Here is a 72,089-nt window from a genome sequence, read left to right on the forward strand (position 1 = left end):
CTCACTGAGGAGAGGGCTGTTATCTGGGGAGCCGGCAGCCAACTACAGGCTGCAGACTTACACCGAGACACTGCAGTTGCGAGTGGTCACAGTCTATCAGTGCACTGCCGAGGAGTGTCTAGGTCCTGCTCTACTCACCTCTGGAGCGATGTCTGGACAGCCTGTAAATGAAAGTGCAGGAAGACCTCTGGTCGGCACAGCAACGCGGATCATATGAGCTATGCTGACCAGGTCTTGGACTTTGAATTAGAGAATGTCCAGACATCCCTCCAGAGGTGCGTATAGCAGGGAGTTTAACCCTTTCCAATCTACTGTCTGATGTTTAAAGACATTCTGATTGAAGGCTGTACAGCTCCGATGTCGGAAGACGTCCGGCAGGGTATTCTTACTGTAGATTACTGGCCACTCTGTTGTTGGGGGCCTCTCCAGCATGTCCCATACCGCAGTACTGGCTCTAGCCAGCAGATGGCGCCATTGTATAATGGCAGAAAGAGAAAGCCCCCTAGGAAACCCTGAATCCAAAATTGGATTGCAAAGGGTTAAGTATGTATAGCTGGTATAAGTTATATCAGCTGTACATATATAATTATATACAGTAGATCTCCAGGTTACACCAGCATGCTCCATATCACTATATACAGGGGGATGTACATCTACTGTATATAGTGATATGCAGCATGCTGGTATAAGCTGGAGATTTTCTGTATATAATTATATATGTATAACTTATACATCTCCCTGTATATAGTGATCTGGGCCATGCTGGTATAACCTGGCCTGGTTTATATCAGCATGGCTGATATCCCTATATGCAGGATGTTAAGCTTATATCAGCTGTATATACATAATATTATACAGAAAATACCCAGTTTTGAATAGTTTCACACCTGCACTGGGGGATTCCGCTTTCCTGTTCTGTTTGGGGAGCAAGAAAGGGGAATCCCGCGGCCGAACGGACCTGTCTCTGGACAAAACCGAACAGCACCGGACAGACTCCACTAACCATAATGGGGTCTGTCCGTTTTCCACCCAGCTTTTGGAAGGAACAAAAAGTGCTGCATGCAGTGCTTTTTTTCCAGGTAATTGGTGCCGGATCTGTGCCAGAATCTCCGGCCGAAGGTCCCAACGCAGATGTAAAACCAGCCTTACACCAGCATGGTCGACAGCACTGTATACAGGAGATGTATATACTTCTCCCTGTATATAGTGATATGGATAGAGCATGCTGGTGTAACCTGGAGATCTCCTGTGCATAATTCTATATGTACAGCTGGTATAACCTGGGTATATACTGTGTATGAGTATATATATACAGCTGGTATAACCTGGGTATATACTGTACATTTGAACACTACACACAACTGAAAAATGCATCAGAAACCTGCATGCAGTTTAAAAAAAGCAAAACACATGTATTGTTTGAATCCACGTGCAGTTTTTAATAGTACATGCAATTTTTTATGTGATTTTAATTGTAGTTCAAAAATGCAACAAAAAACATGAGCACAGCCTGAGGCGTCGGTCAGACAACCGTCTTTTGACGCAATTTGCGGATCGCATGACGGATGCGCATCCGCAAATCGCGTGACCGGGGCCGACGATTCGCCGAAAAATCTGCAGCTAGCAGCGTTTTCGGCTAAACGGGCCCGATCAAAGGAACGCTGTCCACCCATTGAAATTCAATGGAGCTGGCAATATAGCCGGCTCCATTGAAAGCAATGGGCTGCCGGCGAGCGCAGGATGAATTTTCGGGAAGGGCTTAAACATATTAAGCCCTTCCCTGAAAACCATCCAAAAATGTGTAAAAAAAAAAAAAATACACTCACCTTATCCCTGCAGCCGGAGTTCAGCCGCTGCCGGCCGTTCTCCTGAATTGCTCTGTGTAGTATTCAGCAGGCGGGGATTTAAAATCCCCGCCTGCTGAATGGGCTGCCTCTGATTGGTCACAGCCCTCACCAATCAGAGGCAGCTCTCACTCACCCATTCATGAATTCATGAATGGGTGAGTGAGTGCTGGCTCTGATTGGCTAAGTGCAGGGACCAATCAGGGGCAGCTCTCAGCTGTCATTCAATTGCTGAGAGCTGCCCCTGATTGGTCCTTGCACTGAGCCAATCAGAGGCAGCACTCATTCACCCATTCATGAATTCATGAATGGGTGAGTGAGAGCTGCCTCTGATTGGTGAGGGCTGTGACCAATCAGAGGCAGCCCATTCAGCAGGTGGGGATTTTAAATCCCCGCCTGCTGAATACTACACAGAGCAGTTCAGGAGAACTGCCGGCCGGCCGCGGCTGAACTCCGGTTGCAGGGACAAGGTAGGTATAATTTTTTTTTTTACACATTTTTGGATGGTTTTCAGGCAAGGGCTTATATTTTTAAGCCCTTCCCAAAAATTCATGCTGCGCTCGCCGGCAGCCCATTGCTTTCAATGGAGCCGGCTGTATTGCCAGCTCCATTGAATTCAATGGGCAAACATCGTTCTTCTCTGCCACAGCTGTGGCAGAGGAGAATGATCTTTATAGTATATGTTCTCAATGGGGTCGGCGCTGCTGCCGCCGGCCCCATTGAGCGCATATATAGAACACAAGGAATCGCAGAACGCAGATGGGCGCGATCTGCGATTCGTCGTGTCCTATAATTTATCGCATATCCGCATAAAAAGCGGACATGTGACTGATCCCATTGCGAAGCAATGGTTCTATATATGCGCAGATCGCATGCGCATCCGCAAATCGCGGCAAAAAACGGTCGTCTGACCGAGGCCTTAGGCCGGCTGCACACGACAGGGTTGGATTCTGCATGCCTGAGCCTGCAGTGAAATCCGCCCGTGCCTGGCTGGCAGCCGAGCGTACCTGTCTTTTCTGTACTGCGGACAGTCCGCACAGCAAGCCGTCGGACAGTTTTGTTTTCTTTTTAACCTCTGCTTTTCCCGCACTGTCGCTAGGCGAATGTCAGGCGAAGGGCCGCGGGTCAGACGGCTTCCATTGAGTTCAATGGAAGCCGTCTGTGTGGAACCTGCACTAAAATAGAGCATGCTGCGATTTTCCTCCACAAGCAGAAAATCGCAATTGATTTCCGCTCATGTGCAGGAAAAAACGCCTTTCCATAGCATGGTATGGGCGGTATTTGCTGTGCAAATACTCCGGATTCCGCAATGCAAATCCGGCCGTGTGCAGCCGGCCTTAGGCTAATTTCACATGGGTGAGTCTGATATCGGCCTGTGAAACTCAGCCTGATATCACACTCACCTGCATATGATGTCCTCACGGATCGGGGTGTTAACACCAGCTAGCATTACATCGGGGAAGTAGTTATACTTTTAGCCCCGGAGGAGGATCGTAGAGCGTTTCCTATTGTTTTCAATGTGTAAACCTTGCATCGCATCACTCTCGAGTGCAGCTCGTACGCCATGCGATGCTGTGCCAGCCCCCTCAAAAACAATGGGCGATGCGAGGCGTTCCAAGGGAACGCCCAAAGATAGGACATGCCACGATATTTTTGTGCGATGCGGAAAACAAAATCGCTCATGTGTATGATTCCATTCAAAAGAATGGGGTTTATATTCGTGCATCTTGCAGCGCACAAATCTTGCATGATTTTCATGGCCACGTGAAAGCGGCCTAAGTGGCTACAAGCAGATTTTCCACGTAGTCCAGGAAATGAGAGATGTTTAGAAAGCTTACGCCAAGGGGCTAGATCATTTATGTAAATTAGCACAGTTTAGGTATGGGTATGGGTACAGATGGAGGGGGGGCAGGGCCCGGCTGAACTTTTGCACCTGGGCCTCTGAGCCTTTAGTTATGCCCCTGGCATCCACCAGTCCCAACACCTCCTAATAGTCTGGCTAGAAAAGCCCAGGTCGTGAGCATTCCAATAATGCACCTCCTCTCAAACTCTTGTTAACTGAGCAAAGTGTCTTTGATTGTGTCGTAGAGGCATCTAGAGGTCAACAACCTCTACACAAGCCGAAAAAGAGAACACTACACTCAAGGAGCCTCTCAGAGTCTTTTTATAGGCCAGGGGGGGAACCACTTTCAAGACCTCAGGTGGCAAAATCATTCATCTAATCACTCCACAACTCTAACGTTTTTCGTATCTGTCTGAGATGTAACTGCATGCTGAGTTTTGCACCAAAACGAAAACTTCTTCTAGGTGTAGGATTTCTTTTTTACAGAGTGTATTAATCACTGTATCCGCATTTTACGATTTCAGCTAGATGTCTCTGTATTTGACCAAATTACCCTTTTTCCATTCTTGCTTTTGTTGAAATCTTAACAGAAAACTGAGATTAGGTACTGACACTTTTCTGGGGTGTCTCCTGGCTGCTAGTGTCTAATAGCTCCCCTCTTTGGAATCAGCCAAGAAGACGTACAAATCTGCAAGGACCCATGTGGTCTGATGGTGGACAAGCTGTGCCCATAAACATGACCTCCCTGATGGTGGACAAGATGTGCCCATAGACATGACGTCCCTGATGGTGGACAAGGTGTGCCCACAGACATGACCTCCCTGATGGTGGACAAGCTGTGCCCACAGACATGACCTCCCTGATGGTGGACAAGCTGTGCCCACAGACATGACCTCCCTGATGGTGGACAAGCTGTGCCCACAGACATGACCTCTGTGATAGTGGACAGGGTGTGCCTATAGACATGACCTCCCTGAGGGTGGTCAAGGTGTGCCCATAGACATGACCTCCCTGAGGGTGGTCAAGGTGTGCCCATAGACATGACTTCCCTGATGGGGACAAGGTATGCCCACAGACATGACCTCCCTGATGGTGGACAAGGTATGCCCACAGACATGACCTCCCTGATGGTGGACAAGGTATGCCCACAGACATGACCTCCCTGATGGTGAACAGGGAGGTCATGTCTATGGGCACACCCTGTCCACCATCAGAGAGGTCATGTCTGTGGGCATACCTTGTCCACCATCAGGGAGGTCATGTCTGTGGGCATACCTTGTCCCCATCAGGGAAGTCATGTCTATGGGCACACCTTGACCACAGAAAATTGTCAGTGGACAAGCTGTGCCCATAGACATGACCTTACTGATGGTGGACAAGGTGTGCCCATAGACATGACCTCCCTGATGGTGGACAGATGGTGCCCATAGACATGACTTCCCTGATGGTGGACAAGCTGTGCCCACAGACAAGACCTCCCTGGTGGTGGACAAGGTGTGCCCACAGACATGACCTTCCTGATAGTGGACAAGGTGTGCCCATAGACATGACCTCCCTGATAGTGGACAAGGTGTGCCCACATACATGACCTCCCTGATGGTGGACAGATGGTGCCCATAGACATGACTTCCCTGATGGTGAACAGGCTGTGCCCATAGACATGACTTCCCTGATGGTGGACAGGCTGTGCCCACATACATGACCTCTCTGATGGTGGTCAAAGTGTGCCCATAAACATGACTTCCCTGATGGTGGACAGGCTGTGGCCATAGACATGATTTCCCTGATGGTGGTCAAGATGTGCCCATAGACATGACCCTCCTGATGGTGATCAAGGTGTGCCCATAAACATGACTTCCCTGATGGTGGTCAAGGTGTGCCCATAAACATGACTTCCCTGATGGTGGACAGGGTGTGCCCATATACATGATTTTCCTGATGGTGGTCAAGATGTGCCCAAAGACATGACCTTCCTGATGGTGGTCAAGGTGTGCCCAAAGACATGACTACCCTGATGGTGGACAGACTGTGGCCATAGACATGACCTCTCTGATGCTGGTCAAGATGTGCCCAGGAGACATGACCTCCCTGATGGTGGAAAGGCTGTGGCCATAGACATGACTTCCCTGATGGTGGGCAATTGATGCCCACATACGTGACCTCCCTGATGGTGGGCAGATGGTGCCCACAGACATGAGCTCCCTGATGGTGGGCAATTGATGCCCACATAAGTGACCTACCTGATGGTGGACAGATGGTGCCCACAGACATGAGCTCCCTGGTGGGCATGTGGTGTATACAGACGGGTCTAGTGACTCTGTCAGCAGTTTTCGCTGACAGTATTGTGCAGTTCCAGGAATCTGTGCCCATATTATGTGATATGCTCACGCTGGGTCCCGGCTCCGACTGCAGGACAGCATCTCCGTCCAGAGGCAGGTCACGTGACTAGAACCGCACGCAGCTACAACATATGCAGGCAGCAGGCTCACCAGGACGCTCCCGCCCTCGGGTACCCTCCACCGACAAACAGATCGCTGCCCTGTACAGCACAAGCTGTCCCTCTCTGCCCCGCGCCGGGTATGACGAGCTGAAGCTCCGGCTGCACTTTGTGATCCACATCAGAGCGCCGCGGCCGCTTCTGCACTGGAGCAAAGGAATCCAGAAGCTTCTGACGTGTGTGTCCTATAATGACCGCTAGGTGGCGGCCGCCGATGGGAAGAGACTTCCGCAGCGGAATAAAGCCACTTCAAAACCCGCGCCAAATTTGAAGCAGCATTTCCGCTGCGGGAGTCTCGCGGAATTTCGGTGCGATCTCGCTGCGGACATTTTGCGAGAGTTCCGTCCCGTGACCCGAGCCGCTGGTAAGGAGCCGTAGGCCGTGCTCGGGAATAGATTGAGCGCGCCTTGCTGGCGACCGCACGTATGTATGAGCGGGGCGGCGTGCGGAGGGGGCGGCTGTGCTGCGGCGTGGAGCTGTAGATTATAGTGTCCCCGGGGCATGCATGTGAGTGGGGGAATGTGATCCCGCGTGCACCGCCACATGTACGAGCTGTGCACTGTGTATACACTGCCGCTCCAAAACTTTACAGCCCCTCGGTTCTTCCAGGTTTTATGGTTATTTCCACAGTTTAAAGGGACCTGCAGGCTGTGAGTGAGGCCGGCTGTACATGACCGGGTTGGAATAGTGGAATCTGCGATTGTCTCCCGTTCGTCCGATCTGCGGCATTCCGCACCAGTTCCAGCCTGTGCAGCATCTGCATGTCCGCTCGCACACAGCGCGCTCCATGTTTGTGCGGATTCCACGCGGACGGCTTCAAATGCAATCAATGCAAGCGTCCGACCCGCGGCCCGCCATAGTGACAAGTAGGAATTAGAAAGGAATCTGTACTTCGCATATCCGACGGCGAGCCGAGCGGACTGTCCGCAGCACGGAGAAAGAAGAGAACAGGTCCGCGGCCGCTGCCAGGGTCGGATACCGCTGCGGCTCCTGAATGCGCCTGTGGTGTTCTCTCTCTGTAACACGCTTGGATCCGCCAGACGTGCGGACAGATGTTTTTTAATCAAATCTTTATTTTTGCTGCACCGTTGCTAGGCGATGATGCAGAATCCGTGACCCATCCGCAGGGTTAATTGCAGACTGGCTGCTGGTCGGACGGCTTCCCTTGACTTCAGGGGAAGACGTCCGCGTGCAATCCGCACAAAAATGGAGCGTGCTGTGATATATATATATATTTTTTTTCCATTGTGGAGATCGCAGTTGGTTTGCTATGAGCGGTGTTTATTGTGGATCTGCAGTGTGGACTCTGCAGCAGAAATCCATTCGCATGCAGGCGGCTGGAGGGTCCTACCCAGGGCACGTGACGGGGATTGGTGATGTGTGCGTAAGGTCTCATGCCCATGGCCGGGTCGGAATCCAACTGTGAAATCGCATAGCGAAACCAGACCCGGCGCCCCCCAAGAGACCCCATACTCACCTGTCTGGATTTGCAGTGGGTGTCTCGCCCCCAGCACGAAGTTGCCGTCTGGCTGCGAATTCCACAGTTGTAATCCGTCCATGGGCGTTTGGGCCTTACACCCCCCGAGATCCAGTGCTGTCGGCCTCCGCAGATAGTGCAGCGCTGGAACATCCGGACTCCTCACCATGTCACGCACTCGCTGCGCCCGTAGGTTGGTGTAGGAGCGCGTGCGTACGGGGCTCTGAATAGAGGCAGACTTTTCATTGACGAACAATCTGCGGAAGGCGGAAGCACTGGATCTCGGAGGAGTATGAAACCCACATAACCGGCTCCCGGTCCCCAACAGCACCATAACTTTTACAATGCTGTAGGGAAGTGACCAGTTCTTTTTAACCCCTTAATGACGCGGCCCTTTTTTCTTTTTTTTTTTCCTCGCCCCCTTTAAAAAATCGTAGCTCCTTTATTTATTCATCGACATTGCTGTATGAGGGCTTGTGTTTTACAGGATGAGTTGTAATTTTCATTGGTACTTTTTTATGTACCATATAATGTACTGAAAAACTTTTTAAAAATCCTCAGTGGAGTAAAATTAAAGAAAAAAACACATTGCGTTATCTTTCTGTGCATCTTGCTTCTATGGCGCTCAAACTGCATCAAAACCGCCATGATAACTTTATTCTATGGGTCAGTACGATTACCACGGTGCCAAACTTATAGCTTTTTTTTTTTTTTTCCATACATTTCATTTTTTGAAATTTTCTGCCGCCATCTTCTGCGCGCAATAACTTTTTAAATTTTGCCATCGACATAGTTGTGCGAGGGCTCGTATTTTTTGCGGGATGTCCTGTAGTTTGTGTTGGTACCATTTTGGAATACATACGACTTTTTGATCTCTTTATTGCATTTTTTTTCTTGAAGACGGGGTAACCAAAAAAGTTTTTGGTGTTCATTTTTTTTTTTTCTTCAAACGACGTTCATTGTGTGTGGTAAATAATGCGTTACTTTAATAGATCAGACTTTTACGGACGCGGCGATACTAAATATGTATTTTTATTTTATTTAGATTCTTTTATTGTAAATATGGCAAAAGGGAGTTTTTGAATTCTTATAACTTTTTTTTTTTTTTTTCAACAATTATTAAAATGTTGTTATTTTTCCTTTATTTTCTTTATGTCCCCACAGGGGACCACAACTAGCGATGCTTTGATCGCTCCTGCAATATGATGTAATGCCATGGCATTGCATCTTACTGCGATCGGGCAGGCAGTCTATCAAGCCGCCCCATGGGGATGGCTTGATAGGCATACTCCCAAGACAGCCCTGGGACTTTCAGAAGGCCCCCAGCTGCCATGACACCCACACGGCTCCCTGCGATCTCATCATGTGGGGGAGGGAGGGGGGGGAGGGCCGTATCGTTCGGCTCATTTAAAGGTTAACGGCCACGATTGGCTGATTGCAGCTGTTGCCGCTGACAGTTTCTTACCTCTCTGGCTCCAGCACGGGTCTCGTCTGAGTCGGCTGGATCTGCTGTTTTCGAGGCAGATGCGTCCCAGGGCACCGGACACATGCGCAGTGCTTTCTTTTTTGTTTTTGAATCTCATGCTTTCCTGCAGGTCCGCAGCACAGCCACAGTGTCAGCTGCGGGTGTGCCGCGCATCGGATGCTTTCCAGTGACTTCTGGAAGCCGTCCCTGTGGGATCCTCAGGAAAATTGAGCATGCTGTGATTTTCTCCTCGCGCATGCAATCCACACGCCCGGGGAAAAAAATCACATCTGCATGCTTTAAATTACCGTGCGGATGCTAATGCATCCCTATGGGCGACAAGAGCTGCAGACCTCCCGTGCAGGAGATATGCACAGATTTTATAATTAAAATCCGCCCGTGGACATTGGGCCTTAGTTTCACCAAATTAAATCTAGATTTTTGCCATTAAAGCAGCCCGACACCCTCTCCACTCGTATCAATTACAGGTCTGCCAATGTTTAGAGGAGCACAAGATGGGCAACTCGGTGGTTGTTCCTCCCCCAGTTCCCTGTGGGTCACGGGTGGGTCATCTAGCAGGAGTGCCATGCACATGACACGTTTACTACCGTTTTTTTCCAAAAATAAGCCCTAGCCTGTTTTGTTTTTTTGGGTGGGAGGGGCGGGGTATTTTTGGGGAGGTTTGAAGTATAAGCCCTGGTTACACTACATTAAAAAAAAAAAAAAAAGAATACATTACCTAGCAGGCTCAGTCTAGGTCTCTCCAGCTGCTCTCCATAGCTCCTTCAAGATTCCCACAGTCCTTGGACACTCATACAATATCACATCCTAGTTACGGGATTCATATATCACGCTTCCAGGAAGCAATGGCTTTGATTGGTTTGTCGACCGCTGCTCATCCAATCACTGCAGCTCTCGATGAACCAATTGTAGCCATTGCATTGTTTCATCAAGTGCTGCATTGATTGGCTGAGCAGCGGTTGAAAAACCAATCATAGACATCTGCTTCATGGAGGCGGGATTTGGGAATCCTGTAAGTAAAAAGTGATCCCGTGTGGATGGCCGAGGACTGCAGGAACAGCACCCGGACTCTGGAGAGCAGCGGGAAGGACCTGGACCGAGCCTCCTAGGTAAGTAAAATAAGAACCAGAGCTCTTTTGGGGCAAAAAATAATATGACAGGGTCTTATTTTTCGGGAAACACAGTAGATGATGAGAAATCCTCCTGCCATTATAGCCGTGTGAAGGGGGCACAGTCATAGATGGTGACCAGACTGGAAAGTCTTGTCACCTTTTGCAGAATTTGGGGTGTATTGGAGCTTTTTGTATTCCACTTTAATATAACAGTTACTATTGAAGCTTTGAGTAAAGAAGTCTGGGTTTTGCTCCAGACTTGGACATCCTGTGTTTTGGATTGATTGGCGCTCCGACAGATGGCAGAATGGTCCTATAATTTCCATGAGGACATGTATCACTGTGGAAGGATTCCCCCTCTAAAAACAAATGCTTTATTGGAAGATGCTTTAAAATTCTACCCAATATGACATACAGCAATAAATAGAAAATACATTGTGTTTATGCTCTTATAATACTCTATGCCGGGTAACAGGTAGGACAACAGTAAGTAATACAGTTAGGCCTCATTCACACGAATGTATGTGTAAAATGCTGCGGGAATCCCACAGCGGTTTACCGGTTTGTGTGAGCCGGCAGAGACCATGCATCTCACGCCCGTAGTCATGCGCAGTGTGTACCAAATTCATGGTCATGTGAGTGAGCCCTTGGAAGAATCATACCAATATTCATAAAATGTACGCATACAAAAGGCAGGTCAAACAATGGTCAAGTGATAGCCGATATCTCTACTATTACCCTGCCTGTCTGTGGTCGCCCACCACTTCACAGTGGCTAAATCCTATTGTCCACCTATTACACCCTAGAGCAGTGGTTGCAAACCTGTGGCATGCCTGCCAAAGGCGTCACGCAGAGCCCTGCCTGCTGGCATGCATCGGCGGCTGCTCACCACAGCAGTGAATACTGCTCGAGGGGCGGGCGCGGCTCCCCTGTCGGTATTCACTCAGTGGCACTGATCCCAGGCGCACACTGTGACATCAGTGTGCACCCGAAATCCTTCTTCCTTGACGTCTCCTCCTTGGTTCCGCTAGAGCAGAGGGGAGGAGGCGCCCGGACTTGCACACACTGATGTCAGTGTGCGCCTGGGATTAGCAGCAGAGCAGAGAAGCAATGGCGCTTCTACGAGGAGGAGGGTATAAATATATAGTTCTCAGGGCGAAGCTATTACTACTGGGGCTGATAAAGGGGATACTATTAGTAATAGTATCCCCTATATCGGTCCTAGTAATAATAGCATTACTTTGGGGCTACTGTGGGGAGGGGGTCACTATTACCGCTGGGGCTACTGTGGGGAGGAGGTCACTATTACCGCTGGGGCTACTGTGGGGAGGGGGTCACTATTACCGCTGGGGCTACTGTGGGGAGGGGGTCACTATTACCACTGGGGCTACTGTGGGGAGGGGGTCACTATTACCGCTGGGGCTACTGTGGGGAGGGGGTCACTATTACCGCTAGGGCTACCGTGGGGAGTGGGTCACTATTACCGCTGGGGCTACTGTGGGGAGGGGGTCACTATTACCGCTGGGGCTACCGTGGGGAGGGGGTCACTATCCCCGCTGGGGCTACCGTGGGGAGGGGGTCACTATCAATGCTGGGGCTACCGTGGGGAAGGGGTCACTATTACTGCTGGGGCTACCGTGGGGAGGGGGTCACTATTAATGCTGGGGCTACCGTGGGGAAGGGGTCACTATTAATGCTGGGGCTACCGTGGGGAAGGGGTCACTATTACTGCTGGGGCTACCGTGGGGAAGGGGTCACTATTACTGCTGGGGCTACGGTGGGGAAGGGGTCACTATTACTGCTGGGGCTACGGTGGGGAAGGGGTCACTATTACTGCTGGGGCTACGGTGGGGAGGGGGGGGTCACTATTACTGCTGGGGCTATGGTGGGGAGGGGGGGGTCACTATTACTGCTGGGGCTACGGTGGGGAGGGGGGGTCACTATTACTGCTGGGGCTACCGTGGGGAGGGGGGGTCACTATTACTGCTGGGGCTACCGTGGGGAGGGGTGTCACTATTACTGCTGGGGCTACCGTGGGGAGGGGTGTCACTATTACTGCTGGGGCTACCGTAGGGAGGGGGGGTCACTATTACTGCTGGGGCTACCGTGGGGAGGGGGGGTTACTATTACTGCTGGGGCTACCGTGGGGAGGGGGGGTCACTATTACTGCTGGGGCTACCGTGGGGAGGGGGGGTCACTATTACTGCTGGGGATACCGTGGGGAGGGGGGGTCACTATTACTGCTGGGGCTACCGTGGGGAGGGGGGGGTCACTATTACTGCTGGGGCTACCGTGGGGAGGGGGGGGTCACTATTACTGCTGGGGCTACCGTGGGGAGGGGGGGTCACTATTACTGCTGGGGCTACCGTGGGGAGGGGGGGGTCACTATTACTGCTGGGGCTACCGTGGGGAGGGGGGGGTCACTATTACTGCTGGGGCTACCGTGGGTAGGGGGGGGTCACTATTACTGCTGGGGCTACCGTGGGTAGGGGGGGTCACTATTACTGCTGGGGCTACCGTGGGTAGGGGGGGTCACTATTACTGCTGGGTCTACCGTGGGGAGGGGGGGTCACTATTACTGCTGGGGCTACCGTGGGGAGGGGGGGTCACTATTACTGCTGGGGCTACCGTGGGGAGGGGGGGGGTCACTATTACTGCTGAAGCTACTGTGGGGGGGGGGGGTCACTATTACTGCTGGGGCAGCTGGAAGTACTAAAGACCAGGAAAGGCCAATACTGCATCCAATTATCACATTACCTATATAGAAAACTCCAGCTGGGAGATAATCAGCCCTGCCGGTCCCTGTGCCCACGTATGTATAGATCATTAGGAACTCTTTTTACTAGTACATGTGAACAGACGAGTAGCTGGTGAGATTTGACTGCTGTAGATGTATAAACGTCTTATTAATTTCAGGAAATCTACTAAACTCTATTGTAGAGTACTTACAAAACCCTCCTAATGACTCACTCTATAGGGATGAAAGATTGAGTTCGGCAAAAGCCACATTGTCTGGAGTTGTACAATGGTCTTCTGTTGCATTGCATGCCAGATGTAGGTGTCTGGGCTGGACCTTTAAGGGGATTTCAACTCTTATGTGCATAGAGCTTAGTTATGTTCCTTTATACTTTTATGTTGTGGGGCATTTTCGCCATTCTCTGCTTGCTGTCAGTGCGCTCATACAGTCTCATTTATATTCAGATGTTGCACACTTGTTCTGATCTGGTGATTCAGTAGGGCAGGAGAGAAGTTTGTGCTGCTGTATTTCGCTTTTTCACGTTGCTCAGACTGCTCCCGATGGCGCTCTTCGGATAGCTGAATACTGCCCCCCCCGAAAATAAGCCCTAGCCTGATTTTTCAGGATTTTTGGGGAGGCTTGAAATATAAGCCCTACCCCAAAAATATGTCTTAGTTACATTACATTTAAATTAAGGGAATACATTACCTAGCAGGCTCGGTCCAGGTCCCTCCCGCTGTTCTCCAGAGCTCCAGTGTGGTTCTCGCATTCCTCGGCCGCTCACATAAGATCACTTCCTGGTTACGGGATTAATAAATCCCGCCTCCACGAAGCGATGGCTGTGATTGATTTTTTTTAAGCGCTGCATTGATTGACTGGGCCATGGTGCTCGAAGAACCAATCATAGCCATCACGTTGTGGAGGCGGGATTTATGAATTGGCTGAGCTGTGGCCAGCCAATTCATAAGTCCCGCCTCCATGACGCGATGGCTGTGACTGGTTCTTCAAGTGCTGCTTAGCCAATCACAACCATTACACTGGTTCATCGACCGCTGCTCAGTCAATCACAGACATCGCTTTGTGAATGCTGGATTTATGAATCCTGTAAACAGGAAGTGATCTTCTGTGGGTGATTGAGAACTGCAAGAGCCACGGCGGAGCAGCGTGAAGGACCAGGACCGAGCCTGCTAGGTAAGTAAAATAAGACCTAGTGCTTCTTTTGGGGAAAAAAATAATATAAGACAGAGTCTTGTTTTCAGGGAATCATGGTATGGGCCGTATACTAGAGATGAGCGAGCAGGCTCGTTTAAGGCTGATGCTCGAGCGAGCATAGGTCTTTTCGAGTAACTGATTACTCGTCTGAGCACCATGTGGAGGGGAGAGAGATCTCTCTCACTCTCCTTGCCGCCCCCCCACATGGTGCTCGGACGAGTAATCAGTTACTCGAAAAGACCGATGCTCGCTCGAGCATCAGCCTTAAACGAGCGTGCTCGCTCACCTGTACCGGATACCCTTAATTAAATGAAAATATGCACATATCTTATCCACTCGGGATGTAGCTCCCAATTCAATCTTGTGTAACTTCTTCACCTTTTGTAGTTCTGCTTAAACAGCCATAAATACAAGGTTTCTTATTATTTCTCTCTTTTTTCCCAGACATGAATCACACACGTTTTCTGACAGCTGTGAGTGCGGCCAGGCAACCCTCGCCTATCAGAGCAATGAGTAAGTAGAAAAATCTAAAGCCTTATGCTTAATTCATTCATCATTTAGTTAATTCTGTAAGTGCAAGCTAGTTCAACATCTAAAATGCACATAATGGGAGCCGATACTTATGTCTCACATTTAGCTGTCGAAGCAATCCTCCTTCTGTTTCCGTTTATCTGAATAAATATTACGAAGATAAACATTTATTTAGTCTGAAAATGTATCGGCTTCTTGGAAAGAAGAACTCTGATCCCGTCATCTACAGCCGCATTATACATGTATAGTCCATGGAGATAGGCAGCACTACAGAACTGGAAACTGGGGGTCAAAACCTACTTGCCTCTAGCAGAGTTTTCTCAATTGTGAATGAATCTTTGGAGGGGTGCCAGTGCTTTTCTGAGCTCCCTGGGTCCGTTTCATTGAGGTGGCCTTAATTGGCAGATGGCTAATAGTCATGTCCTGCTTAACCGGGTGCAACCAAATTTCACTGATATAATAACGCAAAAAAATCTGTGCCACCTTTATTACACCAACAACATATTAAAGCGACATTCCCGTCCTGGACAAAGATGGCCGCTCCGCTTCTCTGACTGTCTCATACACTCTCTATATTGGTATTCATTAGTAGTCTAAGACACAACACACTGCTTTGATTGGCCAGTGCTCTCCCATGTGAGCAGCACTGACCTGTCAGAGCAGCATGTGTGTCTTAGACTACTAATGCACAAAAAAACTTTGGGGGAGGCTAGTCTACAGACTGCCCAGAATAATTAAACCTTTCAAGCTCTCACTTTCACCCAACTGGTTCCTGAGGTAGTTGCTGTCAGAGCATTGTCCAACCAATATTATTCCACCATGATATGCACTTGTGTAGTGAAAAACCAAAAATATGTATACTTGTTAACTAAGCACTTTTTTTAAGGGGGTGGGGCTCAAGTGCTAAGTTCAGTCTACTGGCCTTGTCTACCTCTCCCACCTAACACCTTTTCCATTGTCCCCTAAGCGAAGCCTCATCTATACTTACATGCTCTTAAGGATGTTTTAGACAGCCCAAATCTCAGGCATGAAGGCTCTTCTAAACCAGTGTTTCCCAACTCCAGTCACAGAGACAGATAGGTTCTCACTAGGGATGAGCGAGTATACTCGCTAAGGCACTACTCGCTCGAGTAATGTGCTTTAGCCGAGTATCTCCCTACTCGTCCCTGAAGATTCGGGGTCCGGCGGGGAGCTGGGAGGAACGGAGATCTCTCTCCCGCCCGCTCTCCCCTGCTCCCCGCCGTGACTCACCTGTAAGCTGCGGCGGCTCCTGAATCTTCAGGGAGATACTCGTCTAAAGCACATTACTCGAGCGAGCAGTGCTTTAGCGAGTATACTCGCTCATCCCTAGTTCTCGCACTTCTAAACATAAATCACTGTAGAGAACCTTTTACACGTGCTATATAGATCAATCTAAAATATAACTTATAATATTTATCTAAAATAAATGAAGGACCACAATACAAATAAACTATACAGACACATTAAACGTAGCATGCATGGGTTAGGGATATCTAGTATGTGACTATACCCTTCAAGTGTGTTATTGTACTTTCCTCAGGGTGTACACGTTAGATTCTGTGTTGGGTCTCAATCACTTTGTGCCCCCGAACCTAACTCGTGTCTTTTCGTATAGACGGTCGCGTATTAACGCCCCAGGCATCTGGTGGGCAAACTGTCCCCAAGTGCCAAGGAGGGTTTGTCAAAGTACGCTTTATGATCTACTTAGTCAAAATAGACAAGTTCTCCAAGGTCATTTTTCTTTGGGGTCTATAGGACACTAGGATATTTGGACAGAAAATTTCGTCATGTCCTATCAAAGCAGATTTGAAACAACCTGAGGTTTTGATCTTGATAAGATTGAGTCGCATTACATTTAACGACCGGACCACTTGGCATTCTATTGACAAGATATATGTCCTAATGCCGTTCTTGTACTTTAGAATGAGAGTGTGTTGTATAGACTTCTAAAGGACTTTGAATGCTTTGTCCTTTACCAAGTAATATATATTATGCAGACTCATTCGGGGATCTTGATATCTAGATCTCAGATTTCTCTCAAATTTCTCAACGCAATTCCTCAGCAACCCGCACTCGGGTGCTGATTCATCAGGAGTTTGATTGTTCCAGATGATATTAATGCTGTCCTGATTTTCTATATAGCACCTCTAATACAAGTTTAGAGATAGCTCTTACTCTCAGAGGCAGCATGGACCTAAACTGATTTGTTTCCCCTTTTTTGCTAGCTAAACAGCTCTGATACTGGCTGACATAGCTTTTTTTATTACTAAAAGTGCACTTATGGTGCTCACACTCCTGGCTCCAAGAGCCTACTGACAGTCCTTCAGTCCTCAGGGACCCCCAGCAGGTCATGTTTCCAGGATTTCCTCAGTGTTGCACAGGTAATGTAATTATTGTTGGTGCCTCAGACATTGCCACAGGTGTTCTTACTATAGGAGATCCTGAACACATGACCTGTTGGTGGTCCCTGACGACTGAATCTGGGTAACACTGATATAAATGTTTATTTGCCCAACCATCGGGCAATGTAAATGTGCCAATGAAGAGCTGACAAACGAGCTCCTTGTAAACAGGAAGATAGTGATAACTATATAGGAACGAATGATCATATTAACGATTCTTAGTGCAGCCAATCATCTGCCAATGTACACAAAAGGTACATGTGCTGACAAACATGCTCATTGTTGGTCAGAGCTCGTTGGCACAGGCAGATGTGCCCACGTAAATGCACCATCCCAGTACCATCTTTAGGCCGGTGCACATCAATGGATTTGAATTACAGAATCCACGGACGATACGCAGTAATATTCACCAATGGGAAGCCATGAACTTCGATCGGACGTGCGGATTTGAATTGCGATATCCACGAGCGGAGTAAAAATCGCAGCATGCTCTGTTTTAGCACAGATCTGCTTCATTGATCTCTATGGTAGCGTTCTAATCACAGTGCATCCGCAGTTGCATTGCAGATGGCTGCGGATTGGTAGGCGGACAGTTCCAGGTTGCTAGGAGACCAGATAACAAAATGAATCAAAGGAAGCAGGAAAGGGAGGGAGGGGGGGCGATGGGGTGAAGACAGTTCAGGACGGAGTTTTTTAGCTCTACCACACAATTGTATATTGCAGTAGTCACAGGATTCGATATGGGCAGGCTCATTGCTCTTATGCAGGACTTTCCAGCAATCTGGGACACCAATCGGAGTGACTACCAGGACAAACTGCTGAAGGACAAGGCCTGGGAAGATCTGTCAACCCAGATCTATGGAGAACAGTGGACCACTGCCTCCACGGAGAATAAAAAGAACCTCTGTAAGTATTGTCTGCCATTATTTTTTGCAAATGCTTTGTATGTGATTGGTGTGTAGCAAATTTAATGCCAGGCGTGTTTGCGGAACCGTTAGGCAGGGTTCACACAAGGCGGAATTTCCATGTGGACTTTGCGCAAGTAAATTCCGCATGCATTTTTAAAGCTATGACTTGGCTGTGGATTTTGCAAAAATCTCATTTGCACAGTGCAAACAGGCCACGCGGAAACTGACATGCGGCTCAGAATTCAAATCCGTAACATATCAATTTTGGCGCAGTTTCCGCTGCGGACTCTCTTCTCTCTAAAGGGAGAGACTTCCACAGCAGAATACAGGCTGCAAAGCCACTTCAAAACCAGCGGGTTTTGAAGCAACTGATTGCTGTGGAAATCTCGCTTAATTTCTGTGCAGTCCCGCTGTTGACATTCCACGAGATTTCTGCCTCATGTGAACTCAGACTTAATGTGTTGTGTGGTTTTTTTGATCATTGAAATAATTATATATTAATTTTTTTTTGCTCACTCACTTTGTTGCAGTGGATGAAATCAAGCGGAAGTGGCGAAGTGCCCGGGACCAATTCCGCAAGGAATATACAGCTACAACGAAAAGTCGAGCTGCAGTTAAACGGAAGAGGCCGTACGTTTACCTCCAGCAGTTGATGTACCTGGCACCAACCATGGAACAGCGTCCGTAAGTACAATGTAACTACGAATAGTGCTGCCCTGTAGATGTCCAAAGCTTGCACTACGACCCGCCTGCTAGGTTAAGGAAATATGTGGTCAGTGTAAGTTTGAATTTATTTGCTTTGCCATCTTTTGATTTGTAATTGTAAGGACATTTGCGTATATATCGTGTTCCACGAAAGTTATATGTGCATCGCACTGCCTTCCCCAACACTGTTCCGCCATAAGTAGTATTTGTTTTACGTTGCAGAATTGCTGTTGAGTTCTTTGAGACGCATTGAAGGACCCCACATATGATATGATTGCATGCCGGAGTCTATAGCTACACTACTTTGTAGATCCCCAGTACGGTTAAATTAGTAGCTCCGGATGGCAATGTTAGTGCTACACTGCAAAACGTCATACTGTAGTCTTGCTGCTTTTTCTTATGACGTCATGCGTGTAGTGTAAAAAGCATTCTGATTACCAAAATGTCATATTTTGCACAGTAGTGGAACAGTTCCTATTGTCAGCGGTAAGGGGCCCACATGTCCTAGGTCTCTCCTTGTGTCTCATCTCCACCCCACATAGCTTTTGTCTAGTATGTGTGTCCTGTCTCTGTGCTGATAGTGATAAGTGTTCTCTACTGATATTACTGAAAAGTGAGCTAAACTAATCAAGGTTTTATCTCTTTGTCCACAGCTCATCTGATAATTTGGAGACTGTCTGTGATGAAGAGGTGGAGGAGGGAGAACAGTCTGTAGTGGCCACTTTACCTAGAGAAGATGTGAATGCAGGGAGAGATTGCAAAATTAGCAGCCAGGTGCCTGCTTTGCAGACGGCCTCAACATCTCCGGCAGTTCCTCGACCCCGTAAACTGGGCAGGCCAACAGCTGCATCTTCCCAGTCAACAGCGTTGGCCTCCCAGCAAACAGATATGCAGCAGCAGGTACTTGCCCTTCTACAGCAGCAGACCTCGCCGCGAAACTCAGCTGAAAGCTTTGGACAGCATGTAGTGATGCTGCTACGTAGTGTGCCAGAGAACCTGCAACTTGCAACGCAGAACTACATGCTGTATCTGCTAGAAATGTCATCACCACCAAACTCCCCCTACGAACTGCACTACACAATAGACCAGTACAGATGCCGACAGTCCCAGCGGCAATGTGCCACTGAACCGCCAGCCCAAACCCCACCCCCACAACCAACCCCACCACGGTAGTTTGCCTTTTGGCCATGGCTACCTGGAAAATCCAACTGCTGGGTATGCTTCTCTAACAGCCCAGCAGTTCCCCTGACCCGTTGCTCCGATACCAGGCCTTATGGAGCGGAGCACTGACATGCCAGCGAGTGCGCAAGAACACACTGGCATGCCTTTTGCCTCACCAAGCTATGATCCTGGGCCCCAGTATAGGGATTTGTAGTTGGTTGGTATGTTTTGTAAAAGTTTTATTTTTATACATTTGTTGTGGCTAATAAATAATTTTTTATGTTCACGAACTGTGTGTTTGGTGTATTTTTATGGTTTTATCTCAACACTTCCCGTATGTAAACCGTTGTGCTCAGATAAGGTATTGCGTGCCAAACAGAACAGCTACATTAGCATTCTGGTGCACTTTATACTAATAACCCAGTTTGTATCCACCACCACTATAAAGAATGAGTTAATGCATATAGTGTTTTTTCATAACACATTTAATATATTTAAATTTTTACAGTAACCAAGCAAAGGGTAACATGAGGTATAAGTTTATAGTATGGCTAAATTATGCCAATACACAACTATACTTGAGCAAATTGGGCCATATTGTATAAGCTCGCAATAAGTGTCAAGGTTCCTCTTTGTCTTGTGAGTCCCAAACTAAAAAAAAAAATGAAAAACCACTACCCCAAAAAAATAATTTGGAAGCCAGTAAAAATAAACAATAACATGGCTTAAAGAGTTCTGATCCTCAGGCTTCGTTGATAGAGGCCAGCTGCCACAAAACGTCTCCCTGAGAAGTCAGAAAGTAGTCCGTGAACAGGTCTCTAACATGAAGTCCAGAAGATGCAGGCTTATGCGATTTGGTTCGATTCCATGCCTTTAATTGTTGCGGTTGTTGAAAGTGGATCATCCATAACCGTCCAACCCACATCATTAGATCCAGCAAAAATGATGCAGAACCATGGCGGCTTTAATTACCGAGCACACGTTTTGGGGTTCTATCTGAATGGTGTCCAGGAAAGCTCACCACTTACTGGTAAACATTCCAAAGGCACATTCCACAAAACGTCTAGCCCGCGTGAGACAGTAGTTAAAGACTCGTCTTCTGGTGTCCAGCCCTCTGCCCAGAAATGACTGCAGAACATTGGTTGACAGGCCAAAGCCCTGCTCTGCAACAATTACGAATGGGGCAGTTGGATCTGAAGAACCAGGAAGCAGTTGTGGCTCTGGCAGGGCCAGCTGGTTGGCAAGAAGCCGCTGCCTCATTGTGGAAGTCTTGAAAATGCGCACATCTGCAGTGCTTCCATAGGCCCCGATATCCACGAGTACAAACTAGTAGTTGCTGTCGGCTACCACCAATAGAACTATAGAACAGTACTGCTTATAATTAAAATATCTAGACCCTGAATGCGGCAGCTTCTTCACATGGATGTGCTCACCATCCAGGGCACCGATGCAGTTCAGAAACTGAGCTTTAAATTCCTCTGCGATGTTCGCCAGTCTTATGTAGAGGGCGGTGACATCATCGATGGCTTCCGCTGCTCCGAAATGACATTGCAGGTCTTCCTGACAATCACACTGATGGTAGAGTGCCCCAACAGAAACTCAAAATGCTGTTATGCAAATGAGTTCCCGGTGGCGAGGAATCTGTAACGACAAGACATTACAAAGGAAAAAAGGGAAACGTATTCTTGGGCAAAAGGATCTCTAAACCACATGGTAACCGGCTTGCTCTTACCTCAGGGTGACCAGCAGACGCTCCTCAGAGGAGATACACCGGTGCATGTTTGTTTCGGTATAGCTCAATCTGGAATGCACCTTCAGCAGCTTGTCAAATGATGACACGGACATGCGGCAGAAGGCTGTGAACTTTTCCGGATGAGTGCGAAAGTCGCAGTAAAGGCTGTTGAAGCTGCCCTTACTGGGTCGCTGCGACACCAGAGGGTGAACCTAGAACTTCTTTCTTCTGGATTCTTCCTCCAGCATTGGACACTACTCTTCAAAAAAAAAGTAGTATCCGCAAGCCAAGTCAAGAGAGCAGTAGCCTGTTCTGAAAGTACGGCTCTCAGAGCAAATTTAACATTCCTCATCATCAATAAAGCACAAGACAATGCCATCTGGGCATTCACCTTTTCATAAAAGGGTTTTTTCCAGGGCATTGGGCAACTTATCTAATATAATTCCCTGCTTACAATCTCTTTTCTGTGCGGATGATACACTGTGCATCCCAGTATAACCATGCAGAAAAACACTCGCATCCACAATCATTCACAATTCATTTCCGCAATGAATCACGTCTTCCACGGCGGAAATCCGTTTGCAGAATTTGACCCGTTCATGTGCAGCCGACCTTACTCTTATCCCCATGTCCACTAGTAAAGCCATAATGTGGTCACAGTGATCTCGACTGAGAATGTGCTATGCGGGGGAATGCAAAAAGCCTAGACTTAATATAACTTCACGAATTGTTGCCATTAAAAAGGGATCTTAACAGATATCCATATTAGCAGCTGCAGTAAAGCCATGATCACTGACCTCCAGTACGGAGAACACATGCCATAAAAGCTGACAATTTAATTTATAAAACCGATATCAATTCTCCACACTTGTCACATAAGACCGCAGCGTAAGAATGAATGCCGATTGATCTGCTCCGAAGAAATGCATTGTGCTCCACCGGCTGATTTACACATAGGCACGTATTAACCCAGTGTCACAGCATTTAATGGCTCCCGCAATATGTTACACTTTTATGGGCTGCTGTAACTTTTACTGTATGGGTATAAATATTATTTGTGACTGAGATTATACACTTTTGCTCTGAGAAACGACCCTCGGTTATTTAATGGCAGAATTAATTTTAAGCACTCGGCTCATTTTAGAGGGGAATTAGGTTCTGGAGAATTAGCATTTCCCTTTTATCTTTTATGAATATAAAAAATCTTTAAGTTGCAAGAAACATTGTTGTGAGTGTTTTATTTTGTACATTTTTATGAAATCATTTTTCTTCTGGGAAAAAAGTGCTGAAATGAAATGTTCTCCCCATCCTTTTATTAGTCATTTAGCATGTTTCAATTCATTTATTGTTAGATCATAAAATAAATAGTGCCTTATTGGATCAAAATGTTTTCTTTCCCATTCATTAGCATTTTTGTTGTTCATTACATGGATGATAGCGCCAGGTGTTTTGTCTGTTAGACTAGATCAGGTTAGATTGTAATGTCTATGGTGGCTGTCCAGTGTCCTGTTGGGGGGTAGAGAGGGTTGACAGGTAGAGATGAGCGAGCATGCTCGTTTAGGACAATTACTCAATCGAGCATCGCTTTTTTTCGAGTAACTGCCTACTCGGGCGAAAACATTCGTGGGGGGGGGGACAGGGGGGAGCTCTCTCTCTCTCCCCCCACCCCCCACTCCCCTCCGCAACCCCCGGCGCCCCCAAGAGTTTTTCGCCCGATTAAGCAGTTACTCGAAAAAAGCGATGCTCGATCGAGTAATTGCTCTAAACTAGCACGTTCGCTCATCTCTATTGACAGGTTCTCCATGCTTGATTCCCCCACTTATCTCCCTACCATTACTGAAAAAGTACAGTATAGCTGTTGGATAAACAACCATTTGTCTGTTGGTGATCCTACAGATATAGCAGAGTTTATCTTGACTGTAATAACTGTCACACAACTTATTTTTAAGCCATTAAAAAGCTATTGCTATCTTAACAAAACTCTTAAAGCAATTGTAAGAGGAATTTCTAGGTGGGCAGTTTTTAATTCGTGTGAAGAAAAAGCCATGGTCTACTGCAGCCTTATGTGGATGGCTTTTGTTTAGCTCAGTCACCCCTCCCCTCCAGTTGTTTGAACGACTGCTGTTTAAATCTAACGACAAGCGAACAAACTGGTGACTATTTTTATGCAGGCTGGAACTCGCCGACCAATGACGAGCGAATAGTGCACGATGCCTTTGTGTTTACATATAACAATTACGTTCGTTTGAATGAATTTTGAGCAACAATTGTTGCGTGTAAATGGGCTATTACTCTTTCAATACAATACGGCCAGGAATATTGGATTGCATCAGTAACTTCCGGAACTACAAGTGAAGATTCAAAATAAAAATCTTTTCTATTAGTATATACAGTCATAAGAACACCCTATTTAAATTCTATGGTTTTATGTATTAGGAGATAATATGAAAACATCTGTTCCTTAGAACATCTTACAATTAGGTAAATACAACCTCAGATGACAACTGCACCCAGTCATTACTTATTTATTTTAACAAAAATTAGGCCAAAGTACAAAAGCAGTATATGAAATATTAAGTACAGCCCATGAATCAATAACTTGTAAAAAGCGGGTGGCTAGATGGCCTCACATTTGACTCTAGAATACTTGCCTGGTTATTGTAGCATTGCAAATCCTGAATTAGAAGACATTGCACTTTTGATGTAATTTTTCCTTTTTTTTTCTTTAGCAGCAGTAATTTAAAGGAGTCAATGACTTTATCAGTCTCTCACATGGTTCTGGAAGAATTTTCGCCCACTCTTCACACCGTTGCTTCAGGCTTGTGGACATATACATTTATGCACAGCTCTCTTAAGGCCCATTTAGACACAACGATTATCGCTCAAAAGATGTCTTTTGAGTGATAATCGTTGTGTCATTTACAGCACAAGATAATCGCTCAAACATTGAGCGATCACCTAGCGCTCCGAGCAGAGGATGCAGAAGACAAGCAGGTCCACTTGTCTTCTGCATCCAGCCATTCACCACTCGGAGCGCCCAGCTGTTGTTCAGCCGAGCGCTGCGAGTGGAGGATGCAGAAGACAAGCGGGGTGTCCCCGCTTGTCTTCTGCATCCAGCTTTTCCCTGCTCCGAGCTCCTGGCTGTTATACAGCCGAGCACTCCGATCGGAGGATGCAAAAGACAAGCGGGTGGCCACGCTTGTCTTCTGCATCCAGCTGTTCTCTGCTCGGAGCACCCAGCTGTTTTGCAGCCGAGCGCTCCGAGTGGGGTATGGAGAACAGAGCTGGACCGCTCTGTTCTTCATACCCCGCCTGTCATCAAGGAGTGGGATACAGCTGAAACAATAGTATCAGCTGTATGCAGCTGTGAGTCCCTGATAAGACTCATCGCTCTCTTTCAGCATGCTGAAAGATCAGCAATGGCTTAACGAAAACCGCACAATGTCAGTGTAGTTAGACACAATGATTATCACTCAAATGACGGCTTTTGAGCGATAATCGTTGTGTCTAAATGGGCCTTTAAGGTCCTGCCACAGCGTTTCAATTAGGTTGACTGAACCATTGCGACTCCTTGATTCTTTTCTTTTTCAGCTGTAGGGATGTAGATTTGCTGATAGTCATTGTCCTCTTGCATGACCCAGTTTCGGACAAGCTTTAACTTTTGGCTAGATGGCCTCACATTTGACTCTAGAATACTTGCCTGGTTATTGTAGCATTGCAAATCCTGAATTAGAAGACATTGCACTTTTGATGTAATTTTTCCTTTTTTTTTCTTCTAATCTCTTTGCAGCTGATTTATTGATGAGGTCCCCGCCATCAGTCATATCACTCGCAGGGGGAGCTCCAAATCCGGATACATTCCCTTTTAAATCAGCCAGCATTACTTTGAACAATGGGACAGCCATTGAAATTGGGGAGACTTTAATGAAGAAAGCATTACAGTATTCAGCAACACCTGGGTAAGTTCATTAGCTCATCATTGCATTGAGATAACATATATATGCTGAGATATTTATTTGCAAACATCCAAAGGAGACATCTGTTATAAAGGCTATAATGCCATGGGCTTCCTTGTTACATTTCACCTTCAGAGACCGGTATCATCTAACCTAGCATATCTGCCCATATGGTGCCAGTTCCAAGATATGAGCCATATGGGACCATATATGTAATTAGGACGCATTACATAGTTGCTAAATACTGAACCCCTTTAATATGGAGCTAGTCTCTCAGGCATTATCCCCTGTGCTGGTCCTCTCCACTCCATTGGGAAGGCTGTACACTAGGTTTTGGATCCATTCATATTCCAAAATGTCAGCGACATCTTATTCTGTCATTGGGTAGTAAGGCCTGGTAGTTGCAATTTGTAGTGTTAATGAAGCCAACAGAGATCATTAGTGTTAAGGTCCCTGCTATAAGTAGGTCTGTTATATACCCTCAGGGCATTGTCATGGTGAAGCACACAGTTCTTCTTTTAATGCCCTTGTAAAAAGTGGAAAGACATTTTGGCATTGTTACTGCCACCCTTTAAAAATATTAAACATTGTTCTCAGTCCTTGTTGGAGATCAAATTCTTTGACACGTCTGTAAAAAAAAAATACTTGTAGCAATATGACATTCTATTGCCAGAACCTGACAAGTAATATGTTATATAGTAACATAGTATATAAAGCCCCATTTACACGCAACGATTATCGCTCAAAATTCATCCAAACGACGGCTCTTGAACGATAGCTGTTGCATGGAAATACGCACCTATCGTGCATTTTTCGACCACTGTTCGTTCATCGCTGACTTTAAGTCAGCATAGAATCCATCATCACCGGTAGCAGGGACCGTACGCTGAGTTTTCAGCAGGCAGTGCTGATAACATTGAATTCAGTGTGCAGCCCGCAGCAGAACAAAGGAGATGTATTTAGAGAACAGACCACCTACTGTTCTCTAAATGCACATGAAACTAGCTGCTAATGGCAATATGCAAAATGATTGCTCAAAACTGTCACTCAAACTATCTTTTGAATGAATTTTGAGTGATCAAAAGGATCATTAGGTTGAAAGAAGACAATGTCCATCCAGTTCAGCCTGTTTCCACCCCCTTTGTTGATCCAGAGGAAGGGAAAAAAAACAATGAGACAGAAGCCAATTTAGCCCATTTGGGAGGAAAAAATTAATTCCCGACTCCATAATGACAGTCAGAATAATCCCGTCCTGCAGGGATGATCTGTCAAAGGTTGCTTTTGTTCATCACCAGTGTGTTATATAAAGTTCTGCTTCACAGCTGCTGCAGAACACCATAATACACAACTCAGATTCTGCAGAACTTTATGATAAGTATGAGTGTATTTCATCTAAATCAGTAGAGGACAATGTAAATGCAGATTTTAATGCAGTATTGCTTGTAAAACTAAGGCATATTTATTCCACATCAAAATCTGCACGGAGGCATGCGGATATTGGTGAAGAATTCTTTGTATGTTGCAGCCAAATTCCACCCATCTTGCACTTCAATAAAAGTTCTGCAGCACAGTAGGAACAACATGGCATTGTTCAATTCCGTCCAGAGACGGAGCTGTTTAGCCGTAGGAGCAGGGAAATGAAACCCTGAGGCCTCACGTCCACGGGGAAATTCGGGCCCACATGGATTCTCCATGCAGAATCCCGCCGTGGGTCCCTCTTTTCCCACAGACATGAGGCCAATAAATTTGATTATACTTACCTCTACGTACGCTGCGAGTCTCCCGTCTGTCGCGGGAAGATCTTTCTTCGGCCCGGCAGATGCGCCGTGCACATTTATTTTTTTTTTACTGCTGCTTTCCCGCGGTCACGTGGCACAGCAGAAATACAGCTGCGGGTGTGCCGTGGGACTTAACGGCTTCCATAGACTTCAATGGAAGCCGCGGGAGCCGTCTGTACGGGAGACCCACACAAAATGGAGCTTGCTGCGGGTGGTTTCCTGCGTGTGCGATCCTCGCGCCATGGAAAAATGACATCTGCAAGTATTTAACTACCTGCAGGTGTCCAATGATTCCCTATGGGCACAGATCACACGTGCGGGACATCCGCGTGGATTTCTAAATTCTATTTTGCCCGTGGACATTGGGTCTAAGGGCAGATGTGAAACCACCCTAAAATGTTATTGTTTGGTTTTGCATACAGCTTTTTATAAAGTCAAAACCCTCCTCAGTGACATCTAATACTGTCACAATTTACAGTTGGGTACATACTCTCATATATCATATTGTCTTATTTAGTTGCTATGTCACACTTGTTACTTCCCTAGGTCCTTTAGAGCAAGGGTCCCCAACCACCGGGGCTGGGCCGTTGGATGTTTAGCGCCGGTCCGCGGCACCGCCGGGAAATTTTGCTCCAAATACAAGGCCCGCGGGTCGAATCCGGCCCGCTGCCTTGTGTTTTGTGGCCTGCAGCGTGCGGACGCCGCTCACCACTGAGGCGATTACCAGCGGGGGCGCCGCAGTTCCCTGCTGGTAATTGTGCTGATCCCGGCGCACACTGACGTCTGTGCAGCCAGGATTCTCCTCCCCGAGTCCCCTGCTCATTAGTTCCGCAGGAGAGGACTCGGGGAGGAAGCGTTCCGGGCTGACGTCAGGGCAAGCAGATAGAGAGCGACAGCAGGAAGGAGTTAAGTATATGGGTTGGGGGGGCCGCTTACTACTAGGGGGGGCTGCCTATTACTGAGGGGGGGCCTATTACGGGGTGGTGGGTGCTGCATATTATGGGGGGCTGCCTATTACTGGGGGGGGCTACCTATTACAGGGGAAGCGGCTGCCTATTACTGCGGGGGCTAGTCATTACTGGGGGGGGGCTACTTATTACTGGGGGAGGACCTGATTACTGGGGGGCTGCTTTATTACTGGGGGAGGACCTGATTATTACTGGGAGGGACCTGATTATTACTGGGGGGACCTGCTTATTACTGGTGGGGACCTGCTTATTACTAGGGGGGACCTGCTTATTACTGGGGGGGGCTACTTATTACAGGGTAAGGGGCTGCTTATTACTGGGGGGGCTGCCTATTACAGGGGGGGAGGGGGCTGCCTATTACTAGGGGGGGGGCTGCCTATTACTGGGGTGGGGGCTGCCTATTACTGGGGGGGGGGCTGCTTATTACAGGGAAAGGGGCTGCCTATTACTTGGGGGGGCTGCCTATTACGGGGGGGAGCTGCCTATTACGGGGGAGGCTGCCTATTACGGGGGAGGCTGCCTATTACGGGGGGGGCTGCCTATTACGGGGGGGTGGGCTACTTATTACAGGGAAAGGGGCTGCCTATTACTGGGGGGGTTGCCTATTACGCGGGGCTGCCTATTACTGGGGGGGGGGCTGCCTATTACTGGGGGGGAACTTCTTATTACTGGGAGGGACCTGCTTATTGCTGGGGGGGGTTGCTTACTGTGGGGGCTCGGGGTGGGGGCTACTTATTACAGGAGAAGGGGCTGCTTATTAATGGGTGGGTGGCTATTACTGGGGGTGGGGCGCTGCCTATTACTGGGGGGGACCTGCCTATTACTGGGGGTGGACCTGCTTATTACGGGGGGGGGACCTGCTTATTACGGGGGGGGACCTGCTTATTACTGGGGGGGATGGTTATTACTGGGGGGGCCTACTTATTACTGGGGGGGAGCTACTTATTACAGGGGGAGGAGCTGCTAATTACTGAGAGGTGGGGGCTGTCTATTACTGAGGGGTGGGGGCTGTGTATTACTGGGGAAGGGGGGGGGAGATAAATTATATGCTGCCCTATGTGTGTGCTGGGGGGGGGGATAGACTATATACTGCCCTATGTGTGTACTGCCAGGGCATTCTAAATGTCATAATTAAATAATGGACTAAACTCCAACCCTCTTCATAACCCCGCCCTATATAACCAAAGCCCCGCCCATGACCCGCCCAACCCTGCTGGGCCTTGTAAAAATGGTCTTGCTGGAAGCCGGTCCCTGGTGCCAAAAAGGTTGGGGACCACTGCTTTAGAGGGTTTGCTGTCACTGATGTATAGCTTATTGTAGTCAGTGGACAGGTACAAACATCTCAGTAGAATCACATAACTATTGACAGCTATTATAGGAGAAAATCACTTCTATTTTGGTGTGATATATTGAGTCTCTCTGTTAGGTTTTGTATTATCTGAGATCCCAGAATTGTATCACACTATTGTTTTATGTAATTCATTAATATTTATATTTAGAGTTCCAGAATTGGTGTCCTGGTTGAAAGAATTGCAGAAGAAGCTGCACAATCCACCAACTCTTACATACAGCCCTGACAAAGGACAGATGGCTATGTGCGTCACAACTGGCAGCCAGGAAGGATTATCTAAGGCAAGATGGTGCATCATCTGTTTTGGGAGATTCTAGGGCTTTTTTGTCTTTTTCCTATGTGGCCAGCTTGACTCTACATGCACAGACATTTACATGCCTGAGAATTCATGTTTTAATTAAGTGGTCACCATCTAATATTGCAATATGCAAATGACACTTATCAAGATCTGACGGTTGGCAAGAGGAGGGTTCATGTGACAGTAGATTACTGGGATCCCCCAAGAATAGCATAATATGGCTGCTATACGGCAAAAAGAGCACCACACCTGTCCCCAAGTTGTGTTTGGTATTGCAGCCTTTCACTTAAATAAAACCAGCTACAATACCAGACACAAGCTATGGCCAGGGGTAGCGCTGTTTTTGGAAGAAGCAGCCATGTTTTTCTAACTCTCGGCACCCCCTCAGTCTCTCTAGACAGGCGCGGGCTACTATCATGTGAGCCTTGCTACACCTCAGTAACTGACTTAGATTGGTAAGAATTAATACAGTACTATGTTACATATTTCTTTGGCTAATTCTTCTAGGTGTTTGATATGCTTGTAAGTCCTGGAGATAACGTTTTGATAGATGCACCAACCTATTCTGGAACTCTGGCAGCTGTAAGTTACTTTTTTGTGTACTCTCTTTATCCTCAAATCCCCAATGTTAAAAGTCAGTGTCCGTAATGATTATATAATCCCATCACCAATGGAATCTGCCACTAGTCATCTGACTTGTTGCATGTTTGACTGCATAGACATAACATCACAAGGACAGTGCTTTCCACAGCAATGACCGCTTGCAGACATTTCTATACCTTGCAGATACTTCCGCACCCTCACCTGCAATTTGTGCAAATCCTCCCTGATCCTTTCTTGGTTTCCATAGTCAGTGCACATCTATTGGCCTTAAAAGAATTAAACCCTTGTGGCTACCATAGAAAACTATAAACGTTTCACATCTGTATTACCAGTAGTCCACTATTTCATTGGTTAGTCCTGTATCCCACTGCTGGTACACTTGTATTAGTACGCCGGAGTGATGGGATGTCTGTGTTAACATTACAGCCTGGTGTACAAAGTGGGTTATTGGAAAGCCACAACTGGGTCTGGATCTAAAGAATATAAAAGGACTTTTAATCTATTTTATGCTTTATATAAAACATTAAAGGCGTTTTGCAGGCAATTTTTATCGATGACCTATCCCGAGGATAGGTTATCAATAGAGATGAGTGAGCATACTCGCTAAGGGCAATTGCTCGAGCGAGCATTGCCCTTAGCGAGTACCTGCCCGCTCGGAAGAAAAGGTTCGGGTGCCGGCGGGGGGGAACGGTCAGTTGCGGCAGTCAGCAGGGGGGAGCGGGGGGGAGAGAGGGAGAGAGAGAGATCTCCCCTCCGTTCCTCCCCGCTCTCCCCCGCAGCTCCCTGCCCGCCGCCGGCAGCCGAACCTTTTCTCTCGAGCGGGCAGGTACTCGCTAAGGGCAATGCTCGCTCGAGCAATTGCCCTTAGCGAGTATGCTCGCTCATCACTAGTCACCAAACGTTGATTGACTAGTGACTACTGCTCAGGACCCTGACTGACCACTTGTTCTGGTGCCCACTGTCACCAGCGGGAGCAGGTCACTCTGTACCCAGAGCCAGCGTTGGCAATTGCAGGCACAGCTCTTATTGATTTTAATGGCAGCTGCGCCTGAAATTACTAGTGCTAGCCACTACACAAGAGTTAGGCCTTAGTCAGACGGGCGTTTTTTCGCGCGATTTGCGGATCGCATGACGGATGCGCATCTGCAAATCGCGTGACCGGTGCGCGCAAGTCGCCCGCAAATCGCCCGAAAATCTGCTCCTAGCCGCGTTTCATTAGAAACGGGCCGGAGCTGTCCAGCGCATTGCATTCAATGAGGGCGAGCCCGGGATGAATTGTCGGCAAGGGCTTAAATATATAAGCCCTTCCCTGCAATTCATCCTAAAATGTGTAAAAATAAAAAATATATGTATACTCACCTCCCGGCAGCCGGAGCTCCGCGCGGCCGTCCTGCAGTGGGTGTGAAGGGGGTGTGAGTCAGACCTGCCCCCTGATTGGCTCAGCGCTGAGCCAATCAGAGGCATGTCTCACTCACACCCATTCATGAATTCATGAATGGATGTGAGTCAGACCTGCCCCTGATTGGCTCAGCGCTGAGAGGCAGCAGTCACTCACCCATTCATGAATTCATGAATGGGTGTGTGAGTGAAACCGGCCTCTGATTGGTCAGGGCTGTGACCAATCAGAGGCAGATCATTCAGCAGGTGGGGATTTTAAAGCCCCGCCGGCTAAATAGTGCCGAGAAGCAGTTCAGGAGAACTGACAGCGGCCGCGGCTGGACTCCGGCTGCAGCGGAAAGGTGAGTATACAATTTTTTTTTATTTTAACACATTTTAGGATGAATTGCAGGGAAGGGCTTATATATTTAAGCCCTTCCCGACAATTAACCCCGCGCACGCCGGCAGCCCATTGCTTTCAATGGAGCGGCTGTATTGCCGGCTCCATTGAATTTAATGGGCAAACATCGTTCTTCTCTGTCACAGCTGTTACAGCTGTGGCAGAGAAGAATGATTTGTCTTCTATATGTTCTCAATGGGGTCGGCGCTGCTGCCGCCGGCCCCATTGAGCGCATATAGAGAAGAGAACAGGAATCGCAGATCGCAGATAGGTGCGATCTGTGATTTTTTGTTCTAAAATTTATCGGACGAGCGCATAAAAAGCGCTCATGTGTCCGATACCATTGCAAAGCAATGGTTTTATAAAATCGCCGGACGCATGCGCATGCGCAAATCGTGGCTAAAAACGCCCGTCTGACTAAGGCCTTAGAGTGATTTGCTTCTGCTCTGTACTCTGTGTGCTTTGCCGGTGACAGTAGGCACCAGAATAGCTGATTGGTCGGAGTACCAAGCAGCAGACCCCAGTTGATCAGCTTTTGATTACTTATCCTGAGCATAGGTCATCAATAAAAAGTGCCTGGAAAACCCCCTGTACAGTATTTTGTAATGCCATATCATTTTAAATAGTGCTGTTTGGGTTTGGACATAAGAAAAATGAGTGTATAATACTAGATCGCTGTTCACCTGATTTGATTTGCAGGTAAAACCGCTTGGATGCAATCTCATTGGTGTTCCCACCGATCAACATGGCATTATTCCTCAGGCTCTTAAAGAGATTCTCTCTAGATGGAGACCAGAGGATGTAGCCCTCCCTGAAAAGAAAGCCCCTAAAATTCTTTACACTATTCCTAATGGGGGCAATCCCACAGGAGCCTCTCTGACCACGGAACGCAAGACCGAAATCTACAAGGTATAAAGCAATGAGAGTCTAGTGATCTACTTACTGTCATGATATAGAGCCACCACTTACGCTAGTAGCATTACAATGAGGTTTTTAGTATATGACTGTGCAGGAACATTCTGTGTCTACACGAGAAAAATATATTTTTGATAAATGAAGAAACCTCCTTATGGGTCACATTAGTCATATTTCTCTTCTGGCTCAATAGATTGCACAAGAATATGATTTCATTATTGTGGAGGATGATCCTTATTACTTTCTCCAGTTCAGTAAGGTGAGCTCTTGTCATTTCTAGACATCATGTCTCTTAAGTCGGACAAAAAAGTTTAATTTCATTATCTTTTATATGTTCAAAGCTTTATATAATGTTAGAAAACTATGAAACCATGAAGGATATGAAGTACACAGATATGCTGATTTAGCAATTTGGAACCGTTTCAGAAGCATTGTAAATTTTTTTGCTTTTTTCCCCCTCATCGCTTTCCCTAGCCCTGGGCACCATCATTTCTGTCAATGGACATTGATGGTAGAGTTATCAGAGCTGACTCCATGTCGAAGATTCTTTCTTCAGGGTAAGATCATTATCCCTAAGTTTTCATTAAAGATGATGTTTTCAGTAATTAGTAACTTCTTTGGTTTGCAACACTGAAGTTATATTACCAAAAAGAGAAAAATGTAATCTTACTGGTTTTTTCTCCTCATTTGCCAGACTGAGGATTGGCTATTTAACTGGCCCTAAACCGCTGATAGACAGAGTAGTACTGCACATGCAGGCGTCAACATTACATACCAGCGCCTTCACTCAGGTAACTGTATGGAATTATCTGCTGGCAGCTTCTCTCATTTCTCCCATACTGCCACCCATGCTTACTCTAAAGGGTATGTGTGCCTTTTCACCAATTATATATTTTTTTATTCCAATGCATCTACAATAAAATTACCAAGATAATTATTGTAACATTGCTAATATTTTTGATCAAAAATATCCTGCATTTAAGTGTATACAGCTCTTAAAGGGGTTGTCCCGCGACAGCAAGTGGGGTTAAGCACTTCCGTATGGCCATATTAATGCACTTTGTAATATACATTGTGCATTAAATATGAGCCATACAGAAGTTATTCAATTACTTACCTCCGTTCTCGCGCTGTCTCTGTGTCCCCGTCGCCATGGTGCCGACTAATTTCTGCCACAGCATGCCATTTTAGCCACGCTTGCGCAGTCTTCTCTCTTCCCTCTGTGTACGAGCTTCTCCAGCGTGCCCGCGCGATACAGCTCGTCTGCGCATGTGCAGACAAGCTATCACTGTACGGGAGCGCGCAGGGGCGGCTATTCAGCTCCCGGCGTCCCTTTAAACAGGGGTGATTCACCCCGAATCAGCAACAGCCAGCCGGGACCATCCAGGAGCAGCTAGCCGGGACAACCGACCAGCAGCCAGCCGGGACGATCAGCAGCCAGCCGGGACGATCAGCAGCCGGGAGCCACTCGGGATCAGCAGCCGCCAGCCGGGACGAACGCAATACAGCCGCCTGGGTAAGTGAGTTGTCTGTGGGTGCTGTGGGTGCTGTGGGCGCTGTGGGCGCTGTGGGGGGGGAGGTGTCTGCGGTGCTGTGGGCGCTGGGGGGGGGGGGGGTGAGGTGTCTGCCGTGCTGTGGGCGCTGGTGGGGGGGGTGGGGGGGGGTGAGGTGTCTGCAGTCCCGTGGGTGCTGTGGGGGTGAGGTGTCTGCGGTGCTGTGGGCGCTGGGGGGGTGAGGTGTCTGCGGTGCTGTGGGCGCTGGGGGGGTGAGGTGTCTGCGGTGCAGAGGAAAGGTGTACTTACCGGAGCTTCTGTGTAGTCAAGAGATGGGAGAAACAGCTGTTTGCTGTTTTCTCCGGTAGACTGCACCTCCCGCTGTGACGCTTTCTGCCGACCAGCCAATCAGGCGGCTGTATCGGCGTTCCATTCATTTACAAGAACACGCCTCCACCGATGACGTCAGTCACCTGCTCACGTGACCGGCGTCTCGGGAGCGCGCATGAGGCATCCAGGAAGAGCGAGCGGTTCACCGTGGAACGCACTCAGGGACTCAGCAGGCGCCATCTTAGAGGGAGAAGTTTTAAAAGTCATTTTTTCTGCGAAAGTGTAAGTACAATGCGGTTTATAACCGCTCACAAGGGCTGCTTAATGACGGGGGGTGACAGGGGGAATGGGCTAATATGAAATTTTGCGTTTCTGCCTCGGGACAACCCCTTTAAGCCAACCTAGTTGCGTCAGATGTTTGCTGTAGTGCAACAACTTAAGCCTTTAGATGCCACTGTTTCATTTCTACAGTAAGCACAACAGCAGGGCTATCCGGCACACATTTTACAGACCTACTAGCTGTATTTGATGGTCATATTAATTGTGCAGTCATTGGGACATCTCGACAATGTGGATTACTATTCTTTTCTAGATAATGATACTCCAGCTGCTGCAGCAATGGGGTGTAGAAGGCTTTCTGAAGCATGTTGACAGGTATGGCATGTGGGTTACTTCATTTGTTGTGTAAAAGCATTATGAACTGATCCAAGTGGAAATGTTTTTAGGCATCCAGCCTTTTTGTCTCAAGGTTTTGACTGAATCTCAGAAAACGGTATGTAGACAAAACCCAAATGGAACCTTTAAAGTAGTTGACCATGTGATTTGGTCCTCCCATGATAATGGAAATTATTGTGGACATATTCAGAGACCAAAGTTTTTCAACTTTGGTCTCCTTTTGACTAAATTAAAGTCAGTTGTTCCTTCTTGGGATTTTGTGTCAATTTCATTTTAAAAGATTCAGACAGAACCCCAAAAAGGAAAGGCAGGAGGTAGCAAAAAACACTAAAGCTAGCCTCCCATATTGTTATGCAGTGACTGTGCTTTAGGCAGGTAGCAGTGAGATTATTGGATATATTTTATACATAATGAAAGGTAAAGTGACAGCTTCATCTTATGAATATACACTTTGGTCTAGAAGTATTTGGACAGGTGACACAATGTCCCTAATTTAACCTTTTATACACCAGCACAGTGGATTTAAAGGGGTTGTCCCGCGATAGCAAGTGGGGTTATACACTTCTGTATGGCCATATTAATGCACTTTGTAATATACATCGTGCATTAAATATGAGCCATACAGAAGTTATATACTCACCTTCCCTGCGCTGGCGTCCCCGTCTCCATGGCTCCGTCTAATTTCAGCGTCTAATCTCCCGATTAGACGCGCTTGCGCAGAAGGGTCTTCTGGCTTCTGTTCGGTCCGGCACCAGCTGCGTTCTGGCTCCGCCCCTTCTACGCGTCATCGCGTAGCTCCACCCCCATCACGTGTGCCGATTCCAGCCTCCCTTCATGTCACATCTCTCCCCCATTCCATGCTGCTTGTCTCTCTCCCTCTGTACATGCCCCTCTCCCCCTCTACATGCCACTTCTCGCTCTCCATACCACTTCTCTCTAACCTCCCTCACCATGCCGCTTCTCTCTCCCCTCCCCTAGGAGATCCCCCTGTAGCTCCACCCCCCTCTCTCCTCGCTGTGGGGAATTCCTTATACAGCCTTGTTTACTTCTGGTTGTGCTCCCTCCTGTAACTTAGACAGGGGGGGGTGTAGCTGTGTCTGTGCGTCTGTCGCTTCTTTCATAGCAGTACTTATACCAGCAGGGACATTCATGGTCTCGCGACAGTGAGGGAGAGAGACATGAGAGTGAGACCATGAATGTCGCTTAGCAATGCTTGAATCTGCATAATGGCGCTACTGACTGAAGCACTGCTATCCTTAACATGGGGAACTTTGACAGGGCCCGATGGGTCACTGAATGTACCCTCTTTAAATTTTGCAATTTCATTGCGGTGGTGGGAATCCAACAAATGGAATGACACCTAAATTGTCCACCTAAGGTGAGGCAAAGTGGTCAAAGAGTGGTGCAGGAAAAAGCCTGTAGGCTTATTCATATTAGATAAGGCGGGATGAACTATTGCTTTATGTTTGCAATTTGCCCATGAGAGGTTTGAGTACAACTTGCATCGGACACCACACAGACATCTATCTGATATATGGACGGCCCACATATTGATGTGCATTTGCATGTCCTAATTCTCATCCGTGATTTAGAGAAGGTTAGGACATGTGATGAGTAGTATGCATAGCCCAATAGGCTATAATGGGTGCACATGGACCTACATACACTCGTGTCCACCATCAGGGCTATGGGCACTTTCTTATTTTTGAAGGGCATATTCTTTACAACTGTTGCTAGAACCGAATTTAGGGCTTGTTAGGAAAATGAGGAATATATGCACGAGATAGCAGTTGAGGAAGGTTTCATATTATCACCTTCTCCTACTATAGTTTACTATCTAAGTGAATCAAATGTGGACACGAATTCTGATCCCCCTCAATTGATTATCGTGCCTTGTACTCCTATCTGCTAGACCGCAGGAGTAAGAATTAGTTTTGCTAATGATAAGAGCTTACATTATATTACTAATGCCCTCTCTACGAAGAAATCTATGTATCTTCGTGTGCCTATCAGCACACCCTTTTTGAGGTACAGTTCAGTGTTGATCACACTGGCTGACATAGTATGCATAAGCCTCTTTTATCTTGGGCAGCATACTGTGTCCTAGATATTCTATAGACACTAACTTCCTGATGATCCGTGGGATCCACGGGGAAACGCGTCGAAGTCCCAAGTCTCATAAAGTAAAACATGCATATGTCTACAGTGACTCCATCATCTATATGATTAATGGGGTCCTGTTTATTTCTAAATCACAACATAGCACTATGCATTAATGATCTTACGATTGGTATGATCATCCTAAATTGGCTATTCTGAAACTTGATATAATTAGTAATAGGCAACTGACATATTATCTAGCCTATTGCATCAGGATATATTTCGGATTGAGTATCCAAGTGGTACATCAATAGATCACTGCAAGATCCAATTAAATATTTAACTAGGACAAATTTAAATATTGACCTTATCAGAATATGAGATCAAGGTCGTTCTGACACGCCCTGTATTTGATGCAGTAAGAGGAGTAGCTATCTAGAGCATCTTATACTCAGTATTATACTGAAGATAGTACCTCAACAGCCTATTGAAGGATACTTAGGTCCGGTTGGCAATTCCTATATTAATAATTGTAGTTGCCAACCAAATTCAGTGTGCTACCCATTTGTTTGTTTTGTGTACTTCTGTGTTAGGTGTGCCCCATACTGGTATATGTTTTTAAAGGAAAATCAATAAATATTATTTTTAATGTTGTCTAAACTGTGAAGTACATACACTTGTGTGGCCTAAGGAATATTCTTAATACTTGGAACACATGGACATCACCAAAAGCAGAGTTTCCTCCCTTGAGATGCTTTTCCACTACTGCAGCTGCCTTCAGTTGCTGCTTCTTTGTGGGCTTTTCTGCCTTCAATTTTGTCTTGAGGAAGTGAAAAAGATCAATTGGGTTAAGGTCAGATGACTGACTCTGCCCTAAGAAGCTCTCAGGTTACTTTTGTCCTATGCTTTGTGTCATTATCCATCTATACTATGAAGCACTGTCCTATCATTTTTGCAGCGCTTAACTGAATTTGAGCAGCAAGTAAAGGTGTATACACTTCGAAATGCATGCTGCGACAACTGTCCAGTCACATCATCCATAAGCACAATACCCCAATTGCATTGGCATCATATGTGCCCATGTCATGACTCTGCTACCAGCATTTGTGACAGTAAATAAGGAAAATGGAACAATACCTCTGCAGCATCATCCATTGAATGGCAGCATTCCTGCAAATCAGTGTCCGACTCTTTATACAGGTCTTAACAATGACTGGGAATTGAAAACCAAGCCAGAATCCATACACAGACAGTTGTTTGGGGGTGTTTGCCCCTCATCAGTGCACCGTAGGATTCTGGCTTGGCTAGTGAGTGGCCTATGGCATGAGTCAGGAGAAGTATTGTCTCTTCTTGAGGAGAGCACCTAGAAGGTGAGTGAGGAGACTTATAAGGCCATGCATGCTTCTCTGGGTAATATGCAAATAAGGAAGATGGAATAATACCTCTGCAGCACCACCTATTCTTGCAAATTAATGTCCGACTTTTTATACGGGTCTTAACAAAGATTGGGAATTGAAAACCAAAATGGAAACCATACACAGACAGCTTTTTTTTGGGTGTTTGCCCCTCATCAGTGTGCAGTAGGATTCTGGCTTGGCTAGTGAGAGCCCTATGACGTCAGTCAGGAGGGGTATTGTCTCTCCTTGAGGAGAGCAGCTGGAAGGTGAGTAAGGACACTTATAAGGCCATGCATGCTCCTCTGGGTAATATGCAAATCAGGAAGATGGAACAATACCTCTGTAATTCCCAATCTTTGTTAAGACCTGTATAAAGAGTCGAACATTGATTTGCAGGAATGCTGCCATCCAATAGGTGGCGCTGCAGAGGTATTGTTCAATCTTCTTTTTTTTTTTGCATATTACCCAGAGGAGCATGCATGGCCTTATAAGTCACCTCAATCAACTTGCAGGTGCTCTCCTCAAGGAGAGACAATACTCCTCCTGACAGATGATGTGCTATGCTTTAAATCATGATCCCTTCCTTTCTTCATACTGTTCTTCTCCCATCATTCTTGTACAAGTTAATCTTGGTTTCATCCGTCCAAAGAATTTTATCTGGGAGGCTTTTTTAGATGTCAGATAAGAAAACAGTTCTGTTCTTGAGTGCATCTTGTGATAAACCCAACGTTCATGAAGGTGACTCTTGATTGTAGACTTTGACAATGATTTGCCTATTTCCTTGGTAGTGTTCACCACCGGATAGGACTTGCAGATTCCGCAAGCATTTTATCTGTGGTAATACGCAGATCAATCAAATGCATTGCATTACGCAGTTCCACTCACATTAGCAGGTCAAACTTGCATAATCCACTCAAGGAAATAGAACACTGCAGGTTCTATCTTACCCCGGAATCCGTGTGGGTTATTGTTATACCCACATATTTATTTGTGAAGGTGTCTCTAGTAGGTTCTATCAGTCTATAAAACTGCTTATCAGTCAATTATCCGGCTATTTATAAACCTGTGAAAATGTAGGGACTATGTAAAAAGTGGTCAATGCAAATATCTTATGTTTAACCCATTGAATTAAAGCTGAAAGTCTACACTTCAATCACACAATCACGGTTTTGTTTCATATCCATTGTGGTAGTGAACAGAGGCTAGATTAAGAAAATTGTGTCTGTCCAAATACTTCTGGACCCAACTCTATAAATACAATTAAAATAACTTTTTCTTGCCTTTTTGTGGCTTGCAGTGTCATACAGTTCTACAGGACACAGAGGGATGCCATGATTGCATCTGCAGATAAGTGGCTAACAGGTGGGTAAATAGGGCAAAAAAGTATGTGCTGAAGAGCCAATTTTCCTAGACTACAAAATGGTCTAGTGTGAAATGTCATCGTGTAATATTAAAAGGTCATGAAGAATGGCAGGGTGTAAGATAGTTGATGTTTTTTCTCTGTATTGCTTCAGTTTTAGTATAGATGATGATTTTTACCTGACTGCTTCAGGGTAACCTATTGTCCTCGCCATGTTAATAAATCAGACACTCACTGCATTGTCCTTTATGTACATTGTCAAAACATCAAGTGGGCATCACTAATAGAAAACTCCAACTTTAAGGTAATTTTCTCGGACTAAAGGCCCATTTAGACACAACGATTTTTGCTCAAACTTCGCTTAAAGTCATCTTTTGAGGGATAACCGTTGCGTCTAAATGTACAGACATTGTGCAGTTTTTGTGCACGATTCATTCCTCGCTCAATACTAGTTTGCTAGAATTGAGCGATTAACTCTTATCAGTGGTGCAGGCTGTTATCGCAGTCGGCAGCGCTGATAAGATTCTTTCAGTTCTGGCAGTTCATAGTGGGACGCGAGCTGTAAGCGTGGAGAACAATGCAGCTGCTTGCTAATGCAAAACAGCTGTATTGTTCGCTGAGCAATAGCGGCGGTGTCCCGCTCTGCCTGCATAGCTCTTTAGTAGCTAATTAGCTGCTGTAGACTATGCAAAGATGATCGCTCAAAACTGTCATTAAACTGTCGTTTAAGTGATTCTTGAGCGATCATCTTTCTGTGTAAATGGGGTCTAAGTCATCAATCTGGTGGCGGTCTTCCATCTTGGAATCTCATCAGTTTTCACAATTTAATGTTAGAATTTAACATTTCACAACACAAAAGCAGAGAGGGAAGCGGAGAGGGAAGTGCTCTGATTTAGTAAATGTTACAGCACTGTATTTGGTTTCGAGCTTTCCTCCTGGAGGTTTCCCTACCTTTAGGGTGTGTTCACATGTAGCTGACTTGCTGCAGATTTTGGTGCAGATATTGATGTAGATTTCACCCTTTCAATTGAATTAAAATTAAAGGGGTGAAATATGCACCAAAATTTGCAACACAATCCATGGGAAATCAGCTACATGTGAGCAGACAAGTTTAAGTTGATTTCTGTATACTTTTCTGAGACCCTCCAATAATATAGGATACCTCACAATCCAGTACAGTGCTTGTTGGGTACCCTTGATGCCAGATGAAAAAAAATTGTGTACTTGATCTCATTTTAACCCCTACTTTCAGAGTTTAGTCATCTGTTCTAACTTTAAGGCCTCATGTTCACTTGCACGTACAGATTCCACTGCTGAATCCCGCAGCGGTATCCGTGCGTTCCCGCGGACATGGAGGGGAAAAGACCGTTTCTTACCTCTTCCAATCCCACGCAGGTCTCCTCTGAGCTGGACGTTTTTTTTTTCTTCAGCACGGCGGATGCGTCCGGGGGCGCCGGCAGACATGCCCGGCGCATGTGCAGTGCTTCCTTTTTTGATTTTCAGTCTCCTGCTTTCCCGCAGATCCGCGGTATGTCCACAGTAACAGCTGTGGCTGTGCCGCTCATTGGACAGCTCCCAATTAATTCAATGGAAGCCGTCCCTGCGGGATCCACGGGAAAATGAAGCATGCTGTGATTTTTTTCCCGCACGTGCGATCTGCACGCCAGGAAAAAAATCACATCCGCATGCTTTAAATTGCCGTGCAGATGTTAATGCATCCCTATGGGCGGCAAGAGGTGCAGATCTGACATGCAGGAGACACGCGCAGATTTTATAATTAAAATCTGCCCGTGAACGTTGGGCCTTAGGCAGTTTATCATAGTTTTATAAATATACGTATTTTTGATGAATAAATGGTACTTGTATTGTGAACTAAGGCTCTGTTCAAATCTCAGTCTGCTTTTTCCATCTAGGGGTTCAGTCATAATTGCCATGAAACAATAGTTCAGCATGCTGCGCCGTTTTTTTCAGTAAAATGTCAACCTGGGTGGAACCCCTTATAGTGAACGGGTGCTGTCAGGCGACACCGATTTTCGTCATTTTGACATATCCAGCAGGTTGTTTTATTTTTGTTCTTCTGTTTCTTAATGGGACAGATAAAAGAAAATTGGTATCGTGTTAGCCAGTAAAGGAAAATGTGATTGTTCCCAGCAAGAGAAGCCAAGTAATCTTGTAGATATGATACCTTTTAATGGCTAACAAACATACATGATGTAATAATAGCGAGCTTCCGAACCAACGCAGGGTTCTTCTTCAGGCTTAATCAGAAGAACCATGAGTAGGTTTGAAAGCTGGCTATAACATAATTGTCTTAAAGCCTGATGAAGGGTCGATAAGAACCCGAAAGCTCGCTATAACATCATGTATGTTTGTTAGCCATTAAAAGGTATCATATCTACAAGATTACTTGGTTTCTCTTGCTGAGAACAATCACGTAATGGGACAGAAAAATGGAAATCTGAACAATTCTAAAAATGCATCTGGTATTATGTGTTACAAAGTTTTCTTTCTTTCATTTAATTGGAAGGTTTGGCTGAGTGGCACAGTCCTACAGCGGGCATGTTCCTGTGGATGAAAATCCATGGAGTGCCTGATACACATCAATTGATCATGTTGAAAGCAATAAGCAAAGAGGTAAAGAATCCGTGTTTGAAGATGTTTTACAGCTAGTAGCAATGTGCTGTCTTTGATGCTTACCTTGATCACAAAAAGAAGATACAAGAGTTGAGAGTTGTTTTATCTGTTGAGCCAAAGGGTATTTTGTAGTACATAAATATCTCAGGGATTCTCAATGTGGAGCCGCTGCTTATTTACTTACATTTTGTCAATGTGGACTAGATGTAATATTGTACATTATTAAAGAGTCACTCTGGTGATTAATTAATTCATTATGTAGCTAGGCCTAAGTACTGTATATATAAGTGAGTGATGAGAACTCGTAGAATTACCTTGGTTAGTTATTCCTTTCCATCTGAAACTCCTGGAGACCTTCTCCTCAGATGGTCAAGTGATCATAATTCTGACCAACTTAGATCTTCTTGGCTTTATGTGTTTATGTCATAGCATCACACAGACTAAGAAACTGATTAGAAACTGCCTAGAGGGGGACGCAGGCACTCCTATCACAGCTACTGAAGAGAATGATGATCGCACAGCTCCTGTCACACAGTTATAATAGAGGAGATGACAGCTCATCCTCCTGACTGTATACTTACGGCCTGTAGCTTATTTAGGTAAATATAAAATACAGAAGGTAATGTTAGTGTTACAGAGATGGTACAAGCTGTAGCTGATCATGTACTGCTGTGCTGATGCATCATGGGATTAATTTGAAAGCGAAAGCAACATCAAGATAGTGCCTGATAAGTATTGGGTAGGAAGCTACAGTATATGGATGTTGCTGCAATATGCAGAGAAGACCTCCAAAGTGTGACAGTCAGTTGAGGGGAGCAGGAATTGAAAAATGTGTTTTCGCTGGAGTGGCTCTTTAAGAACTAATGAGCTGACTGAGATAATGGTTTATAGATAGAGGGAAAAGGATAAGTTTGAAGATGGAATCTTAAAGTTATGTTATAGTAGTAATAATATATATATATGTTCCTTACATCAGCCTAGGCAAACACGTGCGTGTGTGTGTATGTATATATATATATATATCTACCTTCATAGGAAATAGCTAGCAGCTAATTAGTTAACGTGCTCAATATTATACCCTGGTATGTGCAAGCAGCATGTTGTACTACACTCCTACGCATGGTTCCCAGCACTGTCTCCAGATGTGTTTCTCACAAGAAGGACCTGGGATTCTCACTCTCGGGGGGGGGGGGGGGGGGTAACTTCTTCTTCTCTCCTCTTGCATTCCTATGGTTCAGGCAGGGATATCAATAAAGTCTATGCTACTTGAGTTTTAGGAATTACGTGTTTGGTAGCAGCCTATAACTTGGGGTGTTAAGATATGTTAATCATAAAGTCTTTACACACTAAGCCAATCATGAGTTGTTATGATGTTGGGGGCATACACGTCTATTGATACGTCATGTCCAACTATATCTGTACCATTATGATGTGAATAAACTAGACGTGTACTAGAGAATGACCAACATGGAGTCAGACACAGATACAATTGCATGCATGGTACTTCTCATTATCACCAATTTGGAGCAGACAGTGAAGTACATGGAATATGATATTTATTCTCATAACAGTTACATAGTTGATAAGGCTGAAAAAAGTCACAGATCTATCATGTTTAACCTATACTACTACTGTGTTAATCAGAAGAAGGCTAAGAAAGTAATGCATGGATGTCAATTCCCCTTCTCCAGAATTCTAGTACCCATAACTTATGATAGTGTTTCCTTAAAGAAAGGCATATCGGCCCCTCTTGTATTTGTACAATGAATGAACAATGCCAACATGGCAGCAGAGAGTTCGTAGTCTCACTGCTTTTACAGTAATGAAATCCTCCCCATGATGATGATAAACTTCTTTCCTTTAGATGTACAGGATGCCCCCTTGTTGTGGTTAGATGGAGGTGTAAAAAGATCATCAGACAGATCTCTGTACCACCGATACAAATATATTTGTACATTGTAATTAGATTGCCCTGAGCAGTCTTTGTTCCAACTGAATAACGCTGAATTTGATAACCTGTCTTTGTACTCCAATCCACTCATTCCCTTAATGACCTTGGGATCTCTCTTCTGTACCTGTTGTACTTCATATATGTTCCTATACACAGGTGCCCAGACTTATACATAATAGTCCATGTGTGATCTGCCTAGTCATTTGTATAAACTATGTTCTTATGAACATTTATGCCTCTTTTGATGCATCCTATTATTTTGCAGCAGTTGAACTAAAACCCACATATCAGGAGCGGTGACCGGTCCTCTTTATGTAATAAAATCTGCTACTAGGAGAAGCTTACTGCAATCAGATACATACAGCTTCTCTTTAAAGCAGATCTGTCATCATACCATGCTCTCCTGTTCAAAGACAGGCTAGCATAGAGGCAGTTCTTCTCTTCCATTAGGCCAACGCATTGATTGATCAGTTCCACTTAGTGCCATCATACATAGAGTGTTTTAATTAGATGCCCCAATATCTGGTAATTATCACAAGTAACATTACAAGGAATATTGATTATTATTTATTTTTAAAGTGCCATACACATAAAGAATAGGGGGTTTAAACTACATTGCACTACATCTGAACTGCAAACACTGCAACATATATTACCACATTGCATATATAAAACAGGAACGGTAAACATCCACCAAATGACTAACAAATTGAGGGCAAAAGGACCCCTTACAGTGTACAAAAGAGGTAGAAAGAGAGAGTAGATGAGAGGAAGGCTGCCTGTGCACGGCCGAGGTGGAATATCGCTAGCGATATTCCGCCGCAGGGGGCAGAACTGACAGGTCTCCATGGTGAGCCTATCTTATAGATAGTCTCACCGCGGAAAATCGCAGCATGCCAGGATTTGAATCCCGCGAGCAGAGAATCGCTATGATTCTCCGCTCATTGACGTCAAGCTGCGCTTTCCATAGTTAGCCTATGGAAAGCGTTCACTGTGTTACCCGTGGCCGGTTTATCTCCGCGGGTAACTCAGTGACAACTCGCCAAAGGACAAGCAGCCTAAAAGGTGTTCATATTATGGTATATGCCATATTAGGGCAGCAGGGTTACTTTAGGTTGTAGGCTTGTCCGAAGAGGAAGTTTTTTGGGTCCCTTTTGAAGATTTCCCATGTGGAGAGTGTGATTTGTTGAGGTAGTAAGTTCAAAAGCTTAGGTGACGCATGGGAGAAATCCTGGAGACAATTATGTGAGGAGTACACTAAGGGGGAATAGAAGAGGAGTTATTGCGAGGACCAGAGGTTACGAGTTGGAGGTAGTGGGAGATTAGGTCAGCGATATATGGAGGTGGCATGTTGTGCATGGCTTTGTGTGTCACTAATAATAATTTGAATTAGATTCTTTGGGTAATATGCAGCCAGTGAAGGTATTGGCAGAGGGTAGGGTAGAGGTGAATAAGCTGGACAGCAGTTGAAGGGTGCGAAGGCATTTGAAGGGAGGCTACAGAAGAGGATGTTGCAGTAGTCTAGATGGGAGATGATGACAGCATGCACTCGAGTTTTTGTCGACTCAAGCACCTAGAAGGAGCTGTCGGCATTGAATGAAACTTTCTCTGTGTGATTGTAATGTTGATATAATTAAGTGATTACAATATCAGATCAAAAGGATAAGTCATTGCGGAAAACTGAACACTTGAAGGGGAAGCTCTAGAACCCTGTTGTACTGCCTCCAGCTTGCATACAAGCATGGAGGCATACAGGTTCCATTTGGTATCCTGCAACATACTGGTTTGCATTTGCTGTAACTGATCCTCTACATCGTGCAAACTCATAGGCTGTCGAAGTTAGTGTTTCAGATGGTCCTGTACATGTTCTATTGGCAATACATCTGGCAGGCCACAGAAGTGTAGCAATGTTGTGGAGATGTTCCTATGACACCCTTGTGTGTGCGGCTGGGCATTATCCAACTGAAAAATGCCTTATGGTAGCCCTGCCCTGTGGCTGCAGGATGTCCTGAACATACTGCTGAGCTGTCATTGTCCCTTGTACCACTAGTAGGGGTGACCGACTGTAGTATGTGATGGCCTCAGACCATCACACCAGCAGTGGGGGCAGTGTGCTGTTGCACAGCAAAGACAGGATTGATGTGCTCACCCCTAGGTCTCCAGAAACAAACACGGCCATCATCAGTGCCCAAACTAAACCTGGACTTCATAGCAGTTCAATTTCATCATTCATCACATCACTGCAAACAGAGATGACGGTGGGTATCAAAGCCTGTACACACGTAATTGGCACCCTAGGACCAAATGTCTTTCAGCCAAGCACCTGGAAATGATTCAGACAGACACAGGGAACTGTAATGATGGTTCCACTTGTCTCGGGATCGTGAACAATGAAACAGTTGAAGCTGCTTGTGCTTTTGAACGATCAGACTATCCTCTCTGCTGGTGGTCTGTTGAGGGTGTCCCGAGCCCGGTCGTCTTGTGTGTTTGCCCTCACACATCTACTGGTCCCAACACCTCCCAACAGTCTGGTCAGAACGCCCAAGGTGACGGGCATTTTGTCAATACAGCCATCTAGCTTCTTGCATTGCAATAATGCGCCCCTCTTAAACTCTGTTAACTGGGCAAAATCTCTTTGATTGCGTCGTAGTGGCATGCTGACTAGTCGACAAGATCTACACAAGCGGAAAATTAGGTCCACTGCACACAAGTAGTCTCTTAGAGCCTTTTTATAGGCCAAGGGTTGAACCACTTTTAGGTCCTCAAGTGACAAGACCATCCATCTAATCACACCACAACTCTCATCATTTACATATCTGCCTGAGATGTAACTGCATGCCGGGTTTTGCATCAAAACAACAACTGCTTCTAGGTGCTTGGATTTTTTGACAGTGTATGGCCTAATGTCTCAACAGTCTATAATGAAGGAAATGTCATATTTTGTCTAATATTGCTCACAGCATGAAATGATGTAATAGAGTGTAATCCATGACCAGCAAAATACAAAAATGTGGTGCAACACTTATATATAGCTTTTGATGTCTGTGTGTTTGTAGGTTCTCCTAGTTCCTGGGTCAGCATTTAATATTGACAGCTCAGAGCCGAGTTCTTATGTGAGAGCCTCCTTCTCCCTCTCTACTCCAGAGCAGATAGACCAGGTAAGTACATATAGTAGTGTTATATATGTTGGCATGTAGGTAAAGCTCATTTGTCCAAATTAAGGAACACTAATGCAATGCCTTGTGCAGGGCCTGACAAATGGATTCTCTTTTTAATGTTCTTTGAATCCCTGTCTTATATAGCACCCTGTAAAATAGTATAAAACAGTGTGTATCTTTTGCCCGGAGTATTTTAATATTTTGTTCTTTATGCAATATAGAAAATGCCACATAGTAGTAATGGTTCTCTGTAGTCAGCTGCTGAGTGAAGGTTGTGTTCTGAATACCTTTTTATATAGGCCAGTGACCATGAACGAACATTTGCAATAATGATTGTTCACCCAATCATTCCCCTATGTATAGGCCAGTGATCAACTGGCAAACAAGAAAACGTTCATTTATTGGGTGATTGGATCATTTTGTATTACTGAAAAATCAACTTTGCTGGCAGCACATCTCCCCATTAAACATGGGATGTGCTGCCGACAGCGCTGCAAGTGTATGGGGGTCGGATGACTGTATTAACAATGGAAAGAATGATTGTTCTTTCCCCATTTAGATGGGATTGGCCTCTGTAAAGGCCATTAAAGGGATTATACTTAATTTATCAGGTTATTCCCTATCCACATGATAAGGGATAATTTGCTGATTGGCAGGGGTTTCACCGCTGAGGTCTCAGTGGTGGCCTCAATCTCCCTCAATCATCATCGTAATCTGGCTGAGCATGCGTGGCTGCTGCTCCATTTGTTACAGTGGGGCTGACAGAAATACCCTAGTGCTTGCCACTTGGCTATCTGCGCAGTCACATTGAAAGTGAAGGGTGTAGCAGCACACTTGTGCAACCAGCACTCTATCCAGCCTATTTACTGCAGAGGTGTATTAAGCCTGCAATGAGGAGGACCGGGGACACGGCATCCCTGTTCCCTGGATCAATAAGGGTCTCAACGGTGAGACCCCAGCCGATCAGCAAGTAATTCTCTATCCTGTGAGTAGGATAACTTTTGTTCCTGGTATAACCCCTCTAAACAAATACCAACCTTATTGATCGGTCTCGCTATCTATATATATATATAAAGGTGAAAGCCCTCACTCACTGACTGACTGACTCACCACTAATTCTCTAACTTCCCGATGTCATACAAACATGAAATTTGGCAGGAGAATTCTTTATGTCTAAAATAGGAAAACTAAAGGTCACAACTTGATTATTCAATGCTTAGTGCAAAAGTATTAGCACCCCTATGTAATGTAACTTCCCAGTGTCGTACAAACATGAAATTTGGCACCAGCATTCTTTAGGTCCTAAATAGGAAAAGTAAAGGGGTCACAACTTGATTATTCAATGCTAAGTGCAACAGTACTGGCACCCCTATGTAATGTAACTTCCCGGTGTCGTACAAACATGAAATTTGGCAGGAGCGTTCTTTCTGTCCTAAATAGGAAAAGTAAATGGGTCACAACTAGAGATGAGCGAGCGTACTCGGAAAAGCACTACTCGCTCGAGTAATTTGCTTTATCCGAGTATCGCTGTGCTCGTCCCTGAATATTCGGGTGCCGCTGCGGCTGACAGGTGAGTCGCAGCGGGGAGCAGGGGAGAGCGGGCGGGAGAGAGGGAGAGAAAGATCTTACCTCCGTTCCTCCCCGCTCTCCCCTGCAGCTCCCCGCTCCGTGCCGGCACCCGAATCTTCAGGGACGAGCACAGCGATACTTGGATAAAGCAAATTACTCGAGCGAGTAGTGCTTTTCCGAGTACGCTCGCTCATCTCTAGTCACAACTCAAAAATTCAATGATAAGTGCAAAAGTATTGGCACCCCTCTGTAATGTACCAAATCTAATTCTCTAACTTCCCGATGTCATACAAACATGAAATTTGGGATGATCATTCTTTAGGTTCTACATAGGAAAAATAAAGGGGTCACAACTTGATTATTCAATGCTAAGTGCAAAAGTAAGTGCACCCCTATGTAATGTAACTTCTCGGTGTCGTACAAGCGTGAAATTTGGTGTGAGCATTCTTTAGGAGGGGTGACACATTTTGCAGAGGAAAATCCGTACATGCAAAATGAGGAGAATCTAACGCTCCTCTATGTGTATACATATTTTATTCCTCGGTTACTCTAAAGTAACCTTGACTTCATAAACTTTCTGTCCAAACAACACATAAACAACTGTATCAAACTAACTCAGGCGAGGCCGGGTATATCAGCTAGTCTGACATATATATTAAGCTGTGAAATACCACTCTAACAAACAACGCACTCGAAAACATTATTCACCAGGAAATCTATAGGACCCACTAAAACCTAGGCCTATTTATGTATTTATTCTGAGATTCTGTGAACTGTGCAATTAATGTCTTGTATATTGTCTTGTCTTCCTTTTATACTAAACTGTTTTATTATTCAATTCTACCATCCATTGTAGGGACTGGAGAGACTGGCATCTCTTATCATTGCAGAAAGAAAATGAACCTGTTACGCCACAAATAAACACTTATTCTAGAATCTGTAGTATCTGTAGTGGAATCTGACTTACGTGCAAAGATCTAATAGAGATTTATTTTCTTATGCTGCTGTTGAGTTATAGAACGTGAACAACATGAGGAACAACTGATGGACATAACCATACTGAGCAGTTATAAAACCTTTACTATTTCTTCAGGCTAATGTGAACTACATGTACCCTTTTTGATCTGTTTATGTAATTGCATAATCTGCACCAGATAAAAATTATGTATTTTCATAAATTACATAATAAAAATTATTACTTTGGTGAAAAACAACGAGGTAACATGCAACAAAGTTGATTACTGTTACTATGGAAGCCCTTATTACTTATTTGAGATCAGGCAGTCATGAATCCTACCGACACACACTTTAAAAACATACTAAAGGGTAAAGTAACTTCCTATATAAAAAAAAGGTTTTGGTACCGTGTTAGCCAGGAGAGTAAAGTGTGATTGTTCTCAGTAAAAGAAACCATGTAATCTTGTAGATATGATACCTTTTAATGGCTAACAAACATATATGATGTTACAGCGAGCTTTCGGGTTCTTATCGACCCTTCGTCAAGCTAAAATGAAGCTGGTTTGGATGGTACACAATGTTAGAATTGTGTGCCATCCAAACCAGTTTTATTTCTTATCTTATTTTATTTCTTATCTTATTCCTGATGAAGGGTCGATAAGAACCCGAAAGCTTGTTGGAACATCATGTATGTTTGTTAGTCATTAAAAGGTATCATATCTACAAGATTACTTGGTTTCTCTTACTGAGAACAATCACACGTAACTTCCTATTAAACGGTGAGTGTCAGAATAGCAAAATAAGACTGTGTTAATGGCAAAAAGAAGCCTTAGCAAACTTAAAAAGCATAGAAAACATAAATTGAAAATTTATTAGGCATAACTTATCATTATGATTGAAACAACATATCTGTATAGTTCTCATAACCTGTATAGCTACAGGGTTTATATGAGTCTAGAAAAACATGGCTCCTTTCTTCCAGAAACAGCGCCACTCTTGCAACTGTGTCTTGAAAAAGCAGCCATGCTTTTCCAGTCTTATACTTATTTATGTTGCTCTACCTTAAGAGCAAACTGGTATCAAACTACTAATGACCACTTGTCCATCCATGCGTGAGTTACATGCGCCCACCCTAATCACATGATAGTGATGTCATCATAGGTCCTGTTCCATAGCAACTGAGGCAGCGGGGGTTTGTAGAGGATGCATAACTCACTTACTTGGGATACCCTCCGGATGAAGGACCTGTGATGATGTCACTGTCATGTGATTAGGGGCGGGGCATGTAACTCCTGATAATAAGGAGCAAGAGTAAGTGAGTTACATGCTCCACCCCTGATCACATGACATTGACGTCATCAAAGGTCCTTCATCCCAAGTGAGTGAGTTACATAATCCGACCCTGATCACATGACAGTGATGTCATCAAAGGTCCTGTAAGCACATGGCTGCTGTCTGGCTAGGTATTCATTAGTATTCCATAGCAACTAAGGCCCTACAGGGTTTGTAGGGAACACCTACAGCAGGCGTGTGCCTACAAGATCTCTGATGATGTCACCATCATGTGATCAGTCTCCTATGTGGGAGCAGTCTGGGTTCACATGACCAGGGGTTGATCAGTGTGTGCTGGACTTTGCACATGACATCCTGTGATCAGAAACACCATACCACATTATGGCCATGAAGCAATCTGCTTTCGGATAATGTGCTGACCTCTCCTCTGCACAACAGAAAGCAACGTTTGGTAGTCATGGGCAAATGTGGTGACTTGACTTTGACCTTGTGTTGAATGTTGGTGCCCAGAGGTGTGGTTCCAGTATTTCAGAAACAGTCATACTTGCTGACTGTTTCCAAACCACGGTATCAAGAGTGTACCAAGAATAGTTGAACCATTGACAGAGATCCTACAGATCACACAGCAGCAGGCCACATGTGGTTGATCCTAGAAACATCAGTTGGCACGTCTGGTATTTCAGCAACTACTTGTCATAGTGGACTAACTGACCCAGCAGTACAACAGCAGGGAATTTAGACAAATGTACGCAGTGACCATGCGGCATACTTTGTGTTGAAGTGGGCTCAGCCAAAGACCAACGCGTGCCCCTGATGACCTCACTTCATTGACAACATCTTGCATAGGTCCAGAAAAGACGTCACTGCACCTTGGACACATGTAAAAAGGTCAAACGAAGCAAGATCAGCACTTTGGAACTTTTCATAGAAAATGTAAAAATTTATTTTATTCCACCACAAGTAAAACACATTTTACTTGTGGAGGAATAAAATAAGTTTTTACTTTTTCTATGAAAAGTTCCAGAGTGCCGATCTTGCTTCGTTTGATCGTATGGTAACTATATCTATCAGTCACTGAGTCCAGACCTGACTGATAGAATCTTGCACCATATTTCCAGGCTCCCCCACATGGTGGTTATACTGGTTGTGCTGCTGCTCAATATCTTATTATTTGCACATGGAAAAAGGTCGTCCGGAGTGACAAGTCCCTTTTCCTGCTGAAGCATGTGAATAGCCAGCTCTACATCTTGCAAAAACACCATGAAGCCCTAACCCAAAGGTGCACCATTGGGGTTCAACAGACTGGTGGTGGCAATGTCATGGCCTTTGACTGTTGGGCATCATACCAGAATCTTGAATGGTGAACACTACAAGGACCTGTTAGCTGACCATCTGCACCCATATCTTCAGGAAGTCTTCCCTAAGCACATCAGTATCTTTCAACAGGACAGTGCTCCATGTCATTGAGCTCAGATTATTAGGAAGTGGTTGGAGGGACATGACAATGAATTTTCCATACTACCTTGCCCCCAAACTAACTGGACTGTAACCCAATTGAACATGTTTTCGATATGCTGCTAAGGGCTTTGCTCCCACTTATTCACAAAATATGCAGCATATAATGGAGCTGCTTCAGTGGGCATGGGTCAAGTTGAGTATGGAGGATGTTCACCACCTTGTAGAATCTGTTCCCCAATGTCTGAGAGGCGTGATCGACTAAAAAGGTGGACCAACCCGTTATTGAGTAGGTGTTCCTAATACAGTGATCATTCAGTGTATGAGCTAAAAGCCCCATACACACAGCAGAGAGTCTGTAGGTTGCGACACAGATTCTGTTACTGCTGAACAGTACTCTGCTGGATGCCTCATGCGCTGAGAAATGCTCTCTACATACCGTATGCAATGGAGCATGCAACAATAGTTTTCCGCAGGAGGATTCTATTATGGCTCTGTTGAACTCGAAGGTTCTATGGAGCAGTAATAGAGCCATGTGCATGAGCCCTCGGACTTCAGCATACAAGAAGGGTCTGACCCATGGTATCTGCATTTCTACAGCACAAGAACTCTAGAGGTATTGTCTTTAAATGTAGCACTTTGCCTCATTAAGGATCTCAGTTTCTCAATAATGCACGCTTATGAGTCTGCCGATACTGAGAGCTGGACATGTTTCATGTTGTAATGCAAGATAAAGCTCTCTACCTTAAAAGCTTTTATCCCTCGGGGGATCATAAACCCTTGCAGCAATTACCCTTTCATTTATGCTGCCTTCTAGAACATTTAAATAACTGTCAGTGACATGACATCTCGTTGTATATGATATTTCCTTTTAGAACTTCTGCTGTTCATTTTTTCTGGTAAAAGTGCTTGTTATAGTTAGGAACATCTCTGATTAGCTGCATACAGTGACTTACCTACGGTATATGGGCTACAGAGGTCACAGCCAGAACTTCTATAGAAGAGAACAGAGTGGCACAGTATACCCTGCGAAGAATATCAGATTAGATGGAGCTGTCTCACCTACATAAATGAAGTTATTTTTTTATGCAGTGTACAAAAGGTGTCACCACATCTGCACATGATGGAAATGATTAGATAGGGAGAGAATGTCTTAGCGCTAGAGTCCAATGACATCAGACTACAAGTCTGGCTGTATTCCGTGATGTCATCTCCTTACCTGGACCTTAAGACATGTTTACTCACTGCTCTTTTAGTGTTTGGCATCCATTTTTTTGTAAATAAAGCCAGAATTGGATTCAGATGAGAAGTAATGTATATAGGGAAACTTTATATATCTCCCTCCTTTTTGGAAACCGTTTTGGCAAGAAAATAAACCCATAGGCAGAAAACGCCTACAAATTGAATGATCACGATTTTTCTCAGATGTAATTCACGTAAAGGTCATAGTAACTGACTTTGGCAGCTGCATTACCAAATGTCCCTAGGGAATCTATTTCTCCTTCGGCTGTCTGTCCACGGGCGTTGCGATAACCGACGGCGGATCTCCGCCATGGGAGCCACCGCCGAGGAGCCAGCTGACGGATCTCCGCAGTGAGCCTATCTGACAGATAGGCTCACCACGGACAATCGCGCCAATTCGCAGCATGCTGCGATTTGCCGTCCCGAACGGAGAATCGCTATGATTCTCCGCTTGTGGACAGGGGGCTGCACTTTCCACAGCAACGCTATGGAAAGTGTTCACTGCGTTCCCCGCGGCCGGATTCTTCCCAGCTCTAGGACATCTAGACTTTTGGCCAGGCTTGGAGCAAATTTTGCACTGTGGGGGGGAAGTATTGAGTTTCTACTTTATCCTATCGAACATCCCGTTCTTTGAGTTTTTGCAAGTCTCTGGTTAAGGACGTTTTACACGGGACAATGATTAGGACCGATCATTGGCCCATCAGCTGATTGAATCGGTTATGTGGGCTTGAAAATGTTCTCTTCTCAGTAGCCTATCTTCCTTATGTAAGCAGGAGGATATGCTGCTTATGAATGCACACAGTATGGGGATGGCTAATTCCATTCACAATCAGTTGTCCCCATCCTACCAATCTTCTGCCACATACAAATGGCAATACGAGTGTCATTCGACATGCTACTTGTCAGCACTCGTTATAACAGAGAACCAGCTTGTGTAAAGTGTCCATTGTCCCAGCTTATATGCAGATTACATAACCAATTTGAGACGTCTTTCATTTTGCCACTGATACAGAGCATCCCTGCAACCCCTATTTTCTCTAATAAAGTGTACAGTGGTGCTTGAAAGTTTGTGAACCCTTCAGAATTATCCATATTTCTGCTTATTTTTTACCTAAAGTTACATCATATTTTCAAGCAAGTTCTAAAAGTAGATAAAGAAAACCAAATCAAGCAAATGAGTCAAAATATTAGACTTGGGTCATTTTATCTATTAAGGAAAATGATCCAATATTGCATATCTGTGAGTGACAAAAGTATGTGAACCTTTGTTTTCAGGATCTGGTGTGCGCGCTTTGTGCAGCAATAGCTGCATCTAAATGTTTCTGGTAATTGTCGATTAGTCCTGCACATCAGCTTGGAGGTATTTTAGCCCAATCCTTCATACAGAACTGCTTCAACTCTGTTGTGTTGGTGGGTTTCCTCCCATGAATCGCTCGCTTCAGGTCCTTCCATCACATTTCCATAAGATTAATGTCAGGACTTTGACTTAGACATTTCAAAATGTTAACTTTATTCTTCTTTAACCCTTGTATGGTAGCAATTTCAAAGTGCAGAACTGCAATGAACAAGTCTGTGGTAGAGATGAGCGAGCATACTCATCCGAGCTTGATGCTCGTTCGAGTATTAGGGTGTTCGAGATGCTCATTACTCGAGACGAGCACCACGCGATGTTCGAGTTACTTTCACTTTCATCTCTGAGACGTTAGCACGCTTTTCTGGCCAATAGAAAGACAGGGAAGGCATTACAACTTCCCCCTGCGACGTTCAAGCCCTATACCACCCCCCTGCAGTGAGTGGTCGGTGAGATCAGGTGTCACCTGAGTATTTAAATCGGCCCCTCCCGCGGCTCGCCACAGATGCATTCTGACAGATATCAGGGAAAGTGCTGCTGATGCTGCTGCTGCTATAGGACAGTGTTAGGTGTTATTTTAGTCTTCAAGAACCCCAACGGTCCTTCTTAGGGCCTCATCTGACCGTGTGCAGTACTGTTGAGGCTGCTGGGAGCAGTGTTGCACAATTTTTTCTTTTTTTATGTATATCGGGCGTGCAGAGCATTGCGTCCGCAGTCTGCAGTCATTTTACTCAGTATAGGGGCAGTACTGGTGAGGCAGGGAAAGAGGTATACTGGCTATATAGGCAGTGTGGTTGTTCCCACAAAGTTAAAAAACATACAAGATTTGGCCTGCCTGTCAGTGCCTTCCGTTTACAGCGTCTCTGCTGGGTGTAGTAGTTGTTGAATTAATACCCAGCCTTGCGCATAATTGTTTCCTGCCTCTGCAGTGCGTTACGTACGCGAAGTCAGCCTCCAACAGGGCAATCGAAATACAGTGCATATCACAGGCAGTGTGGTTGTTCCCACAAAGTTAAAAAATATACAAGATTTGGCCTGCCTGTCAGTGCCTTCCGTTTACAGCGTCTCTGCTGGGTGTAGTAGTTGTTGAATTAATACCCAGCCTTGCGCATAATTGTTTCCTGCCTCTGCAGTGCGTTACGTACGCGAAGTCAGCCTCCAACAGGGCAATCGAAATACAGTGCATATCACAGGCAGTGTGGTTGTTCCCACAAAGTTAAAAAATATACAAGATTTGGCCTGCCTGTCAGTGCCTTCCGTTTACAGCGTCTCTGCTGGGGGTAGTAGTTGGTGAATTAATACCCAGCCTTGTGCATAATTGTTTCCTTCCTCTGCAGTGCGTTACGTACGCGAAGTCAGCCTCCAACAGGGCAATCGAAATACAGTGCATATCACAGGCAGTGCGGTTGTTCCCACAAAGTTAAAAATTATACAAGATTTGGCCTGCCTGTCAGTGCCTTCCGTTTACAGCGTCTCTGCTGGGTGTAGTAGTTGGTGTATTAATACCCAGCCTTGCGCATAATTGTTTCCTGCTCTGCAGTGCGTTACGTACGCGAAGTCAGCCTCCAACCACAGGCCAATAAGCGGCACATTTAATTACAGTGTTCTGTTTCTGCTAATCTCGTAATACACCATGCTGAGGGGTAGGGGTAGGCCTAGAGGACGTGGACGGGGGCGAGGACGCGGAGGCCCAAGTCAGGGTGTGGGCACAGGCCGAGCTCCTGATCCAGGTGTATCGCAGCCGACTGCTGCGGGATTAGGAGAGAGGCAAGTTTCTGGTGTCCCCAGATTCATCTCACAATTAATGGGTCCACGCGGTAGACCTTTATTAGAAAATGAGCAGTGTGAGCAGGTCCTGTCATGGATGGCAGAAAGTGCATCCAGCAATCTATGGACCACCCAGACTTCTACGCCGTCCACTGCTGCAACTCTGAATCCTCTGGCTGCTGCTCCTGCTTCCTCCCAGCCTCCTCACTCCATTAAAATGACACATTCTGAGGAGCAGGCAGACTCCCAGGAACTGTTCTCGGGCCCCTGCCCAGAATGGGCAGCAATGGTTCCTCTCCCACCGGAGGAGTTTGTCGTGACCGATGCCCAACCTTTGGAAAGTTCCCGGGGTCTGGGGGATGAGGCTGGGGACTTCCGGCAACTGTCTCAAGAGCTTTCAGTGGGTGAGGAGGATGATGACGATGAGACACAGTTGTCTATCAGTGAGGTAGTAGTAATTTCAGTAAGTCCAAGGAAGGAGCGCACAGAGGATTCGGAGGAAGAGCAGCTAGACGATGAGGTGACTGACCCCACCTGGTTTGCTAAGCCTACTGAGGACAGGTCTTCAGAGGGGGGAGGCAAGTGCAGCAGCAGGGCAGGTTGGAAGAGGCAGTGCGGTGGCCAGGGGTAGAGGCAGGGCCAGACCGAATAATCCACCAACTGTTTCCCAAAGCGCCCCCTCGCGCCATGCCACCCTGCAGACGACCGACGAACTGTGGTGTGCAAGGTTTGTCGCGCCAAGATCAGCCGGGGAGCCACCACCACCAGCATGCGCAGGCATATGATGGCCAAGCACCCCACAACGTGGGACGAAGGCCGTTCACCGCCTCCGGTTTGCACCACTGCCTCACCCCCTGTGTCCCAACCTGCCACTGAGATCCAAATCCCCTCTCAGGACACAGGCACGACCGTCTCCCGGCCTGCACCCACACCCTCACCTGCGCTGTCCTCGGCCCCATCCAGCAATGTCTCTCAGCGCAGCGTCCAGCCGTCGCTAGCTCAACCGTTTGAGCGCAAGCGCAAGTACGCAGCCACGCACCCGCACGCTCAAGCGTTAAACATGCACATAGCCAAATTGATCAGCCTGGAGATGCTGCCGTATAGGCTTGTGGAAACGGAGGCTTTCAAAAACATGATGGTGGCGGCCCCGTGCTACTCGGTTCCCAGTCGCCACTACTTTTCCCGATGTGCCGTCTCAGCCCTGCACGACCACGTCTCCCGCAACATTGTACGCGCCCTCAACAACGCGGTTACTGCCAAGGTCCACTTAACAATGGACACGTGGACAAGCACTGGCGGGCAGGGCCACTATATCTCCCTGGCGGCACATTGGGTGAATTTAGTGGAGGCTGGGACCGAGTCAGAGCCTGGGTCCACTCACGTCCTACCCATCCCCAGAATTGCGGGCCCCAGCTCGGTGCTGGTATCTGCGGCGGTGTATGCTTCCTCAACTAAACCACCCTCCTCCCCCTCCTCCTCCTACGCAACCTCTGTCTCGCAATCAAGATGTGTCAGCAGCAGCACGTCGCCAGCCGTCGTGTTGCGCGGCGTGGCAGCACAGCGGTGGCCAAGCGTCAGCAGGCCGTGCTGAAACTATTCAGCTTAGGAGAGAAGAGGCACACGGCCCACGAACTGCTGCAGGGTCTGACAGAGCAGACCGACCGCTGGCTTTCGCCGCTGAGCCTCCAACCGGGCATGGTCGTGTGTGACAACGGCCGTAACCTGGTGGCGGCTCTGCAGCTCGGCAGCCTCACGCACGTGCCATACCTGGCCCACGTCTTTAATTTGGTGGTTCAGCGCTTTCTGAAAAGCTACCCACGCTTGTCAGACCTGCTCGTAAAGGTGCGCCGGCTCAGCGCACATTTCCACAAGTCCAAGACGGACGCTGCCACCCTGCGGACCCTGCAACATCGGTTTAATCTGCCAGTGCACCGACTGCTGTGCGACGTGCCCACATGGTGGAACTCTACGCTCCACATGTTGGCCAGGCTCTATGAGCAGCGTAGAGCTATAGTGGAATACCAACTCCAACATGGGCGGCGTAGTGGGAATCAGCCTCCTCAATTCTTTACAGAAGAGTGGGCCTGGTTGGCAGACATCTGCCAGGTCCTTGGAAACTTTGAGGAGTCTACCCAGATGGTGAGCGGGGATGCTGCAATCATTAGCGTCACCATTCCTCTGCTATGCCTCTTGAGAAGTTCCCTGCAAAGCATAAAGGCAGACGCTTTGCGCTCGGAAACGGAGGCGGGGGAAGACAGTATGTCGCTGGATAGTCAGAGCACCCTCATGTCTATATCTCAGCGCGTTGAGGAGGAGGAGGAGGAGGAGCATGAGGAAGAGGGGGAAGAGACAGCTTGGCCCACTGCTGAGGGTACCCATGCTGCTTGCCTGTCATCCTTTCAGCGTGTATGGCCTGAGGAGGAGGAGGAGGATCCTGAAAGTGATCTTCCTAGTGAGGACAGCCATGTGTTGCGTACAGGTACCCTGGCACACATGGCTGACTTCATGTTAGGATGTCTTTCTTGTGACCCTCGCATTACACGCATTCTGACCACTACGGATTACTGGGCGTACACACTTCTCGACCCACGGTATAAGAAGAACCTTTCCACTCTCATACCCGAAGAGGAAAGGGGTTCGAGAGTGATGCTATACCACAGGACCGTGGCGGACAAACTGATGGTAAAATTCCCATCCGACAGCGATAGTGGCAGAAGGCGCAGTTCCGAGGGCCAGGTAGCAGGGGAGGCACGGAGATCAGGCAGCATGTACAGCGCAGGCAGGGGAACACTCTCCAAGGCCTTTGACAGCTTTATGGCTCCCCAGCAAGACTGTGTCACTGCTCCCCAATCAAGGCTGAGTCAGCGGGAGCACTGTAAAAGGATGGTGAGGGAGTACGTAGCCGATCGCACGACCGTCCTCCGTGACGCCTCTGCCCCTTACAACTACTGGGTGTCGAAGCTGGACACGTGGCCTGAACTTGCGCTGTATGCCCTGGAGGTGCTTGCTTGTCCTGCGGCTAGCGTCTTGTCAGAGAGGGTGTTTAGTGTGGCTGGGGGAATCATCACGGATAAGCGTACCCGCCTGTCAACCGACAGTGCCGACAGGCTTACACTCATAAAGATGAACAAAGCCTGGATTTCCCCAGACTTCTCTTCTCCACCAGCGGACAGCAGGGGTACCTAAACAATACGTAGGCTGCACCCACGGATGGAAGCATCGTTCTCTATCACCATAAAAAACGGGGAGCTTTTAGCTGCATCAATCTGTGTATTATATTCATCCCCCTCCTCCTGCTCCTCCTCCTGAAACCTCACGTAATCACGCCGAACGGGCAATTTTTCTTAGGCCCACAAGGCACAGTCATATTACTTTTGTAAACAATGTTTATACGTTTCAATGCTCATTAAAGCCTTGAAACTTGCACCTGAACCAATTTTTATTTTAACTGGGCTGCCTCCAGGCCTAGTTACAAATTAAGCCACATTAACCAAAGTGATTAATGGGTTTCACCTGCCCTCTTGGTTGGGCATGGGCAATTTTTCTGAGGTACATTAGTACTGTTGGTACACCAATTTTTTTGGGCCCTCGCCTACAGTGTAATCCTAGTAATTTTTAGCCCACCTGCATTAAACCTGACGTTACCTCAGCTGTGCTGGGCACTGCAATGGGATATATTTATGTACCGCCGGTGGCTTCCTGGGAGCCACCCATGCTGTCGGTCGACACGGAGTTGTAACTGCATGTGTCCACTTCTAAAGAACCCCAGTCTGACTGGGGCATGCAGTGTGGGCCGAAGCCCACCTGCATTAAACCTGACGTTACCTCAGCTGTGCTGGGCATTAATCACGCCGAACGGGCAATTTTTCTTGGGCCCACAAGGCTCAGTCATATTACTTTTGTAAACAATGTTTATACGTTTCAATTCTCATTAAAGCGTTGAAACTTGCACCTGAACCAATTTTTATTTTATGGTTCAAAAGGATTTTATTGGTCTGCCGTGCTTACATAATGTGTACAATATTATACAAAGATGTCGATAGACAAACTATATAAACAATCTAAACTTCTATTCTTTTCTTGTCTTGTTGTCTTCTTTCCTGTAATGTAATCTTTTGCTATAAGGCAGTTTATTTTCTTAACTAAACATTTTTGAACAACTCCAAAATATCTGGTTCTTATACTATGTTTAGATACATTCCTAGATTAATTATAACATTCAACTGGAATTGATAATTGGAGTAAAATAGAATATAGAAAAAATAGAGAGAAGAGATGAGATGGGACGGGGGGAAAGGAGGGGGGGAATAGGGAGTGTTGTGTGGGGTGAAATCCGGTCTAAGTCCCATGAAGATTAGGTTGTATCTACTGTTTTGGGGTTAATAATCCGTTGGTTGTGGTATTACTACGGTCATGTTCGTGATTGGGGGGGCACCGGTTTCCAGCCAAGTGGTTAGGTCGGAAGAGTGCCGGAACTGATCCCAGATCATCCAGGTAACAATGTGTTTCTCATACCTTAGTTCATCTTTAGCACATAGCTCTTCCATATGTTTTATCTGATCCATGGCCTCCAGCCACATTATTCTAGTGGGGGGTGACGTAGATTTCCAAACTCTGGGTATTATTTGTCTCATGGTCAGAACAAAGAATCTGAGGAAGGATTTTTTAGCTTGTGTCACTGGTCCGGGGAGCATAGATAGTAATGCAATCTCTGGTGTAAATAGAACGTGGTTTCTACTGACCGCCGTGTAAAGGGCATTGACCTCCTGCCAAAGGGGTTGAATGCGAGGGCATGACCACCATAGGTGGATAAATGACCCTTTTTCTGTTAGGCATCTCCAGCAGGTATCCGGATACTGGGGGAATATCCTGGCTAATTTCACTGGGGTCTGGTACCATCTTATTAGAATTTTATAATTTAAATCCTGTATTCTGTTAGAGATAGTAATTTTGTGTGATAGGATGTATGCCTTTTCCCAGGACTCCTCTGGGGGGATGCCAGTCAGGTCTTGCTCCCAATTCCTTATTATATCCCTCCCACTGTTTTGGGTGTCTCTTTCGATCAGCATCCGATACAATGCTGATATTGTTGATTGTTCTGAAGCGGGTGAGATGCTTATTTTCTCGAAAGAGGTAATGGGACGGCTTAGTTGTTGGATGGTTCCTAGTGACCTGATGTAGTGTCTAAGCTGTAGGTACTGGAACCATGCTCCGGGCTGGGGTCTCCCATCTCCCTGTATATCATTCAATGGCCTGAGTCCCTCTTCCGAGACCACGTCCCGGACCCTTATCATGGTATTTGGTGAGTTTTGTATCAGAGGTATGCCTCTGAAAAAGTCAGGGCACTCGGGGTTGCCTGTCAGGGGGGTCAAGGGACCAGGTTTGTTGATTAGGCCTTTTGTGGTCGCGTATTCTAAACAGGCTGCAATCATGTTTTCTGTAAAGGGTGATAGTCCCTGACCTCTGTGGTGTCCTTTGCCCGGTAGCCATATGAGACCCAGCCCTTTAAAGGGGGTCGAGTTTTGTTCCGCTCTTGCCCATAATTTTTGCGTTCCGTCGCTCTGTAATTCTAGGATGTGCTTAGTTAGAGAGGCCTTGTGGTACAAGGCTAGGTTTGGAATGCCCATTCCCCCTAAGTCCTTAGGTGCTGTCAGAGCCCTCCAATTTCATCTTGGCCTGTTGTTTCCCCAAATAAATTTCATCATGGATCTCCTAATCTTCAGAAGGAATGTCCTGGGTAGCTTTATGGGTACCGTCTGAAACATGTATAAAAATCTAGGGAGGACGTTCATTTTGACGGTGTTAATCTTCCCAAACCAGGACAGATGGACCGCCTTCCATCTATCAAAGTCCGTCTCTAATTTGGTTAGAAGAGTTTTATAGTTTTTCTGGAAAAGCTGGTCTAGGTCTGGTGTCATCGTGACCCCTAGGTACTTGATCTCATCCTGTCTCCAGGCAAAAGGAAGGGATGGTCTTAAGGTGGCGACTTCTAAGTCTGTTAGTGTGATATTTAAGATTACTGATTTACTCAGATTTACTTTAAAGTTAGAGAGCCGTCCAAACCTTTTAAATTCCTCTAATATGTTGGGGAGACCTATCCTGGGGTTTGTGATGTACAGTAAAAGATCGTCCGCATATAGAGCTGTTTTATGTTCTGTGCCATCCAGCTTAATCCCGCATATGTCCGGGTTCGCTCGGAGGGCACCTGCCAGGGTCTCCATAACCAATATGTATAGGGAGGGAGACAGGGGACACCCTTGACGCGTTCCATTGCGGATCTGGATTGGGTCTGACAGCTGGCCGTTGACCCGGATGCGAGCCGTGGGGTCTCTGTATAAAGCCATTATTCTGCTTCTGAGTTTGGGACCGCAGCCGACCCTCCCCAGGACCGCCTCCAGGAACCCCCAGCTTACCCTGTCAAATGCTTTCTCCGCATCTACCGATAGGAGACAAAGGGGGTCCCCGGATTTAACTGCTCGTGATATAAGAGCCAGCGTTCGTATCGTGTTATCCCCTGCCTCCCTCCCCGGGACGAAGCCAACCTGGTCTTTGTGAACTAATGATGGTATGTGTGTTTGTAGACGGGTGGCCAGGATCTTTGCATAGATTTTTGTGTCGATGTTTAGGAGGGAGATCGGCCTGTAGCTACCACAGGCTGCTGGATCCTTGCCCGGCTTTGGGATGACTGTAATCACTGCTTGTAGGCCTTGGGTTGTAAAAGGGCATGTGTGCGAGATGGAGTTGAAGGTGTGGAGTAGTAGGGGGGCTAAGTGTTCCTCCAATTTTTATTTTAACTGTGCTGCCTACAGGCCTAGTTACAAATTAAGCCACATTAACCAAAGTGATTAATGGGTTTCACCTGCCCTCTTGGTTGGGCATGGGCAATTTTTCTGAGGTACATTAGTACTGTTGGTACTGCAATTTTTTTGGGCCCTTGCCTACAGTGTAATCCTAGTAATTTTTATGGGCTTCGCCTGCACTCAGGCTACAGCAAGGTGTGTGGGGTTGGCCCACACTTTTGCTACATAAATGTAACTGGGGCCTTGTCTATACTGCAACTACTGAAATGTGAAAGAGACTGTTATCTCCCTAAACTGCTGCAACGTGAATGTTACTGTGGCCTGTCTTGACTGCTACTACTACTGAAATAGAACTAATACTGTGCTCCCCCTATACTGCTGCTTCGGAATTGTTACTGGGGCCTGTCTGGACTGCTATTACTACTGAAATGGAACTAATACTGAGCTCCCCCTATCATGCTGCTAGTGATATGTTACTGGGGTGTGGAAACGGAGGCTTCCCAAAGACATGATGGTGGCGAGGCCATTTCCCACCAACGCGGTTACTGTTAAGGTGCATATAACCACGGACACGTGGAGAGGACACGTAGTGCCTCAAAAACATCCCCCTCCTCCTCCAACAATGAAAACATTCTTGCCAAATACCTTTGCATTGGTCCGTCTGGTGGCAGTCCAAGAATTTCACCTTTACCAACACAACAAGAGAGCCCCCCCCCCACCATCCCCCCGCCACGGCCCACTTAATCCTGGCCACATTCCAAAACCAACTAAATAAAACCGCGCTACTAGGTCCGCAGTCGCCACCACATTCCCACCAACGCGGTTACTGTTAAGGTACATATTACCACTCTGACTGGGGCATGCACTGTGGGCCGAAGCACACATGTATTGTATGTGACGTTAGCTCTGCTGAGCAGGGCACTGCAATGGGATACATTTATGTACCGCCGATGGGTTCCAGGGAGCGACCCATGCTGTGGGTCCACAGGGACTTCACATTAGGGATTTGTACCTGCCAGTGTCTATGTATTAAAAACCCCGGTCAGACTGGGGCATGCAGTGTGGGCCGAAGCCCACCTGCATTAAACCTGACGTTACCTCAGCTGTGCTGGGCAATGCAATGGGATTTATTTATGTACCGCCAGTGGGTTCCAGGGAGCCACCCATGCTGTCGGTCCATACGGAGTTGTAACTGCATGTGTCTACTTATAAAGAACCCCAGTCTGACTGGAGCATGCAGTGTGGGCCGAAGACCACCTGCATTTAATCGGACGTTACCTCAGCTGTGCTGGGCACTGCAATGGGATTTATTTATGTACCGCCGGTGGGTTCCAGGGAGCCACCCATGCTGTCGGTCCACACGGAGTTGTAACTGCATGTGTCTACTTATAAAGAACCCCAGTCTGACTGGGGCATGCAGTGTGGGCCGAAGCCCACCTGCATTAAACCTGACGTTACCTCAGCTGTGCTGGGCAATGCAATGGGATTTATTTATGTACCGCCAGTGGGTTCCAGGGAGCCACCCATGCTGTCGGTCCATACGGAGTTGTAACTGCATGTGTCTACTTATAAAGAACCCCAGTCTGACTGGGGCATGCAGTGTGGGCCGAAGACCACCTGCATTTAATCGGACGTTACCTCAGCTGTGCTGGGCACTGCAATGGGATTTATTTATGTACCGCCGGTGGGTTCCAGGGAGCCACCCATGCTGTCGGTCCACACGGAGTTGTAACTGCATGTGTCTACTTATAAAGAACCCCAGTCTGACTGGGGCATGCAGTGTGGGCCGAAGCCCACCTGCATTAAACCTGACGTTACCTCAGCTGTGCTGGGCAATGCAATGGGATTTATTTATGTACCGCCAGTGGGTTCCAGGGAGCCACCCATGCTGTCGGTCCATACGGAGTTGTAACTGCATGTGTCTACTTATAAAGAACCCCAGTCTGACTGGGGCATGCAGTGTGGGCCGAAGACCACCTGCATTTAATCGGACGTTACCTCAGCTGTGCTGGGCACTGCAATGGGATTTATTTATGTACCGCCGGTGGGTTCCAGGGAGCCACCCATGCTGTCGGTCCACACGGAGTTGTAACTGCATGTGTCTACTTATAAAGAACCCCAGTCTGACTGGGGCATGCAGTGTGGGCCGAAGCCCACCTGCATTAAACCTGACGTTACCTCAGCTGTGCTGGGCACTGCAATGGGATTTATATATGTACCGCCGGTGGTTTCCAGGGAGCCACCCATGCTGTCGGTCCACACGGACATCACAATAGGGAGTTGTACCTGCCTGTGTCTACCTTTAAAAAAGCCCAGTCTGACTGGGGCATGCAGTGTGGGCCGAAGCCCACCTGCATTTAATCTGACGTTAGCTTTACTGTCCAGGGCACTGCAATGGGATTTATTTATGTACCGCTGGTGGCTTCCTGGCACCCACCTATGCTGTCGGTCCACACGGAGTTGTAACTGCATGTGTCTACTTATAAAGAACCCCAGTCTGACTGGGGCATGCAGTGTGGGCCGAAGCCCACCTGCTTTAAACCTGACGTTACCTCAGCTGTGCTGGGCACTGCAATGGGATTTGTTTATGTACCGCCGGTGGGTTCCAGGGAGCCACCCATGCTGTCGGTGCACACGGAATTCCCATTGCGGAGTTGTACCTGCCTGTGACTATTTATAAAAAAAACCCGGTCTGACTGGGGCATGCAGTGTGGGCCGAAGCCCACCTGCATTTAATCTGACGTTAGCTCTACTATCCGGGGCACTGCATTGGGACAAACTATAGGAGCAATACAGCACTAATGAGACGTGCACAACTACGCTAGCATTGGAGTCCGCTGTAGGCCCGCGATTGCTGAGGGTTTGTGCAGAGGCCTATGTCCTGGGTGCAGTGAAAGTCTGCTTCCTGCCTAGGATTGCTGAAGCTGTGGGCCGAGGCCTATGTCGTGGCCGCGGTGCAAGTCTGCCATGTTTGGCCGGTCAGATCAATTTTTGGTTCATGTCTTGCGTTTCCTAGGACCCACCTATGCTGTTGGTGCAAACTTAGCTCCCATCGCGGTGTTTGACCTGTCTGGCACAAAGACACTGACTGACTTGGGTAGGGGGCAGGGCACAGACAGCTTTCCCCTTGCAGTGTGGATTGAGCTATGCGACACCTTGACAGAATGAATAGTGTGTGGCACATGGGTTTCCCATTGCTATGCCCACGTGTGCAGCTCCAGATGGAGGTGGCACAGGATTGGATTTCTCATTGCTTCTGTACAGCATTGTGGGCTATCGCCCCGCCCCTTTTAAAGAGGGTCGCTGCCTGGCCCTGCCAACCCTCTGCAGTGTGTGCCTGCGATTCCTCCTCATGGCAGACGCACTTATAAATAGACATGAGGGTGGTGTGGCTATGAGGCCAGCGTGTAGCATGAGGGCAGCTGAAGGCTGCGCAGGGACACTTTGGTATGTGCTCTGGACACTGGGTCGTGCGGGAGGGGGGGGGTTGGGCAGCATGTAACCCAGGAGAAGTGGCAGCAGAGTGTCATGCAGGCAGTGATTGTGCTTTGTTGGAGGTAGTGTGGTGCTTAGCTAAGGTATGCCTTGCTAATGAGGGTTTTTCAGAAGTAAAAATTGTTGGGATGGGGGGGCCCACTCTTGCCGCTATTGTGGCTGAATAGTGGGACCTGGGAACTTGAGATGCAGCCCAACATGTAGCCCCTCGCCTGCCCTATCCGTTTCTGTGTCGTTCCCATCACTTTCTTGAATTTCCCAGATTTTCACAAATGGAAACCTTAGCGAGCATCGGCGATATACAAAAATGCTCGAGTCGCCCACTGACTTCAATGGGGTTCGTTACTCGAAACAAACCCTCGAGCATCGCGAAAAGTTCGACTCGAGTAACGAGCACCCGAGCATTTTGGTGCTCACTCATCTCTAGTCTGTGGTCAAAAAGACCCTATGGGGTACCACACGAGGATAACTATTATTTTATAGAATGATGAGTGCTTTGATCAATGCCTTGCTGCATGACCCACGTTCTCTTGAGATTCAGCGCACAGACAAATGTCCTCACATTTTCATTTACAGTTTGTCCTCAATCAAGCTAAAGGTGATGGTCTTATTGACCAACGCCTTTTTGAGTTTTTATGCCATACTTTTCCAGTGATGGCTAAGATCTACACGCTGCCTAAAATCCATAAAGATCTCCGTTGCCCCCCTGGACGACCAATTTTGTCGGGGAGAGGCTCAATCTTTAACAACGTCTCTAGGTTCCTGGATAGAGTGCTTCGTCAATATGCCACGCAGGCGATGTCCTATATCAAGGACACGGACGATTTTCTTGGTAAATTAAATTTGGTCACCATCAAGGAGGATGCCATCTTGGCGTCCTTTGACGTATCCTCACTATACACCATAATTAAGCATGAGAACGGCATCGCTGCGGTTGGACATTTTTTGTCAGGCTCGAATCTATCCACAGGATGTGTGAACTTGGTTCTGACTTTATTGATGTTGGTGTTGTCCAATAATTTTTTCATCTATCGAGATCGGTTTTACCGATAATTACAAGGGACCGTGATGGGGTCTAATATGGCCCCGTCCTACGCAAATATTTTTATGCGCCATATGGAGGAGACGCGTCTCTGTACCTCCCCATCCTGGGCCCTTGCCCAGGTATGGTGGAGGTACATTGACGACGTCTTCGTCATATGGAACGGGTCTCTTGAACAGCTTGACATTTTCCACAATGAATTGAATAATTGCTTACCGGAACTTAAGTTCACCCTTTTAGCATTCGAGCCATCTATCCAATTCCTGGATGTTTTAGTTATTAAACAAGGGAATTGTTTAAAAACGGATCTGTACACGAAACCTACGGACCGGAACAATCTATTGCATTATTCGAGTTGCCACCCGCCGGCCATGATTAAGTCACTACCTTGGAGCCAGATGCTCAGGGTCCAGCGGGTGGTAACTGATGAATATTTTGATACACGTCTCAAAATGATGTACAAAAAGTTTGCCTCTAGAGGCTATCCACATGATCTACTACGTGAACAGGTGGATAGAGTTAAACAGGTGGACCGTGCATCTACTCTTAATCCTTCCACCAAAACAGCGGTAACTACAAGCCGTATACCATTTGTCTCCACCTATGGATCATGTAGTAATGAGATCCGGCACATCCTGAGGAAACACTGGCACGTTCTAGCCAGTTGTCACCCTGGGATTGCTGATTTTGTTGCCCCTCCCATCATGGCGTATAGACGTGCACGCAACCTGAGGGACCATCTGGTCCATACTTCATGTCCCTCTCCCATGGGGTCCGTGCAAAGAACGTTAGCCCCGGTCAGAAATGGCAATTTCCCATGCCTTGGATGTGCGGCCTGCCATAACATGACCAAAGGCGATAGCTTTGCACACCCTAGATCTGGCAAACATTTCACCATACGCGGTTGGTACAGTTGTTGGTCTGCATTTGTCATATATCTGATCAGCTGTCCGTGCGGCCTTCAGTATGTTGGTGAAACCACTACTGAGGTTCGCAAGAGGATTGCTAACCACAAAAGTAATGTACGGACAAAAAAACGGGATTTACCTATCCCGAAACACTTTGAGGACCACAATCATTCTGTCAGCCAGATGCGGTTTATGGTCATCGATTCACTTGAGAGGGGTATAAGAGGCGGTGACAGGGAACGTAGGTTGAAATTACTTGAAGCAAAATGGATTTTTAGACTTGATGCGTTGGCCCCAAACGGCCTGAATCTTGAATACAATCCATTATCGTACCTAACATAATATAGTGCTACTATGCTGTCTTTATTGATTTATGAGTGGTTTTGATAGGTGCTTGATCTTATTTGATTCGTATCTTGCCATTAGATCATTGATTTTAATTGTCTTCTATGTTTGTTTTCTTTTAGATCGCATGGGGTGATGAAGTGAAAATATACGCAGTTAACATTTTCTGTAAATTCGACCTTTTCATGTTGTCTTTTTATACACAATTGGTCTAAATAAATTTATGAGCATTATATGTGATGTGCTTATGTGTCATACTTACTGGAAGGGCTTTAGGCACTATACAAAGGGGACACTGAAGGAGGGGTCAGCTCATTTGGCCGTATATGATTCTAGGGTTCTTTGTAGTGTTTCACCCCCCATTTATGTAATATACTGACAATGCTTACCTACAACTTTTTAATTTCTATGGCACTACAGTATGCTTTATTTAGTCGCTGGAATGACAGTTCACTGATATGCCAGCCATGCACCCGCTACGCTGTTGACGTTGATATGCGTCGTTTGCGCTGCGGTAGTGCGACGGTTTATGCGAAAACGATCAATTTTCGCACGATATGTGTCGTTTGCGCTGTGGTAGTGCGACAGTTTATGCGAAAACGATCAATTTTCGCACATGCGCGATAATTATGCTACAATATGCCGGTATCAATATACTACACGGGCATGTCAGCCTCTCATCCGTTGCGCTGTTGACGTATATATACACTGTGGTGATGTGGTTAGTCACACGGGAACAGCGAATTCCCGCGCATGCGCAGTAGCCACGTTTCGGGACTTTACCCTGAATGATTAACTATGCCGTACCCTTCCAATATCGCGAGATCTTCAATGGGATCTCGTTAAGTGTCGACACTGATGTCAGCAATATGCGACAGTATCAGTGGGAATACGAACAGGTGCAAGTAATTTCTTGGGTTTGCAGCGCAGGGTATGACACTAAAGCGTTTATCTGATTAATTATGCATTGCTCATCTGCGTTCCTGCACTGATTCACCCTATAACATGTGATCTATTTCAACGCACTTATGTTACATGATCTGTGATTGGTGAAGGTGGGGCTAGTGTTGCTATTTATGTTGTGAAGTTGTATATGTTATTCAGAACGTGACAAAGACCCTTGGAAGTAGGGTTGAAACGTTGTTCGTGTTTATGGGCAAAATAAAGATACCATTGTGATTTTTTACTCCTTGGAGTGCTGCTCTTCTCTTCTTCGCTTGGTTGATACATTCCTGATCCAGGGTCCAGGATCGTGTTGAGCGTGCACCATCTGTGTGATGTTATCCTCCCTTACAAGACAAGGTGAAGTGTGTGCTGTGACCATTTGATTATTTGTGATTTCATTTACAGTTTGCTGGTATAACTCAGAATCCATTGTTCCATCAATGATGGCAATATGTCCGGGCCAGATGCAGCAAAATATGCCTAAACCATGATATTACCACCACTGTGA

General features: G+C 46.4%; 1 protein-coding gene across 2 annotated transcripts; it reads left to right on the forward strand.

Moving 5' to 3' along the window:
- The first annotated feature begins 6,451 nt into the window (after positions 1–6,451).
- Positions 6,452–51,195, forward strand: AADAT (aminoadipate aminotransferase). Of its 2 annotated transcripts, none has more exons than XM_066573532.1 (14): positions 6,452–6,548; positions 14,653–14,721; positions 25,459–25,627; positions 29,870–30,002; positions 30,527–30,601; positions 33,099–33,308; positions 33,508–33,573; positions 33,789–33,871; positions 34,009–34,105; positions 35,730–35,791; positions 40,607–40,671; positions 43,197–43,303; positions 48,311–48,412; positions 50,838–51,195. In XM_066573532.1, the coding sequence occupies exons 2-14, from the start codon at positions 14,655–14,657 to the stop codon at positions 50,880–50,882; spliced, it is 1,281 nt and encodes a 426-aa protein (XP_066429629.1). In that variant the 5' UTR covers positions 6,452–6,548; positions 14,653–14,654; the 3' UTR covers positions 50,883–51,195. The 2 variants fall into 2 exon arrangements, with proteins under 2 accessions (XP_066429629.1, XP_066429630.1); XM_066573533.1 differs by having other exon boundaries at positions 6,487–6,607.
- The last annotated feature ends 20,894 nt before the right edge of the window (positions 51,196–72,089 follow it).

The sequence above is a fragment of the Eleutherodactylus coqui genome, chromosome 7, assembly GCF_035609145.1.
Source record: "Eleutherodactylus coqui strain aEleCoq1 chromosome 7, aEleCoq1.hap1, whole genome shotgun sequence".
Taxonomy (NCBI): domain Eukaryota; kingdom Metazoa; phylum Chordata; class Amphibia; order Anura; family Eleutherodactylidae; genus Eleutherodactylus; species Eleutherodactylus coqui.

Bases quoted from the DNA above. Each gene is read 5' to 3' on its own strand.
- AADAT (XM_066573532.1), top strand. From the start codon at position 14,655: ATGAATCACACACGTTTTCTGACAGCTGTGAGTGCGGCCAGGCAACCC. The intron at 34,106-35,729 runs GTAACTGTATGG...ATTCTTTTCTAG, and splicing joins ATACCAGCGCCTTCACTCAG to ATAATGATACTCCAGCTGCT. The intron at 35,792-40,606 runs GTATGGCATGTG...TGTGGCTTGCAG, and splicing joins TTTCTGAAGCATGTTGACAG to TGTCATACAGTTCTACAGGA.